This window comes from Lucilia sericata, unplaced genomic scaffold (assembly GCF_015586225.1).
Source record: "Lucilia sericata isolate MDLA Ls3-8-SP2 unplaced genomic scaffold, ASM1558622v1 Contig000024F_arrow, whole genome shotgun sequence".
Classification (NCBI taxonomy): Eukaryota; Metazoa; Arthropoda; class Insecta; order Diptera; family Calliphoridae; genus Lucilia; species Lucilia sericata.
In genome coordinates this window covers 517,741-589,829 of record NW_023994062.1, presented here as the reverse complement: position 1 = coordinate 589,829, position 72,089 = coordinate 517,741, and the positions used below count along the sequence as shown (strand labels likewise).

At 32.2% G+C, this 72,089-nt stretch overlaps 2 protein-coding genes and 1 long non-coding RNA gene across 4 annotated transcripts; 1 reads left to right on the top strand and 2 right to left on the bottom strand.

Annotated features, from left to right (window-relative positions):
* Positions 1-14,518: 14,518 nt before the first annotated feature.
* Positions 14,519-14,968, bottom strand: LOC119609643. Its single transcript, XM_037964488.1, has one exon. The coding sequence runs from the start codon at positions 14,966-14,968 to the stop codon at positions 14,519-14,521; it is 450 nt and encodes a 149-aa protein (XP_037820416.1).
* Positions 14,969-23,084: 8,116 nt separating this feature from the next.
* Positions 23,085-23,861, bottom strand: LOC119609668. Its single transcript, XR_005231945.1, has 4 exons — positions 23,740-23,861; positions 23,545-23,645; positions 23,400-23,474; positions 23,085-23,307 (listed from the first exon to the last, which is right to left on the bottom strand). It is a non-coding gene; the product is annotated as an uncharacterized LOC119609668 (long non-coding RNA).
* Positions 23,862-29,713: 5,852 nt separating this feature from the next.
* Positions 29,714-65,551, top strand: LOC119609676. 2 transcript variants are annotated; one of them, XM_037964558.1, is made up of 3 exons: positions 29,714-31,345; positions 31,409-34,157; positions 64,806-65,551. In XM_037964558.1, the coding sequence occupies exons 1-3, from the start codon at positions 30,058-30,060 to the stop codon at positions 64,867-64,869; spliced, it is 4,101 nt and encodes a 1,366-aa protein (XP_037820486.1). In that variant the 5' UTR covers positions 29,714-30,057; the 3' UTR covers positions 64,870-65,551. The 2 variants fall into 2 exon arrangements, with proteins under 2 accessions (XP_037820486.1, XP_037820479.1); XM_037964551.1 differs by having other exon boundaries at positions 29,714-34,157.
* Positions 65,552-72,089: the final 6,538 nt, after the last annotated feature.

Below are 72,089 nucleotides of genomic sequence, written 5' to 3'. Positions count from 1 at the left end.
CTGCCACATTTAACTGGGGGTTTCATTTGTAAGGAAATATTTGGTTTATAAAAGCGAAAAGTATGTAATCGGATTTTTAGATGTGATTAAGATGTCGTTTGTAAAGTATGACATCAAATATTTTTTGCTGGGATTTAATATAATATAATTGGGTATACCCACTTCAATCTTCGTTGCGTATGAGTAACAATTTTGTACTTGTTTTTCAACATGAGTAAAAAACGAATAAAATCAATGTTGTTTAATATATGGTCTGAGAAATCGTGAATAACTTGGTTATTTCTGGTTTGATTTTAGTGTTTTATATCTGTCTTATTTTAAAGATAAAATTCCGCAAAATATGAAATTTTTTTACGTTTTTAAAAACTATTTCTTATATATAAAAATTTTGGTTAAAACGGAAAAAGTTGTAAATTTTAACCAATTCAGTGATAATTAAACACTGAATCTTCCACGAATTTTGGGTTATAAATTATCACCAGTTTATTTTAGATCCAATGGAATAAAATTAGACTCATCAAAGACAATTTTTCTTTTCTGGGGCAGGACTAATAAGCGAAAATAGCTCGTAAATCATAAAAAAAATATTAAAAATATCAAAAGGAGTAAAAGTTTGGGAAATTTTATAAACCAAATTTTTATAAACCAAATATTTCTTACGAATAAAAACCCAGTTAAGAATGAGGAAGGAGATGTAAAAAATTACTACAAATAACATATTCGAAATCAAAATTTGGTGAAAAACCAATGAAATTTACATAAGCTTCCCAGCAAAAAATAATTGATGTCATACTTTACAAACGACGTTTTAATCACATTCAAAAATGCTATTACATATTTTTCGCTTTTATAAACCAAATATTTCCATACTAATGAAAACCCAATTAAAAGTGAGGAAAGAGATGAAGAAAAGTCACTACAAATAATATATTCGAAGTGCATCGAACTTTGGTGAAAAACCAATGAAATTTATGTAAGCATGTCATTGAAAGAATGTGGTTTATTTTTGGGCATTGGCCCGAGGCAAATCTCACTTGGGTCCAGATATGTCCCGTTGTGTTACCATGATATTAACACTCTACCAATTGTCCACATTGAAGAATTATTTCAGCTTTTTGGTCTTGCAGATGAAGTTATTAATCCTTGCCGGATGTTCATCTGACAGATAGTCTACGATTGTACGTCGATTTAACATTTCCTGCCTAAAATCGGCAAAAGCGGGGCAGTGACATAGAAAATGCTCTGTATTGTCATTTTCCTCCTCGTCATTGCAGCTGGTACAAAAATCATTGTATGAAGGAAGTTTTAGCCTCTGCGCATGAACGCCCAGTGGCCAATGTGCTGTTATAACCGCAGTTAGGTTCCTGAGATTGGATCTTGACAGTTTTATGACGTGGTTTGTCCGTGTCGTATCCATTCTAGGCCAGATTTTCCTGGTTTCCAGGCTTCATTCTCCCATCTCCTATTAGCGATCGTATGCAGTTTGTCTGTAACCAGCTATTTACCTTTCACGTAGGATATGCCAATGATGCAGCCAAACTCAGTCAATTGTTGAGCACTTCCGTCTTTCGCTAGGGCGTCAGCACGGTTATTGCCTTCTTTATCTCCATGTCTAGGAACCCACACAAGGGTAACCGATGAATGTCTCGCTATCTCCTCGAGAGACGACCGGCATTCTTGCACAACTATACACATTCTCTAGGGATTTAATGGCTGCTTTGCTATCAGTAAATATGTGGATTTCCCTGTTAGATATCCCATAATACTGAATGTATTCTGCAGAAATTTTTATGGCCAAAATTTCAGCCTGTAGTACACTGCAGTAGCCAGGGAGTCCTTCCGACAGTCTTAAATTTAGCTGTTCTGAGTAAATTCCGCATCCTACTCCTACGTGTGTTTTTGATCGATCAGTGAAAATTTGAATGGAATCTTCCATTATGTATTGGCCATTTGTGTAGCTCATTCTATCCGGAATGCTTACTGCAAAGCCCAGATCGAATACCGGCTCAGGTAAGACATAGTCAAGTAGTAATTTCATGCTTATTTATTTTGGCATGACCATATGTATTACACTTACATGCCTTGGTAGCCCCAAGTGTCATTGCGGTGTTCGCAGCGACTTGTTTTGCATAAATGTCGGGTGATACCCAGTTTAGGATAGTAAATAGCGCTTTTTTTTATTTATTTATTTATTCAAGTAATACAAAGCCTTCAAGGCTAAATTACATATTACTTAGCAATAAAAACCTAAGCTTAAAGAAACTTAAATTTTCTTAACAAATACATAACTAACTTTAAACATAGTTTATCCTAACTATAACGGTTCCCCAACCGCAATGTAAAACAGAAGAACATTAAAAGAGCAAAAAATAAATATAGAAAATTTCAATGTTCTCAAGTAAAAGATATAACAACTAAGGTAGTTTGCAAATAAAAAGGAGAACAAAGCTGAATTAAGCGGCTGCATTACTTGAAAACAAATCCAAAAGTTTGATGCGAAAGACATTATTTGAATGTGAGAAAATACGTAACTCTATAGGTAAGTAGTTCCAACAACGAGCAATACGAACTAAGAAAGATCTTTCATAGAAGGAATTATTAATTTTGGGTACCAAAATCTGCGGGCTCCTAGTCGATCTACTAAAAGTAAACTTATTAAACAACGGTAATGGACTACCAGATTTCATTATTTTATGAAAAGTAATCATACACCGTAGTTTAATGAAATCAGAAAAGTTACATTTTAAAAAGTTATTTACATATAGAGAAATGTGATCCCTTCGACCAACATTGTATACAAAACGAACAATAGTATTAACAATACGATTGATTTTAGATAAATCGAAATAACCTCGAGTCCATAGAGAATTTGGGACATTAGAAGGGAATATGCTAACTTATACCTAATATGGTGAGGATAATGTATATTAGTAGATATAATTCTACGTAAAGTATGCAAAACCCTATAGACAGTTTGACCAATATGCGCAGCAAAATTAAGTTTTCTATCCAAAATTATTCCCAAGAATTTAATTTGATCAACTATTTCTATACGCACACCTCCAATAAAAATGTCCAAATTAACATTAAATCTATCAAAAGGGCTTAAAATTATAGCTTTTCGGCTGTATTTATAAAAACTTATTTTAAGTTTATTAAACAATTTTAGGCAAAATTCAGGAAAATCGTATTTATAAACGTGAAATAGCTTAAAACACCTTCAATAAAACATTGACAATTAGAAGAATTTTATTGTAGGCTCGACCCTTCTTTAAGCCAACAATAACTTGATTTTTAATAATTTTTTTCTCAGATAAAGATTTTTCCGGTAATTTTAGGTTGATTGCGAAAACTAATTATGGTTTCTTTTAAAATAAAATCTAAAAATTCTAATTTTAACGTTTACAAATTTGTAAATAAAATCCCAGAAAATTTTTAAACGATTATATTTTGAGGAAAAAACTCAAATCTAGGCATTATTGGATTAATGCATGAATATTTGACAATATTCCAATTGTCCAGCACTATTTTTAGGCAATTTGGAAATGCCGGTCTGTCAACCAAATGATCAACCAAATGATGGACAAAATCATTTGATTTGGCTTTTTCAAAGTTTGTTGGTTAAATATAATGCCATAAAGTAATTAACCATGTAAATTATATTGTTTAGTGTTATACTAATGCAAAATATATTCGCCGGCATTAAAATTAGTCAAATATCAAAGAAATTTATCAATATTTGCAAAAATTTATCAAAAATTACAAGGAAAATAAGTAAAAATAAGAAAATGTGTCATAGTGATGTATATTTTGTCGCAAAATATCCGTTATTCGGATACTTTTAATAATAATTAGAAATTATATGTTATATTTATACATCTGTACCGCAATTCTGTAATTTTTTAATTTTAACTACCGATATCGTAAAGTAACGACAAATATCGGTTGCATTAACGAATTTTCAATTCTGTAACTTTTTAACGAACTTAGAATATTTTAACGACAAACGTCGGAAAAATATGAGAATGTCAAAAGTTTTGTATTGAAATATTTTTAAAATATAAAATTATTAACGTGAACTTTTTATTTGTCGTTACATTGCCGATACTTTTCGTTAACTAATGATTTTGTTTAACGAAAAAAATCGGTGAAATAAAATTCAGAATACCACATAACGACAATTATTGTTAACTTACGAATTTATACTATTTAACGAAAAAATTTGGTAGTTAAAAAATTACTGAATTGCGGTACTGAACTAAATAGACATTTATTAAAGCCATATATATATTTATTTTCCGTAAAAGTTTGTTTTTATTGGCAAAAATCTATTATAAACAAAAATATGAAATTAAGAAAACCGAATCAACGAATATTTTATCCTAATTGTACGCAACACTAACACATAAAATGACAGCCATATTGTACAGTGCTGCCAACTTAAACATAAATCAGCACAATAGTTAATATACGTTTATTATTTGTTTATGAATATCACAATTTTATTAATGGTTTTTAAGGCTAAAGTGTGCTTTAACTATTGAGTGCATTAAAAGCAAAATAAGATTTTTTTATAAATACAAGCGTTTGTCTTTAAGGCATTAATAGTTAGGAAATTATGTGCAGCCCAATCAAAGACAAGTTGAAGGGAATAGTCAATGTTGCTATGCAGAACATCAGCAAAATCTCGATCGCAACTAAAAAGTAAGGCCACATCATCTGCATATATAAGCGTTTTACATAAAGAACTATTAATTAGACTCGGTAGATCATTGACGTATAAATTAAACAACACAGGTCCCAACACCGAACCCTCAGGAACACCTGTATGGAGTTGTAATATGCCAGACTCCACTCCGTTAAGGCTAATAAACTGCGATCTACCTTTAAGATAAGCTAACACAAGTTTACAAGCAGACATAGATAAACCAAATCCAATGCGAAGTTTATCAATCATCCTGGAGTAATTAATAGAATTAAAAGCCTTAGATAAGTATAATGAAACTAGAATACTAAATTTATTATCATTAATATCTTCCCTTATAGAATCAGTAAGATCAAGAAGAAGTGACGCACAGTGGTATAGGAAAAAAAAAAGAGGGAAATAATTCGGTAACTTCTAAACGGTTAATCCGATTTTAATGAAATTTGGTATGCACAAAGAGGAGGTGTTGTCGAGTTTAGGTTTTGGACCTTATAGGCCAACCAGGGGCCCGGCGGGGGGTCCTCAAATTAGGACACCTCGGCTATGTTTCGTATATAGAATCTCCTCATCGAGCACTATCTGTTATAGTTTAGGAGATATTCGCATTTGAAAATTAAAATTTTAAAATTTTTACCGTCCTTACTTTAGTTTTTTGATAATAGCGGGTCCAAATATTCCCAATTTTCGCCATTTTTTTTTTATTCGCTTAACAACAAGTTTATATATCAAGCAGTGAAAGAATTATGTAAAAATCATGACTGAGTCCAAAGTTATAGGCATTTTAATTTAAAAAATTAAAAAAAGGCGATTTTCTGCCATTTTTTTGGGAAAAAAGTAACTTTTTCTTTTTAAGTTATCTAAAAAGTTTCTAAGAAGATGTATATAGAATTTATACTTTTTGGAAAGCTGACTTTACATAAAGTACGATAAATGAAACAAAACCTAAAAATTTTTGATACCGAGGGGACCAGGTCCATCCAAAAAAATCCTATTTTTTATGGAAAATTCGATTTTGAGCAAAAATTCTCAAATCGCATAGTCGATATCAAATTATAGTGACCTGTTTTATATGACCCAATATGTTCTTAATCATTTTGTAACGGGTTTCGATAACCCCGCCCCTGGTATGGATATAATAGGCAAAAAACCAAAAAATCACATTTTTGGGATTTTTTAAAACTTTTTTGGGAATTCCGGGATTTCTAATAAGAAAATTCGAAATTTTTATTTAATTTTGGATTTTGAGTAAAAAACCTAACTGTACCTAACTGTAAAATTTCATCAAAAAATATTCATAAATAAAATTTTTATTGCAATTTGAAAAATTTGTATCTTCGCAAAAACTGAATAAAAAACATTTTTTAATTTTTTAAAAAAAAAAGTATTCCGCGAATTTTTTAATTTTCAAAAATTATATACAGTTTTGAAAAATAGACAAAATTACCTTTCCATTGATATATAACATGCCTACCTAATGTTTTTTAAGTGACAAATTAATTAGGGAAAACTCAACATCTTTTAGAAATTTTACCTAGCACTATTATTTTCATCCATAAGGTTAACTCTTAAATTTGTTACATATATTAAAAAATTTTCAGGTATTATTTTTTAAACTGTAATGATTTTTACCCCTATAGGTCACTTTAATAGGTAGCTTATTAAAGTGACCTATTGAGGAAAAATTCATTACATAAGGATACGTTAGACATATTAGTGTTCTAGGCAGTCTCAAAATGAAGATATTTTTAATAATCTGATTCTATCTTCTGATCCTGTTTTATCTACTATAAGGAAACGTTGGATTTGCTACAAAACGTTGGCATTTGAAAATATTCATGAATTTAAAGATTTACTTTATCTTTTAGATATGGACTACTGTGATACCGATTATTTTACAAAATTATATTAATTTATAAAAAAAATAAATAAAGACTATTTTTGTATAAAATAAATACTTGTTAATTTTTTTTAGGGATAAAGAATAAAAGATTAATCGTAAAAAGTGGCTGTAAAAATTCATAAAAATTTAGGTAGTAAAACATGCCTAACAAATGTAAAATGTAAAAATTTTAAAAAAAAATATATAAATAAAAAGAAAAAGAATATTGTTTATTCAGCCGTATTCAGCAAAGCAGCGCATTCGGTAATGTTGTAAATTACTTCTTCACCATCAGAAAGCGACAATTTAGCCTTAACCTTATCCGTGTTTAGTATTTTGAATTTAGTTATTATTTTAAGACGAAGCAGACGACGACACATTTGGTTAAGTTTCGAAGCAGCAGGCGAAAAATGGTCGTTAAGGTAGACACGATGATCAATATCACCACCCACAACGTCACACACCTTCAGCATACGAGTTTTATAATACTCTTTCATTAAACAATCTCTTAAATGCACACTGTTAAATTTGACCAGTATAGCTTTACGGTTGTGCATGTAACAAACATGATTTATGTCACTACGGGAAACACTAACTTCATAATTGGCACAAATTTTAATGGCAGTACTAATTAGATCATCCAACCCACTAGGCAAGCCTATTACAACAACATCCGCACGATTCAAACGCTTATGAAGTACATTGTTCTCATTCTCAAGCGCATCAATTTTAGAACATGTGGAAGCATCAACTTGTCTTATAAGCTTACTGCAATTAATAATGTCAGTTTCTAACTCTTTACGGTAGGACGCCATTTCTGATTTAAATTCATGGATAGCATCAGTAAAAGCCCTTTTTAGATTATCAATTTTACGATCAATTCCAACAATTTCATTACGCAGTCGCATCTCCATTTCTTGCAAAGTAGCTGTCGGATTAGAATTGCATTTGTCACAGAGGAATACAACAGACTTTGTTTCCTTCAACATTTTAAGTGTATCATCATTAATATTAGTGCACTTAGTATGGAACCATAAATTGCAGGACTTGCATAAAACACTTGCTTGTGTTTTCAGAATTCCTTGTACACAATGACCACATTTGAAAGTTTTGCTGGCAGGCATCTTGTTGCAAATAAAAAACTATTTATGTATGTACAATATAAAATGGCAGCTAAATTATGTTGTGTATCAATGTTATGTACAAAAGATCAGCAAAACAACAAAAACAATCAAATGCAATTCAACAACAGCAACAGCAGCAACTTACAATGATGTTTAAACGAAGAAATCAATTGTTAATTGTTTAGATTTTAATTTTTAAATGTAGTAAACCATTCATTTAGTCGAAAGAAGTGCAATTATTAAATTATAAATGCAAAAAACAAAATTAATTATTGTTTAAAGAAAATAAAAAAGACCAGCTGTCAAAATAACACGTCCACTCAGGCAGGGTTGAAAACACCGCTTTTGACGGTGTTGTTTTCAGTGCATCATTCTCATGATGCGTTTGAATTTTCTACTTTGATTATTTCTCTCTAGAGCTAGCTAGGGCTTAAGCCAAAGTTTAGGCCTATTGCCTTTTTACAACTGTAGATTGATATGGCCGCTTTGAAGGTCCTGTTAAGAGTGTTCAGGTTCCAGTTGAGTTTGCTGTCCAAAATTAGACCCAAGTATTTGACACTATCAGACAGTGTTAGTGCAGTTCCATTTATCTTACGAGTTGCAAATCGTGGGATCTTGTAACGCCTTGTGAATAGTACCAATTCTGTTTTAGCTAGATTAACTCCTAGACCACAGTTATGGCACCATTTTAGAGTGGATTCTAATATTTCAGCCAGAATCTTTGGATCCTTACCAGCAACTGCTTTTGCAGTTTGCGTAGGCAGTTGTTTTGCAACTCGTGTTTTCCAGAACCCTTAGGATTGAGTTGATGTTGAGGCTCCATAGAAGTGTACCCCACCTTGCGGTGTACCTCGATTGGCTACTTTGGAGATTGTTGAGGATCCCCATGTAGATTTGATATGTCTGTATTTTAGAAGCTTATTAGCGAATGAAATAATAGCAATGTTAATTCCGACTTGTCTCATAGAGTCAATTACGGCTTCCGGATTAACATTATTGAATGCTCCTTCTATATCAAGAAATGCCACAAGGCATTGAATATTTCAATAAGCCATGTCATCAGTAGATCCATGTTTTTCTGTAGATCCGCTGGGATAATTCCATCTGGACCTGGGGATTTGAATGGGTAGAAGGTTTTCACCGCCCATTCACCTGCGATGTTCTGTTATCGGGATGTCCGTTATGTTAAACACATTTAGTTCGTGGTTTCCATGCTATGGACCGTCAGATTCTTGGCAACCTGAAAAGTGGGCACTCATTAATATTTCTAGAGTATCATGACTATTCGTGGTCCACGTACCATCGGTTTTCTGAATATAGGATGGAATCGTAGGGTTTGACGATAGTATTTTTCGCAGTCGACTAGTCTCCGAAGAATATTCTACCTCACTGCAGAATTTTCTCCAGGATTGTCTTTTTGCTACCCTTATAAGTTTCCTGAAAACATCTAGGGTGGATTTATATTTGGTGAAATTACCGCTCCTTTTCTTCATTAAATAGTTTCCTGCATAATTTGCGTTTTTCCGCTATTTCTGCACTCCACCAGGTGGGCTTAGCCTTGCCTTTCCTGATCGTTTTCCTACAGGATTTTTCAGTGGCTTCCGCTAAGGCGTCAGTTAGTAACTCCACTAAAGAGGATATATCACAGATGGGGTTTGGGTTAGCACATATTGTACGCTTCAAAACCTTAGAATAGATAGTCCAGTTTGTTTTCTTTCTGTTTAGAAAGTGTGTTTCAGTGTCCGCATCAACGCAGAAGTTGAAGTCAATATACATATGATCAGAGACAAGAGCAGTCTTTAGACACGCTGCAGTCACTGATTGAATCAGAGTATTTATCGCTAACAAGTGTGACGTCAAGGACCTCTCTTCTGTTAGTAATAATAAAGGTGTGTTCATTTCCCCTATTAGCTACTGTTAGTTTATTTTCTACAATAAAGCTGAGCAGTGACTCACCCCTTTGGTTTGTATCTGAGCTTCCCCAGATAATGTGGTGAGCATTAGCATCTGCTGAAATTATTAGAGGGATGTTGCTTTTATTGGCACGAGACATCGCCTTTCGTGTGGTGGAGTTTGGTGGTTCCTCTCTTTGATCGTGTGCCATGTAGGAGCTCATGAACTATACTGTTTGCCGTTTATTTTCTACAGCGATGGTACACGTGTCCTTATCGCTAAAATCAGATAGAATAAAAGCATTAAGGTTGCTCTTGACATGGCGAAACTAATAAGGTGAAGTAATTTCAACAGCTGATTATTTCTTTGACCATCGAAATTTAGCCCGAAGCTGTCAAACTCCACATAAGAAAAATTTTCTCTCAAACCCGACGCTGTCAAACTACATATATAAAAAATATCATAAATTCGCCGCAAAATGAAATGACTTCACCTTATAGTCTATTCGCTGAATATTTCTTTGACCATCGAAATTTAGCCCGAAGCTGTCAAACTCCACATAAGAAAAATTTTCTCTCAAACCCGACGCTGTCAAACTACATATATAAAAAATATCATAAATTCGCCGCAAAATGAAATGACTTCACCTTATAGTCTATTAGCCTTGTTTAGTCTGTTGTGGATGACAGTGGCCTTCCTGGAACCGTCAACAGGGTCAGTAACATTTGCTATTTTCTAGTCCTTTGTGGGTAGCTGAGGGTTGCTGACCTGTATAATTTCCAGAATCACCGCTGGGTCGGATGATATGGCGGGGATCTTATCATCAGATCTAGGCCTCTGTGGAACTTCGGCCAGAGGTATTGCCGAACTTCCCCGAGGGACGCTATGGCTACTTTGTACAGCTGCGGTGAACGCTCGTCTGTACAAGCAATGAGTTTGATGTGGCCTTGGTACCAACCAACATCTTCACACTAGGGCGATGGTCTTGGATTGTCCCGGACGAATTCCATGAACGCCCCACTTAGCTCCATGACAACCAGCTTCCAGTTTCCTGAGGAGATGGTGCCATCGCTGTTATTACGGTCGATGATCGCCCAAATGAGATGGTCTTTCGTCACCTCTTTGTATGATCTCGCTTGGGGCCGTACTTCGGATGGTACCCGTTTAGGGTACCATCCGTAGAAGGAGAGGCACTTTTGTGTTCCTCAATGAGGATTTTCGCCCATTTGAGAGAGTTTCTCTCTTGCTCCGTGAGCTCATCGACTGGCCTGGCACCAAGTCGATTTACGATTTTATAGGCGTCTGGTAGTGAAGGCCCTTTTGGACGGGTTTTTGTGCCTTGGGGTATAGAGCATGAGGCCGTTGAGGCCGAGGGAGATGCTTCGTGGGGCACCGTATCTTTCTTCGAGTGCTCCTCTGAACCACCTTGCCGGCACCTGAAGCAAGGGATTCTACAGGAGTTGATCCTGTAAGGACCTGGGGAGCCTTTGAGGTACCTGGTTTCAAAGAACCACGTTGTACCAAGATCAGTTTTCGATCGCCTACCGGCTTGATCGGTTAAGTTTTTAGCGCACTAGTAGCTGGCCGACTAGCGGAGACTGGCGCTTCCACTCTACTAGTCGAGGTTTCAGTAACTTTCAACGTACTGCAGCCTGATACCGACGCGCAGCAGTTGGGTCCCCGGAGATTGTTAAGCCCATTACCGGATGCGCAGGGCATGTTTTCTTATCGGACATTTTGATAAAAGTTCGTTGCATTTTAAGCAATATGAGTACAGACGCTGATGGATTTGTGATTACGGACCGACGGCCACCTTGGGCAGGTGAACGGGCCACTTACGACCAACGGACTGTAAGTTAATTTGCCGCTCCAACTAGGAGAAACAGAAGCTAACTATGGTGAAGACAATTAGCTTTTTGATATTTAATATTTTTTAAATTAAATTATATTTTTATATTTGTTATACAAATAAAATATTTTTAATGTGTACTGGTTAAAATTTCAAATGTGAATGAAAATTATTGAAAACTCAAAATGATTATAAAAATGAATAATTAAATGAAAACTTAATATTTTAAAATACAATGTTATAAAGTAGATATTTTACAGATAAAGTATACATCTACAACTACTCTCCCTCCAAAAAATTATTTCCAATAAATTAAAAGAAACTCGTTTAGTTGTTCGTTTAGAATTACTTGTGTTAATGTTTATGTTAGTGCTTTCTATTAATGCTGGCTTTAATCGATCTATTGGTAAAATTGCAGTTTTATTGCTTATATCTACTTCAAAATATTTGTTATTCTTCTCAATTACTCTGTAAGGTCCCTCATATGGTTGTTTTAAAGTGGTTTTATTAATTACACGCATAAATACATATTTGCAGTCTCTAAGGTCTTTAGGTATATATACTTGAATTTTTACTACTGTGGGGATTAATAATCTCCAGTTGATGTCAAAATTTCTCCAGGTAAACGTAAATTTTGACCATAAACCATTTCCGAAGGTGTAGCTTGTAGATCCTCTTAAATACTGAATTTGGCCAAAAATAGCGTTCAGTCACAAACATCCGTGTAACTCTGACACCGCGGTGTGAAATATTATGTAATTTTTTGAATATAGTTTTCCGCAAACTTAATGGAACATAAGGTCTAGGTGTATCTAAAGTGCATTCACACCAAATTTCTAAATTCAGAACTGGAATTTTTAAGAAGTTAAGATTCAAGTGTTTGCTTTTATCGGAAAGAAGCTGCGAAAGATCTTTACCTTTCTGTTGTTCATCAAATAACACCCTTAGATTAAGATCAGAATATTTGTATGCTTCTACTTCAAACGTTCTAGACAAAGTATCAGCTACAACATTAACGTGTCTGCCTTGAACTTCTTTCGGTCTTTGAATCTAAGGCAAATACTAAAAGGTTTGTGGTCGGTATATACGATAAAAGATCTACCTTCTAGTAAATATCTAAAATGCTTAATATTTATATTAATATTTATATATTGCTAATAGTTCTCTATCAAAAGTACTATATTTAGCTTCACTAGGAGTTAATTTCTTAGAAAAGAATGCTAATGGCCCTGAAATTCCTTTATAAACTTGTTGCAGAACACCACCTATGGCAACATTTGATGCGGCTACTGTTAAGGTCTTTATTGAAGTGGTTAAATAAAACTCGAGATGCAAAAGATTCCTTTATTTGATCAAATACTTTGCGGACTTATTTGGTCCCTTCTAAGTTTTTATTTTTTATTTTCAACGCGTTTGTAATCATTGTATGGATAGGGTTGGTTAATTCGGCTAACTTCGGGATGTATTTGTGGTAATAATTAACCATTCCTACAAATTTTTGAATTTATTTAACAATTTTCTGTTGTTCAAAATTTCGAATTGCTAATACTTTTTCCTCAGATGGTTTAATTCCAACCTTCGATATATTGTGACCTAAGAAATCTATACTTGAAACACCAAATGTACATTTTCCTGTTTTGATGTTCAAACCATATTCATCTAATCTTTCAAAAACTTTCCTTAAATGATGTAAATGTTGTTCTTCATATAAAGTCTAAACCCATGAAAACTTCGTTGATAAATCTTTGAAACGTTTGTGCTGAATTTCGCAAACCGAATGGCATTCTTTGAAACTCAAACATTCCGAATGGTGTTTTTATAGCTGTCTTTCTCTGTCATTGGGATTTGGTGATAAGCCCGTACTAAATCTATCTTAGAAAATATATTTGTATTTCTTATATTCATATTTAAATCATGAATATGTGGTAACGGATATCTATCTGGGACGGTCACTACATTTAGACGCCTAAAATAACCACATGGACGCCATTCGTTTGGATCTTTTAGAATTTTATAGTCTACATATACCCGATTTTACAAGAAAATCAAATTCTGTTTTGGCTGCTTTGTATTTCACCGGGTCTAAACGTCTTGGTTTTGTAAAAGGTAAAGGGCTCTTTGTTTCTAATCTGTGAACGGTCGAATGTTTTATTGGTTTCGCATAATCTGGTTCCAATATTAATGAAGGAAATTTCTTTAAAAGTTCCGTATATTGATTATCTACAGAAAATACTTTTGGTATGATACATTGCAGCAACATGAAAATGTATTAACAGAAAAATTAGTAAGTGGATCAATTAGACATTTATGTTTAATGTCTATTAGTAGACCGTATTTACAGAGAAAATCCGCACCAATAATGGGTTTAGAAATATCAGCAATTAGAAATATGAAAGGAAATTCGCGCTGAAGTCCTAAATCTACATTAAGTAGTTTCTTCCCAAATGTTGCTATGTTTGATACATGTGCTGCACTTAAAATAATATCTGATTTCTTGTTATTACTTTTGAATTTTGACGATGGTAACACTGAAATTTCTGCACCACTATCAATTAAAAACTTAATTTTATTATATTTATCGAAAATGAAAAGGCGACTTGAATAGTAATCAATCTTTCCACTGTACGTCGCGGCAACAGTAGAAGATTTTAGTTTGTTGAATTTTCAATAGAAAATAAGCAAAGTTGTTCACATTTCTTGGCCTGATTGCCAAATCTGTAATGAAAGCGACATAACCACTTCCTATTTGGTGAACGACCTCGAGAGCGTGAAGTACTTCTATTATATCTTCTATAAAAAGGGCGTGAAATCCGAGTTTATAACTCTTGTTTCAGAGAACTTACTTCGAGTATTAATTTATTAATATTCTCACATAATGAAGATGTTAGTTTGTGTACAATTTGTTCCATATTATAAGTTGTCTGAACTTGTCTGACACTACAAATTTCTCCGTTGTAAATAACTTCCCACAATCTATCAGCTAGTTGAAGTAACTCATTATGGATTTATATTTGAACCTGTTAAAGCGACATTTAGAGTCTTTGGAAGTTTACGTAACCAAAGTTTAGTTAGCATATCCGAGGTAAAATTTGAGCCAGCAAAATAATAGCCATATCGCTATTAGATAGTATTTTATCTAATTTAGACGTTTCACTTAATGGGTGACGTTCAATCAAACCTTTTTTGAGATTGAGGTATCGATCAGTTGTAGTTGGATTCTGAATAATGTCCAACACTTTTATTATAACATCTTGTGGAAGAGCAGTTATAATATATTCGTATTTGGTTTGATCTATGGTAGTGCCTTTAGTTGCAAATTGCATTTCGGCGTGTACAAACCATGCTTCTGGACAATTTGTCCAAAATTGAGGAAGTTTAACAGAGGATGCGCATATGACTAAATCTACTTGAGGTATTCTATCAATCGATTGATTGCCAAACGAGTTTGTATTATTATTTGTTGTAATTGAATTAGTTTGTGAATGCGTATTAGTGCGAGTTGGGGATCGTGTAGTCATTTTTGGAGGACAGAAAAAAATATATCAAAATTGACGTTAAAATTGTTATTAATTAAAGTTAATTATTCAATATTTTAGAAATTATGTATACAACTAAGGTATATTTAAAATCTAAAAACGTAAAATACTTAATAAATGGTGACTAATATTAGGGTTCATTTAGGTATAAAACTTAAAATAGGTACTTAATTATACTGACTTATTTTCTTGTATATTTGGATTTAATTTATTTTGATTTTGAACTAAACTGAGATAGCCCTTTAGATCTTTGTTTTTAAGATGAAGAATAAAAGGTATTTTCCAACAGGATGCAAAATGATAGAGTTGATGATATTTGATAGGATTTATTTTTTATTTTGCTTTTGTACAAGATTTGTGAATGTTGCTTTTTCTTCCTCTTGATAGAGGATTAATCCAACTTGGACCGAAATTCTCAAATTAAAAATAATCGATTTTTAAAATTTAATCAATTATAAGTTCAGCGAAAAATGTTCGTTTTGTTTGCACGATCGCCAATTTATAATGAAGACAATTAGCTTTTAGATATTTAATATTTTTTAAATTAAATTATATTTTTATATTTGTTATACAAATGTGAATGAAAATTATTGAAAACTCAAAATGATTATAAAAATGAATAATTAAATGAAAACTTAATATTTTAAAATACAATGTTACAAAGTAGATAATTTACATATATGTGTATACTCTAGCTAACAAGGGGGGGGGGGGTTTGTTTGTAGAAGTTCTTAGTTCGTGCTCAATTTAGGTATAGACAAAGTTTATACCGTCAGCTCAGTTCTAAACCTCTACGCACTTAAGCCCTCGCATCGCGACAAGATGACTTCATAGGTTTTTCACCAAAAATGGAAGTACTTCAAGTATGTTATTTGTGGTGAAAATTCTATTTCTTTTTCCTCATTTTTTTGCTGGGTTGTCATTGAAAGAATGTGGTTTATTTTTGACATCCACATATCGGATTTTTACTGCTTCTAAAAATAATATTAAGTGTAGTTCAAAGTTGTCAAAAATGAACAACTTCCAACTCCGTTTTATGGTGGTTCGGGTGGCCCCTCCGATGACATCCCAGTGGGAACAGCTTTGACAGCATGATGTTAACCTGTCTGTTCTGTAAACCGAATCCGAGTAAATTTTTCATTTAAAAACGAATTCTCACAAATCTAGTCGAAAATAAATCGATTTTAATTTTATTAAAATAAATTAAATAATTGTTTTTGGCGTTTTTTAATATAATTGTAACTTAATATAAATGTTATGTTCAAATAAAAATTCGATTTGCAGAACACCAAATTCGGTTTTAAAAGTTTCTCGGTTTTGAAACCGAATCGTTTCGTCATGCAGGTGTTCTTCAGACGTCATTTGAATGCAGCCTGTTACCGTTCTAAGGGCTGCGTTTTGACAGCTTTGGAGCTTCTTCCATTGTGTGTCGCTAATTCTAGGTGTCCACACTGGCGCTGCGTAGTTTATCACTGACCGGCCAATCGTTTGGTAGGTAGTTAACAAGGTTCCATTATCCATTCTCCAAGTGCTGCCGGCTAAAGACTTAAGTACCTTGTTTCTACTTCGCATCTTGTTGCAGATTGCAGTGGTGTGCGCGGAGGACATAAGGAGGCTATCGAATGTGATACCAAGTATTTTGGGTTGATTTACCTTCGGGATTTTTTCGCCATCGACTATCACATCCAGTTCTAGCCCTACCTTAGTCCAAGGTAAAGAGAGTTGCTGAGGATTTTGTTGGCGATATTTTTAAATTCCTCGAATGGAAGAAGCTGGAAAGATCACATAGGTAACTGTTAATCAAACCGCAAAGGTCATCAATTCTATTGCCCATGGTTCTCACATATGGTGCGCCCACACGATGCCGTGCCTAGCTGTTTCCGCTGCCTGGGCTTCGATCACAGGGTGAGAGAATGAAGGATGACGAAGGGTGTGTGCCGCCTCTGCGGACAGGTTGGCCATATGGCATCACGATGTGTTAATGAGATTCATTGTAGGAACTGTGCATTCAAGGGGCTTCCGGCTGATCATCTTGTGATGTCGGCCGCCTGGCGGTATATAGCGCTATGGTTGCTAGAGCGAACGCTAGACATAGGCGCCATGGATCCCAACTCCATTAATCTTTTGCAGATCAGCTGCCAGCGGTCATATGCAGTGATGTGCGAATTGGGGCAAGCTATGCGTGTCCGAGGTGCGACTTTTGCACTTGTGCAGGTTCCGTATACCTCGGGTGGCCGCATAAGAGGATTGCCGGGAGTTGTACAGTCGTTTATTGACGAAGGGGGGAATGCCAATAGTGCAGCTATGACAGCATTTGACTTAAGGTGGAGGGTGTGTAACGACTGGAGTATAAGTGACCATAGGCTCATTGAGTTTACGGTCTCTTGCAGAGAACGAACTATTAGGACAGACCCTACTCGATCCTGGTGGAATAGGGATATTGACTGGGACTCGTACGCGGGGCATTTTCGGTCGGTGGCCTCAGAGGTGCCGATTGATACTTTAGGATACTGACGATAGATGACCAGGTCGGTAAGATAGATCAGTGGATGTGTCACACTAATGACACTTTGTTGGGCCGACGTCGTAAGACAAGGTTAGCAAAGTGAAGTGGTAGACTCGTGAGCTGGATCTAATGCGAAGGTCCGTCAGGCGTCTCCGGAAGCGTTACCAGAGAGCCAGATTCACTAACGCAGAGGATTTAGTTCAGCGCAAAGCTGACTATCTTCCGGCCTTACGTACGTATAAGGACATGATTGTTAGAGCGAAAGAGGACGAGTGGAGAGACTTCGAACGGGACAATAGAGACGACCCTTGGGGTGCGGTTTACCGTATCTGCAGGGGAAGAAGTAGACATGAGGACTTGGGATCCCTTCATGTTGGCGATACTGTATTGTCAACATGGGGGGATTGCATGAGCCTTCTGTTGGATGTTTTCTTTCCTCGTGAGGAGAATGCTGTTCTACTTCCCCCTGGGGAAGTGAATGGCCCTCCGATCTTGGAAAAATTTGAAATATCTGACAGTGTCTGCCGCGTCAAAAGCAGAAAATCGCCTGGTATTGATGGCATGACTGGAGAGATGTGTAAAAGCATCTGGAAGGCCGTGCCAGAATATCTGGAGTCAGTCTTTGGGAAGTGTTTCAGCGAGGGCAGTCTCGTGCTGTTATAGAAACTATTGGTGGGGGGGTTATGCGTCGCGTTAATGCGTGGGGTAGTAGCGTTGGTGTGGAGGTGGCTATGGACAAGGCGGTGATGATGCTGCTGAAGGGCAGCTTATCATCGGCTCGTCCGCCGTGCATGCGTTCTGGCAATGTGGCCCTCAAGTATGTGACTGAGGTCAAGTACTTGGGGATTACTGTGAGCGAGAAGATGAACTTTTGGTTCATCTTGTTCGGGTCAGAGACAAGCTTTCCGTCGTTGTGGGACGGATCAGACGCATCCTTAGGAGTGACTGGGGCCTCAGCAGGCGTGCCATTCGTGTTATATAGATTGAGGATGATAAGGAGAAGTTGTGATTTTAAAACATCCTAACATCTCCGTTAATTCAGTAAACATTTTAGAAGTAAATTGTCCACCCTGATCTGTTGTTATATTTAACGGAACACCAAAACGTGAAATATAATTTCGAATAAACGTATCTACTATGTTAGATGTTGTAATGACTTTTAGTGGATATGCTTCTGACCAACGAGTATATCTGTGTGTGATGGTTAATATATATCTGTGTTCACGAGATATAGGTGAAGGTCCAACAATATCTAATCTTCCCTTGTGAATTTTAATTTTCACTAGCGGTGTTTTGGTGTGTCTAGTTACTTTTGATTTTTGACAGTTCAAACATTCCTTCGACCAGAGATTTAGTGCTTTGCTCATTTTTGGCCAAAAATAGCGTTCAGTCACTAACCTCCGTGTAGCTCTGACACCGGGGTGTGAAATATTATGTAATTTTTTGAGTATAGTTTTCCGCAAACTTAATGGAACATAAGGTCTAGGTGTATCTAAAGTGCATTCACACCAAATTTCTAAATTCAGAACTGGAATTTTTAAGAAGTTAAGATTCAAGTGTTTGCTTTTATCGGAAAGAAGCTGCGAAAGATCGTTACCTTTCTGTCAAATAACACCCTTAGATTAAGATCAGAATATTTGTATGCTTCTACTTCAAACGTTCTAGACAAAGTATCAGCTACAACATTAACGTGTCTGCCTTAAACTTCTTTCGGTCTTTGAATCTAAGGCAAATACTAAAGGTTTGTGGTCGGTATATACGATAAAAGATCTACCTTCTAGTAAATATCTAAAATGGTTAATATTTATATTAATATTTATATATTGCTAATAGTTCTCTATCAAAAGTACTATATTTAGCTTCACTAGGAGTTAATTTTTTAGAAAAGAATGCTAATGGCCCTGAAATGGGCGGGTCTGTGGAGGTCTGTCCGAAGCTGCGGACTGTAGGTGTGGGACAGGCATAGAAGACGTGGGGCACGTTCTTACTGCATGTCCCTTGTACAGTGATATTAGGGATTTAGCGAGTATGAATTTTACTCGGACCGGAGAAAATTGGGAGTACAGTAGGGCTTTAGAGGACGATAGGACAGTTGCTAGGTTGGGCGAATATACTAGGCAGGTATTCAACAGGAGGAGGACTGACGTTAGTGGAAGCAACCCCTAATGTGGTTAGCCATTGGTGGTGTTCCTTGCCAGGTGTCGTGCATTCTCGGCACGTTGGCTTGGTCTAAGTTTGCACATAGGTATATGACCATTGGATAGTTGCTTTCGTCTGATGTTGTGAGCTGCTTTCCTTCACTAATTTCGTTGTTTATTTGCTGCGTTTTTAGTTGCTCTCCTTGTCCGACTTTTTGTTGTTTGTTTTTAGGACTTCAGCCACATTGTCTCGCTGTCTCATCGTGGTCGTCGTTGTTGTTTCTTCGTTTTTCGTCGTTGCCTTCGTTGTTCTTTCGGCTATCCTGGGTATCCGTGAGGGTGCTCTGTTTAGTGTCTTGTGTGTACCGTCCTGCTGGTGTTAATAATATGACACAAAGTTGTTGTATGTTTTGTGTTGCTGCTAAGTTAGCGTTGCCACTCACAATTTATTTTTCTTACCAAAGTTCCGACAAAAAACTACCAAAACGTTCCAAAAACTACCAAATTTTTCCTTAGGGACAATTGCTTCTGTTTAGAGTTTCATTATTTTTAAAACTAAAGTAATATCATACAATGATTTGTTCCAAAGAGACAATGGTTTACTTTTACGTAATTAGACAAAATTTGAAAATACATTCATACTATATAGTTATAAAATACATAATTGCTGTTTTCGACAAAATTTGTACCAAAATCATTCCCGAGAAAATAGTAGTGTCCGACCGAATGTTCGGGTACGGGTTCGGAGTTCGGTAAAAAGTGAGGTTCGGTCAATGTTCGGTGTTCGGCGAAATTTTGACCGAACACCGAACGCCGAACTTTTTATAAAATGTTTTTTTTTCATTATATTTTTATATCATCAAAAAGTTTTAAAAATGCTGAAAATCTATTTAGAGGAGTTATCATACATCCTGGCTGTACAATAAATTTCGTATATACATAGGTACAAAACGCCTTTTTAACCGTTCGTTTTTTCGGCTGATTTGAAAAACTGTTAACCAGAAACTGATTAAAAAGCTAAGAAAACTGAAACATTTAATTTGAATTATCTAGTTTCGATTATAAATCTTTGATTTCATTTGTAACATCGAAATTTTCTAGGTTCTTATTCTCAAACGATCTAGACATGTCTGTCAGTCAGTCAGTCTCTTGAAAGAACGGTAGGACCTAAACTATTGTTGCAGTTTGATTGGTATTCAAAATGGACAAAATCGGTTTACATTTGGACATGGCCTCCATATAATGTTCGCTTTAGAAAATTACTAACGTTCATAACAGGCTTAAAAATATATTTGAAATTATACTTAAATTTTTTTATGAACCAAAATTTCATATAAATTGGCAAATTGAAATTTGCGAATTGTGTTAAGTATTGTATATATATTTTTATACCCTCCACCACCATCAGTGGTGATAGAGGGTATATATAACTTTGTCATTCCGTGTGTAACACCAAGAAATATTCATCTGAGACCCAACAAAGTATATATATTCTGGGTCCTTATGAAATTCTGAGTCGATTTAGCTATGTCCGTCCGTCCGTCTGTCTGTGTAAAACACGCTCACGTTAAAACGAAGCAATATAATTTAACCAAATTTACCCAAAATATTCACTATTATCCGGTACAGTTTGGTATTGAAAATGAGCAAAATCGGTTCACATCGGGAAAAGTTATGAATCAAAATTTAAAACAACTCCGAAAAAAATAAGCATTTTTTACACATTCTGATGTAATTTTCTCGAAAACTATGCAAGGTAATTTCATAAAAGTCATCATACATTCGTTTCTACACAAGATATTGATTCCTGCTGAAAATTGCCAGAATCGGTCCATAATTTCATATACCTCCCATACAAAAGTACATATTCCCGGAAAATAAGTTTTTTGTTAATAACTTCCGTTAGAATGTTGATATCTTCACAAAATTTTACAAATTAAAATTTTATGTCAATAGAATTCATTGGGAGAAAACATTTTCTGGATTGGTCCATAATTGGACATAGCTCCCATAAAAGGTCCCCTCCCGAAAATCACTTAAACGCGCATAACTCATTACTAAATTAAGATATCCATATAAAATTTGGAATAAGTATTGCTCATATGCACAAAAATATTACTGTGAAAGTTTTTTCCGATCGGTCCATAATTGGCTATAGCTCCCTTACAAGGTCCCCTTCCGAAAATCACTTAAACGCACATAACTCATTACTAAATTAAGATATTCATATAAAATTTGATACAAGTATTGCTCACATATACAGAAATATTAGTATGGAAGTTTTTTCCGATCGGTCCATAATTGGTCACAGCTCCCATACAAGGTTACCTCCCGAAAATCACTTAAATGCAGAATATTCATTGCCAAATAATGATATAGATACAAAATTTTGAAATTTTGTCTTTATATACATAAACGCACATTACTCATTACCAAATAAAGCTATTGATATAAAATTTGGGACAAATATTAGTTTGGTATACAAAAATTCTATTTCAAGATCTTTTCATGATCTTTCTATAACATGGGTGCGGTCGGTCCCATGCAAGTGTCCCTTCAGAAAATCACTTGAACATACATTACTTATTACTAAATTACGATATACATACAAAATTTGACTGAAATATAGTTTTTATGTACAGAAATTTTGCTTAAAGAATATTTTACGATCGGTCTATAATTGGTCATATCTCCCATACTAGGTCCTGCCCCTAAAAACAATTTGTGTAGAACAAAATTATACATATATGTATTTTGAAAATCCTTAAATCTTTCACACACATGCATACATGCACATTATTAAATATCGTTAAAGCATATCTAAGGGCGCTATAAAAATATAAAAGAAAATGGGGTTTGTAATGTTCAACAAATCTTGGAATTGTAACAGATTTAAGCTGTTTAAATCTTGGTGTTTTTCTATTTAAGACATGAGAAAACTTATTTCTACAAATATTTGATCAATTAAAAAACTATTAATATAAAAGTAGCTGGTGGAGGGTATTTAAGATTCGGCTTAGCCGAATATAGCACTCTAACTTGTTTCTAAATAATTATTTTTAATTTATATGAAATATATCTTTTTTTAAATTTTACGGATTTTAAACTTAATTTTTTTATTTATTCCAAATTTTCTTAATATGATTTCTTATTTATTTTGAAAATTTGAAAATTTCCTTTAAACATTCACTTTTTAATGTATTTTAACTTTCATATTTATTTAATTTTTTTTTTTTTTTTTGAGTATAGTGATCTTCTTAAATTTATTTCTTTCTTGAGTTTTCTGATGTGTTTTTTTTCTTTGTTTGTTTAACCGTGTAACATAAATATTATTGTTTCTTGAGTGTTTCGTTTGTAAATTTTTTTCAAACTTCGATTTTCTCTTTCTTCAAATCATTTTAAATCTTTAATATTTTTAATTTTTTTAAAATAATTATATATTTCTTTACCCATTTTCATTAATATTTTTTTCAATTATTTAAATTTTTCTTGTTGTTTTTTCTATTTTTATTTTTTTATTATTTTGTTTGCTGTTTTCATTTAAAATTTTAACCACTATCACTCCACAACACAACCAAAAGCCGAAACTGACTGAGACTATACTCTCTGCTCAATATAATTATGCAGCTTCTTTGTGGACAGAAATTTGTCTTTTCGATCTTTAATTAGGTGCCAATCTAAAGAACAAAAAAAGAACCAAAAAAAGATATACGTTTTTTTCTTGCTAAATTTAACTGGAGAGAGATTATTCTCTTTATATAAAAATTACCATTAAAGTTGGCACCAATCTTAGAAACAAATCCAACAAGAAAGAAATGAAAGCCAACAGCAATAAGATTCTGATCTATAATTCAAGAAAAATAAATTTTTGCTCAGATCAATATAAAAATCTTATTTTATAGAGAAAACCTTACCCTTGAATTTCGATTTTAATAAAAATTAAAAATAATACCAATCTGGAGCAATTCTGGCCTTGCAAATATAAAAAAATTAGTTCCCTCTCACAGAAAGCAAACTAGCAAATAGAAGAAAAAAAAAAAAGAAAAGAAGTTTAAGCTTAATATTCGGTAAAACCAACAGAAGCTCAAAAAAAACGGACATCTACTTACAGTTTTCTTCTGTACTTTTCCTTTAAAAAAAATATATATTTTTCTTTATAAATTAACTTTCTTTTTTTTTTAATATTGTTAACAAAAAATGTTTAAGAAAACTTGCTGTTGCTAGGCGATCCTCCAAAAAAATGGTAGAATTTTTACTCCAAATCATTAACGAAACCTTGGTTGGCATAAAAAATCTAGCGGTTTGGAAAAGTAACATTTCTATTCCCTAAATTCAATTAGATTTTCGTAAACAAATATTAATGCAAACGTCAATTGAACGATAGGAGTGATATTCATACTTCCACTTTACTCCAATAGATGGCATCGTAAACAATGTAAATGACAATGTTAAGTTTTTCAACGTAAATAAAACAAATTCAAAATTTGAAAACATGCAAACAATATATTTATTCATTATTATAAATTTATTTAGTTATAAGCTTATTTACTTATTTATTTATTTATTTATTTCTCTTTTTATTTATTTATTTAGGTAAAAAAAATATATAAATATCTTTCGCAATTTTTTCCCAAAAATCATTTTATCATTGCAAACGACATTACAATACAATACATCCATACTAGTCCAGGAATGCCGGGAATCCTTAAATAGGATGGCGAGACATTCAAAAATCGTACTCAAATGGGTACGGCGATTTGATTGGTAACTGTGTGGCCGATGAATTGGCAAAAACAGGATCCTTAATGTCCGTTATTATGCCGAATTTCTGCGGCATACCGCTAAAGGCCTGTAAGGAATTAATAGATAAATAGTTCTATGAACTCTCTCAGACGAGATGGCGAAATGAGCCAACTTGTATCATCACCAGGAAGATATTTCCAAATCTGGCCAAAAAACGCACGTCATACCTCCTGCAACTGTGTCGTCCACATCTCAGCAATTTTGTTGCTGTTAGCACAGGTCACGGCTCATTTGGATACCATGCAAGAAGACTTGGTATAACACACAACGACTTCTGTAGAAGCTGTCAGGACGATGACCTGTCACAACTATCCAATCTAAGATTGGAAAATATAAACGTCTTCATCAGGCACAGCAATTGGTTCTAAAACCCATATGACCACACTAAATCGTGGTATTTTATTAGTCCACAAGGACGAACATTTTCTTTAACTTTCTCCTTTATCTATACTCATTCTTATAATTACTCTAAGACTCTAAACTTCACTCCTTGCCTCTCTTATTATTTAACCCTAAAACTATTCCCCTTTTTTTCTCTCTCTCTGCTCTTTCATTTCTTTACAGGTGTCACAAAGGGACCAACAGGACCCAGGTGTGCGTCTTTTGCAGTCTGAATACCATACCATATCATGATAAAAAATTATTAGGTATTATTTATTAACCCCTTGTCTATATTATACGAATATTTATCACGGCACTTGACAAAACGTCGGCAGAAAAATTGTCAGTTTTTTGTTTATGTTAATGCATAGGGGTAACAAAATGCTGATTTTATCACTACAACTCACAGATAATTTTATTGAAATAATGCTAAGTTTTATAAAAACAATTAAAATTAAATGCAAATTTTGTAAATAAACACTAATTTCACTAAAACTTATGTTAAAAATCAATTTTAATTGCACAAAAACAAAATTCTAAACAAATTTTACAAAGTTTGTTATCAAACAACATTTGTTATCTAAGCAATTGTTTAGACAACACTGTCATAACGACGTTATAACGCTAATAAATGCTGTCTGTACCAGCTAATTTTTTATCATAATAACAATTGACGTTTAGCGTAATATATATTTGTCTATTATAGACACGGGGTAACGTGAAGACATTTATTAACGTTATAACAAAATTTTGTTTTTGTGCAATTAAAATTGGTTTTTAACACAAGTATTAGTAAAATTTTGTCAATATTTGCATATAATTTTAATTGTTATTATTAATTATATGAATAGTATAAAAGTATGATTTAAAATTTTGCGTTTGTATGACACAACACTGTTTCATTTTTTTTTGTATGTGTTTACATAAAAATACTTCATTAATCTAATGAATCTTTCTTGTTATCATTTAAAAAATGAAGAGAGCCATACGACTGTCAAATTTTTCATTCGTAATATCTCCCTTTTACATTATACCAGCAATTATTGAGGCAGAAGCATAAACAACAAACACATACACAAATTTTATAAATGAAATTGCTTCTGATTTTTCATATCAAACACAATTTGGATAAATATTCCTAAATGAAATCTTCCTAAATGTCAAAATTAATTAACGGTCTAGGTTTGAATAAAGATTTTAACTGAAATCTACTAGATTTCGAGGCAGTGTAAATGGGATATATGAGTTGTTTATATGTTTAAAATAATAAATAGTGATATTTAATTCTTCAGTCAGAAAATATTTCAAAGCAAAAAACGTGATAATTTAATGTCTAAGCGGTTAATTAAATAGAGTTACTAATTTCTTGAAATAAATTATTTTTTCGAAATTTTTGATATCTAATAACAAAGTTTATATACGAGGCACAGTCAATTATGGACCATCCTTATAAAATTTAATAGATCAATTTCGGATTTTATAAATACATTTGATTCTTTTGATTTTTGTGTTTCTGACGAATTCTATAGTTATACTGGTATTTTTAAGACAGTTATTAGTGTTCAATTATCCCATGTCTATATTAGACAAATATTTATCACGGCACTTGACAAAACGTCGGCAGAAAATTGTCAGTTTTTTGTTTATGTTATTACGTAGGGGTAACAAAATGTTGATTTTATCACGAGAACTGACAATTTTATTGAAATAATGCTATATTTAATAAAACAATTAAAATTTAATTTTAATTTAAAAATTAAACGTTAATTTTATTTAATAACTCTACTGGTATTTGTGCTATTTCTTATATTATTTATCGATTATGAGATTTTGGTTCCTATTAAACTAGTTTGTGTTGAATTTTATCACTATACTTGTTTTTTCAGCCAGTTATGAGTCATAACGTCATATTCTGTAAGGGATCTTATGTGGTCAAGACAGTTCGGCAACAACAAAATTTTCCATGTATTTTGCTTTTGTATTGATATGCACTGATGCCACATTGTCACACAACAAATTGCTATTTTTATGTGTCGCCAAGGCGCTTAATATGATATGTCAAAATTTTGTGCAGAAGAGAACGGATGGGATCGTCTAAACGGAATATGTAATGAAATCATCACACATTGAGAGAAAATACGAATGGAATATATGACGGTTGTATGGCTATCTTCATTTTTTTAAATGATTAAAAAAACAAGCAAGTCGCATTAGATCAGAGATGTATTTTTGTGTAAACACATACAAAAAAAGTTAAACAGCTGTTTCCACCTTAAATTATTAATTAAATCATACGTCTTTTATTGTCTTTTTTGTCATACGGATGGAATTTCATTCTACTTTTTCAAGAATGGCGAATTTAAATTATGTGTAATTTTCTATTAATATGATGCATACATTTGTGTTCTTAGTGGTGACTAGCTTTTCAAATATAGACTGTGTGCCAAACGGCAGCAAAGTTCTATGGTAAAATAAAATTTTCTTATGGTGGAAAATATTATCACTTTTGCTGTGCCAAACGAAATCTTTTTTTTATTACATTAAATTTTGACAATTGTCACTAATTTCACAAGAAAATCTGCATTTATTTTAATAAAAGAAACTCTTTTATTGATTTTTTTATATTTAAAATAAATTTCTACAACCACAAATGTATTACAAATTAAAATTATAAAATATTTTATTTTTTATATTTTCAAATTTTTCTTTTCAATTGTCAAAAATTTATGTAGCCCGATGAGCTAGTAAAATTTTATTCACCTCATATCTGTCAAAAATTTACATTTTCAAGTAAATTGTTACCGATTGGCACACACTCATAAAATAATTTTTGTTTTTTAAAATGAAAATTAACATTTAACATAAGTTTCAATGAAATTATTTACAAAATTTACATTATCTTTTTATTGTTTCTATAAAATATAACATTATTTCAGTAAAATTTTCTATGAATTGTCGTGATAAAAGCAGTATTTCGTTTCCCCTATGAATTGACATAAACAAAAAATTTACAGTTTTTCTGTTTTGTCAAATATTTGTCAAATATAGACATGGATAAGACATACAATATCAAAGTATATTAATAAAGTAGCATCACTTGAACAGCTGACTATTTTTTTTAAACTAGATAAATGAAGCAAGTTGTCAAAGTTTGTTTTGAAAATTGTTAACATTGTTTACGTCGCCATTTTTAAATTGTGTTTTGCTATTTGTTAAAATTTGTGAAAAATTGAAAAAATGAATTAAAAGTGGTTTTAATGTAGTTTAAAAGTGTAATAAATTGTATAATATATAATAATATAATTAAATTGTTAATATTTTTAACTTAAAAGTAATATTTTTTATTTATGTTTTGTTCACATTGTTGTTCAAGGAAATTTTATTTTGACACAATCTTAAATTATTCCAAAAACAAAATATATGTGGTTGTTGTAGATGTTGTTGTACAACAAGAGATATCGCTACTTTATTAATATACTTTGTACAATATCACTATTTTAGTGCTTTTTACAGAAAAATTGATTTTTTCGTTTATACGTTTTTTTTTTAACTTTTATATTTAAGGAAGTTTACAACACTAGTGATCAAGGCTGCCAGATGAATTTTTGAAAAAATCGTCAATTTCCCGATAAATTTTTAAATAATCGTCATTTTGGTTTTAAGAAATCGTCAAAAAAATCGGAGAATATGAAAAGCTTAAAATTTTTATAAAAAATTAAAAATATTGTAATATTTTAAGATGAAATATTATAAAAAATTTATAATATTAATACATATTTATGTAAAATTCGAAAAATACGGAATATTATTGATCAAAATTCAATAAACTTTGAGTTTTGAAGAATATTCGACAGTAATGTTAATTCTTTTCTAATGTTCTCATAATGTTTTCAATGTTCTGGCATTTTTAAAAATATCAAACATAAATACTGCTAAAATTTACATAGTGTACACATATAGTTTTTAGGTATAGAAACTTTTTCATCTTTTTCCTTAAATTTCTCAAAGTTTGTTGCATCACAATATTGCTTATTTTGGTGCACAAGGAAAAACTGTTTGTAAAATTTTTTTCTGTAAGCAAGTACTTACCCAGCAAAAAATATTCTTGATTTGGAAGCAATAAATATAACTACTGCATCTTTAACTCCTTCCTCTATTGAATCTTAAAATTATTGCCTTACAAAAAAGATTTTGGAAGGCATATATTCAGCAATTATTGTTTGTGGTGTAGAAATTTGCTCTCAACAGCTCTAAAGTCACTTAATTTTTGCATCTTTCTAAATTTAAATCAATGTTCAGTGTTGAAAAATAATATTAATTCACTGAAATAAGCGCAATTTCAACAGTATGAAATATGCACATTATGGATTCCTTAGGCAGAGCCTCTACGAGAGGAATCCCAAGCAGTAACAACTGCTCTCTGCCTTGCTGGGTAGATATAAAAAGATTAAACTTGGTGAGATTTCTTCGTATAATTTAGTTCTTTTACAAAACTTTTTTGTACTGGATTTAACTTATACAGTGTGAAAATTTGGTTCAGATCTGTCGATCTCTTCAAAAGTTATAAGAAATAATGTGCATAGCATACACATTTAGATGTAAAATATGTTTAACTTTGAGAGCTTAAAACTCAAAACGCACTTTATCGACTTAGAATGTTTCATAATAGCTCTACTAGAATTTAATTTCTAGTTTTCATTATAATAAAAATTCTATTTTTACTGAATTCCAAGTTTAATATTAATTTCCTTTTTTCACTGTAAAATAAAAAATTATAAAATCTTTAATTTTTTTAATTTTTCAAAAATCGTCAGTTTCAAGGAAAAAATCGTCAAATCGTCACTTTGCTATTTTGGAAACGAAGAATCGTCAAAATGACGATAAATCGTCAAATCTGGCAGCTTGCTAGTGATTGAAAAACAACGATTCGTCTGAGTGAAATTCCTATACGCCCGTTTTGAATATTACGAGTTACTATGATATATACAAAATTGAATCGATTTTGCAATTGGATTATGTTTCTTAAAACTGAAATCTAACTAAAAATATAATAAGGATAATAATAAAGTTTCCAAGTTTTTGATTTTTCTTGTGTGCGGTTGCAATTTGAAATAAGAACTAATTCTATCTAATTGGAATTTATTTTCACATTGAGCAAACGAAAACACGAAATTATAGACATCCTAAATTGAAGATGACAATAGCTTTAAAATTAGTGTAAGCAATAAAGTTGCTTTTGCAATATGCCGAGAAGTACTGCCAAATCAAAAGCGAAAAATGGTAATGTCAACGTGAAATCTTGTAATGTTTCCAAAAAAAATACAACAACAAAAACACCAAAAGATGATATCAAAAAAGAGAAGTGCCTCAAAAAAGAGGTGTTGGTGGCGGATACAGCAAAAGAGGCTGTTACGGAAGAAGTGGTTCATAGGAAGTCTGAACGACGGAGAGTTGCGCGCGATATATTTTTAGTGTTTGAAGAAACCAATTCCAGACGTAGAACGAGAGGAGCAAATAAAAAACAAACAAAACCAAAGTTTGGACACCTAAAAGTAGAAGATCCTATTAAAACGAAAGGTCTTCTGCGGGATATAAAAAATGAACCAAGATGCTATTTAAACGGCACCGACTTAAGTGTCAGTGTCACAGTGCCTCCTGTAGTTCCCGTTTTAAAGCGCAATGCCAATAAATTGAATGTTAACAATGAGGACAAAAAGTTAAAATCAGAAAAAATTAAAACAGCAGCGTGTATAACTGAAAATAAGTCTTATTCAAAGAAATCGATTAATGTCAAACCTATAAAAATTTCGACAGCAGAATCGCAACCATGCATACTAGACAATGAAAAACGAATAGTTGCTAGAGTAAATCCTATATTTTTATGGGTGAAACAAGATGACACACGTATTGTTGAAGTTCGCTGTGAGGACTACGACAAAAGAAATCGCATACGCATAACTAAGACATCAAACGGATGGCGGGCCATTCCACGATCTGATCCGACATCATCAAAAGTATTAAAGTTTTATCCAACACCATTGATGAAAGTAAAAAGAGAAAATCACAATCACGAAACAAACAACAATATCATCATCAGTAGTCAAACTGAATGCAATGAAACTTTGGTGGTTGAGAATTATGCGGGACAAAAAACATTGCCTGAAAATGCAGCCAATCAGATTGACGCTAAAATAAATGTATTGCATACGGTTTACAATCCGTTGGCAACTAAAGATGTCGAAAAAAAGATCAAAAATAAAAAATCTAAAAAACTTAAGAAAAAAACACATTCTGAGAAGAGCTCTAAAAAGTCAAAAGCTAACGTCACTGCCATACAAAATATTTTTGTAAATTCCGAGTCTAAACCAACTCCACTGAATACATCATTGAAAACAAATTCTTCAGATGAACGCAATGGACTAATATGCAGTAATACAAATGCCATCAGATCTGAACCTGAAATTTACAATGAGTCTGAAAAAAGTTTGTCTACACCAGATTTTATTGAAAATATCAATGATAAAGATTTTGGTAAGAATATTGAAACATTCGAAACTAAAGCAACATTATTAACAAACATTATTTTTGCGACAGAGGTGACATCGGAGCTAGAATCTACATATCAAAAAGAATCGGAGGAAGAATTTTCCTTTCACTTATGTCCAAAAACTGGCTTGTTTTTGCCAAATAATGAAGTTTCCATTTCAGAATACCATGTTAAATCAATTGAAAATAAAATCATTCAAGACACTTCAAAAACTCAACATAACACAAACAATGATGATTTGCCAATTGATATAGCCAAAGTGAACGCTGATTCAATGAAATCACAAATAGTTGAAGAGAACCCTGAAAGTTTGGAGGACAAAACCAAGAATCTTAAAGATCTTCTTGACGATGCCGACCTTCTTCAACACTGCGATGACAATGCAAATAGCGACGCCGAACTAATAGATACGCTAGTAAAGACTAGCTGCGAAAATAATTTAATACAAGCAAATGAAATAATAACAAAAGCTTCTATGGACCAAATGCACCAGAAAACTTTGGAAGGTACAAATGAAATGGTTGTTCAGCTTATAGCGGATGTTAGTGATCCACCAAAATGTCTTTCGTTTAATGAAGCTGGAGAGATTGAAGGCTTGAATGGAGAACTCTTCCAGTCTAATACATATATGGAAGCATTTGACAAACAGTCACATACCGTAATGACAGAACCACATATAACATTGCATTCAACGACTTCGGTAGTAGAAACGTCTGAGTCACCTCAAAGACCATTAACATGTGAAAATATTGAACCCATTTTGGAAATTATGGACGTAAACAATAGTAAGGTGCGGTCAGTAAATGTTATAGAAGATTCGCCTAAAGATCTTAGCTACAAAAAACGAGAAGAAGTTTGCCCTCCTTCCGAATCACGTAGCCAGTGTGCAGTTACATCCAGTTCCGATGTTATAAAATCGCCACAACGAGAAGGTACGCCTTCTTTGTCAGCCTCATCAGAAACACTTAAAAATCTCATATTGGAACAGTTTATGAAATTAAATGCACTCTCTACCCAACATCAAAGGGATCCAATAGACCTTGGAAAGCAGAGACATCATGATATATCAAATATGAAATCCATATACACCTCTAAACAAGCGGGACAGACGAACGACTTCATTGAGACAGTTGTTATCGAAGATGATGACGATGGTGAACAAGAACCATTGAAAAAACGTTTAAGACTAAATAAAAACAAAGTAGTACCAATAAATACAGGGAAAATGACTATGATAGACAAAGATCCCGATCCATTAACACAGTTACGTTTGCTAATACGAAACACCCAGTGGAAAGTTCCCGATCCAATATTGGTTCCGAAAGACAGACTCAGCGCTGTTTTAGCATCGCCTGCTAGAGAAATTCCACTTTTAATTACCACAAGACCTGAACTGAGATTGCCTGAAGCTTTTGCCTATCCAGAAATTATACAAAATCCTAATATTCTCGTTATTTCGATGGCTCAGTTAGAGGCAATTTTAAAAAATGAAGTTGAAGCGGAAAAAACGACAAGTTCTAAAATCATGGAGACGGATGTAAATCAACAATTGTCCGAAGAGCAAATAGCTGTGCAGTTAAATAATCATGTAAACGAGCTACAATCACAATTATCAAGGCAACATATTGAACTTCCGTTAAAACAATCGATAGATAGTATAACAACGGACACCACTGGAATATCATCAGAATCTATATCTGAAACTAGAAAAGAAAATGCTAAATGTTCGCAACAGAGTACGTCTTTGTCTTCAGAGTTGAATTCTGCCACAATGGCGGTGCTAAATCAGATGCTTTGGTTACCGTACTTCGGACAAATTTCCCAGGATATTGTAAAATCTCTTAAAAATCCAATTGTATTGCAAGAGAAATGTGCGAACCTAGTACCATTTTTTAATTCTCATTTAAATGGTTTAACTAATATAGAGGATGTTTATAAAAATGCTGCTATGAATAGTAATAAAATATCTACTCAATCTGCTTCAAATTCAGGTTTGCAAAGCTTTCAAGAGCAGATCGCAACTAATGATGAGTTATCATTATTCCAAAAAATTGTTCAGCATCAGATGCAAAGTGTACTTCAGTTAAATCAGCTTAAAGCAGACTCATCACAACTTACGGCTCCTTTAGCTGCGATTAACTCAGTATCATCTTTAGACAAAACCAACTCTAACATTGAGTCTTTATCTAATCTTATTGAACAAAAGAAGCAAAAAGTAATTCTACCAAATAACAAACAGACAAACCCATCACCTACTGTATGTAAAAATCTAACAAATAATTGTAGTAGCAACAGCATTTCAGTCGCAGAAAAGTCATATAATTTAAGGAGTTCAGTCGCAGGTCGTCACTCCACCGAATCAAAGCAATATTCGAATAACCACAGGCAAAATACAGTCAATAAGCCAAGACTTACATGTAAATCATTGTCTAATCTCTTGGATCCAGAACATAGTATGGCTCCATTGCCAAACTCATCAACAGTATACGTGCAGAATTTATCGTCGGATTTTCAAAAAAATGCCAATGAAATGAAAAGAAACTCTGCAGAGTGTAAAGTCAGTGACAGAAATATGGAGGGTAAAGGAAACGCTTTGAATGATTTGAGTACTGTGCCTCCATCTGCAAGACCTTGCAGTGTAACAAATCTCAATATTGAAGCAAGCAGTGAATTCGGAAAACAAAAGGCTAAACCCTTTGTCGATAGTATAGCACCCGAAAATAATAACGTGAATAATGATGCTTCTGGACTAACAACCGACACAAATATACCGCTATGGCATCCACTTTTTGGAAGGTAATAATAATTTTTTTATAATATTGGTAATTTGAAAGATTTTAATTCCCTCCACCAACATCAGTTCGTCAGTATATTATTGGTTTGACCCACCGACCATTTAAAAAAATTATGTTAGGACTGGATTATATGTACCTATAATTTGAACATACTTCCAATTTTTGTGAAAAACCTTTGAATTTTAGATTAGTGTGTAATTGGAGGGATGTTGTTCAATTCGACAATTCAATTTCTAATCTTATTTTTGGAAGCAGTAGAAATTTGATATTTGGAAATATATTTCATTGAGTTTTTTAGTGATAATTAAATAAGTTTAGCGATATTAGTATTTTAGTTCCTATTCGACCAAGTTGAATATTCCGGAAAGTTAATAACTGAATTGAATAAATTAGGATTAACTGGACCTGTCAGAATCCAGCCAAAAATCGTATTTTGTGCTAATAACGATACTAATATGTTTTGTTCTATTTCCGGTAAAATAATCCTAGGATATAAATCAGCGTCAATAAGTATATCAATAGGCCGGCTATCAAAGGGATTAAAATCCGACAAATGAAGATTTGGCAATAATTTTTTAATGTCGGCGTTAACGGAAGATAAATTTGTCGATATTTCTGGTAAAACAAACGCATTCATATTTAATTCCACGGAAGTATCGAAGTTAGATCCGATTTTCAAAGAACAGACATTTCTTGAAACTATTGATTCACTATTATTAACACCAGACATTTCAACATTCGAACAATTGGATCTTCGCTCCGGAACGACCCTAGTCATACTCGTCCAAAGATTGTCAACCCAGCTACAGCTGTATCAACCGAAAGTTTTTTCCCCAAGAAAGAACTATCGGCCACAGTCGAACTGTTACAACAACAATAACAAAGCACGTACCTGATACTTTTTGTTATTATGAAATATATTAACAGACGCTGTCCCTAAGAGTATGGACTGATTATGATGGGTATGAAATACTTGACGGTTTGACAAGTGTTAGTGGGTCGTAGAACCGCAGCAGAAGCAGTAGGTATTTCTGTATGTTGAATATGAAGCATAGAATTATGCCTATTATTGCAAATAAAACAATTACTATTAACTTTACAATTGCTGACATTATGTGTCCTCGAAAGGCAATTAGAACAGCAATTATATTTGTAGAAATTGAAAGATTTTTAAACTTTAAACAATTTCGCAGAAAATGAGACTGTTTAGGACACAAGATACACGACATTTTAGTGAAAGTATCGTCGTAAGAATGTTTTGATTCCTAACATCCTCCCACAATCGTCTTATTTCCTCGTCCTGTATCTCTAAGGTAAAAACGTTATGAATTTCCTCATATAAATCATTAAACAAGAGCTCTAATAAATTCATTGAGTGACGTAACCGACATGTTTAGTATTCAAAAAATTAATAAAATGTAGGGAAATTAAAAATCACAACTAATTCACGGCAAAAAATATTATAATTAGTTTTAAATGTCAATTGACAATAGTGATAATAGCTAAACAGACAGACCCACAGTGGAAAATTTATTGATCTCCGTATCGAAAATGGTTTTTACAAAGTTGGCATTTTTGATAAAAATGTCTATTTCCGTAAAACTGAGATTTGTATTTTGAAGTCTCCATTATTTATATTAATAAATAAATCAAACATTTTAAAGTTTATTTTTATAAACATTTTATTAAATTTTTTGCATCAGCTGTTTACACTTTTACATTTGTTGCTCGAGTTTAAACCACCTCCATTGGGCGCTTAAACTAGCAAACAAAATTAACTAATTGAGTACTCTAAAACATCCTTCGAGGATTAATTTTAATTTAATCGCTAATCTTTCACCTAAAGATTGGCCCCAATATAGACAAAGTAATTTTTTTTATACTTTTAATTAATGTCTAAGTATCTTTTATATATTTTTCAAAAAATATATGCAAAATTAATTGACATTTTCTAAATTTTAATTATGTATATCTTTTCCGTTGCATATTTTAAGCACTTAAAAATGCGGAATTTTTCTACATTAAATTTCAACTTTGAAAAGTTTTTTTAACTAAGTGCCCAGGAGTGCCCAGGGAAATCCTTTGAATGTTATATAGCATCATATATTATAAACAATATATGTGAAATTCAGCTGCGATTATCTGCGATTAACGAAAAAAAAACTAAAAAAATCTAAATTAACCTAAAATATTTTTTTTACAAAAAACACTTTTTTTGCGAAAAATGCAAATGTAATTGAATTTTATGAAGATTTTATGCATTACATGTAAAAATGTGTGTATTTATAATGTAACGTCGAATTTTACTTTAATTCCTACATATTTTTATGTATTTTACTGACGATTGAGTAATTTTCATATATATTGCCTCTTGTTGACCGAAATATAGGTGTATCGTTGACCGATTATTGATTTTCACATATAGTCGCATCCTCATGAAATTTGGCAAATAAATTTATATTTATACATATGTATATAGTTTTACATTTTCAAAGCGATACTGGTATTTTATGTGAATTTTAAATATTTAATAATTTTTTAGAAACGTACTTTGTATGGGGACCATGGCCAATGTTATACCGATCATTTCGAGAATTACCAATATTATTTAAACTTAAATAAAACTCAGTTATGCCAATTTTTGTATGGATAAAAATATATTTACATAATTATGAGCTCTAAAGGCACATTCGCAAGGGCCGCTTATATGGGGTATAGGTAGGATTGCCAGATTCCGATTCGCAAAAAGCTGGACATTGGGTTTTAAAAAGCTGGACAAAACAAAAAAAGCTGGACATAAAAAATACTGAGAAAATGTTAATTTTGGTTCTGTGTAAATAATTTCACACTGATACACCAAAAAAAATGCAGGGGTTTTCATATACCAATTCCGCTTTGTAATAGTCCATAGCGTACGAATATATTTTTAGTTTTCCCCGATCACTTCGTTAACTTAGTTTTTAAGAGCAAAAGATGTGAAAAAGCGCCATTTTTGAAGTTTTAAATTTTAAAAATCATAAGTACGTAAGCTGTACGTAAAGAAATTGACTATCGCTCGCAATAATATTTATTACGACATCAGCTGTTCAAGTGTTGAGATATGTTGTCAGTGATGATAGAAGAGGGAAATCATAACTTACATAGTTTTATAACAAATGTACAAACAGTGTTGGCTAACATGATTTGACAAAGATAACATACTAAAAAAATTCTATTTAGCTGGACAAATTAAATTTTAGCTTGAAACTGGACAAGCATCAAAAAAGCTGGACAATCCAGCCAAGTCCAGTCAGGCTGGCAACCCTAGGTATAGGTGAAATAACAGACCAATTTCAACAAATTTTAACAATTTTAAAAGTTGCATATCCATTGAACAAAACTACACAAATTTGACTTTAACTCACTGTAAAAAGGATACCCACTGCACGAATTTGATGAAACTCATTAATAAGACGGAAAAAAGTCAACATTTTCCCAAGTTAAGCTTATTTCTTATTGACAAATTATTATTTGTTTTACTTACGAGATATGAAACTTACGCACTTCAGAATTTGTTTTTTCTGTAACCCAAAAGGGCGTAAGTTACATTAAAAATAGTAAGTTTTAACATTTTCATCTAAATTCAAATCGGTTTTTGTTGGTCAAATAGACAGAAATAGTTTTCATAAACCGGTTAACCGAAAACCCGGTTTTATTGCATATTTCGGTTTTTTGCAAACCGGTCTTTTTAAAACATTGGTTTTCGGTTAACCGGGTTATCCGGTTTTTAAGTCTCGGTTAACCGGTTTCAAAAAAATTAAATTTTTAGTACAAAATTATACGTTTTCTTTGATTTTTTATTGTGATTTTTAAAAATTTAGAATAGATAATTCTAATCATTACTTTCCGTTTATGCATATGAAAACTGACCTAAGATTGTTAAACAACCCAGCAAAAAATAATTGATGTCATACTTTACAAACTACATCTTAATCACATCTTAAAATGCGATTACATATTTTTCACTTTTATAAACCAAATATTTCCTTACAAATGAAACCCCAGTTAAAAGTGAGGAAAGAGATGTGGAAAAGTCATTACAATAATATATTTGAAGTACATCAAGATTTGGTGAAAGAGTAGTGAAATTTACATAAGCGTGTCATTAAGAGAATGTGTTTTATTTTTGACATCCAAATATTGGATTTTTACTGTTTCTAAAAATAAGATTAGATGTAGTTCAAAGTTGCCAAAAATGAACAACATCCCTCCAATGACACGCTAATGTAAAATTCATAGGTTTTACACCCGAATTTGAAGCACTTCGGGTTACTAGTTGTGATGAAAATTCTACATCTTTTTCCACACTTTTTTTGCGGTGAAATGTTAAGAAATGTTAAACACATATTATGTATATAAAATCCCAGCAAAAAAAGTGTGGAAAAGATGTAGAATTTTCATCACAACTAGTAACCCGAAGTGCTTCAAATTCAGGTGAAAAACCTATGAATTTTACATTAGCGTGTCATTGGAGGGATGTTGTTCATTTTTGACAACTTTGAACTCCATCTAATCTTATCTTTAGAAGCTGTAAAAATCCGATATTTGTATGTCAAAAATAAACCACATTCTATCAATGAAACGATTATGTAAATTTCATAGGTTTTTTGACGATAAAATGCAGGATGCATTTAATTGTTTTCTGCGTGAGTATAATAAAAATCGAGAAGTTTCTCAAACGTTCTCAAAACGGACTTTATATATCGGAACATAAGGGCTGTTGTCGCTGTCCGAGAATTTATGCTTCTGAGGTTTTTCACAAACTGTAATGGCGCTTAAGTTGATTGACAGGAAATTAGAATAACAATTCAAGCAGGGGCTCAATGTCTATGTCGAGACAGTCGTCGTCTGCTTCCGTTCCCGATGAATCGTCGCGAGCCTGAACACTTTTTATACTTGATAGTCATGGGCATACAATTTTTTATCGATGTAGATGCATTATATATTCAAAGGTCAATTTATCCCTCCTATGGCAATATACCTAACGAATCAATAATATCTTCAGATCTGTATAAGTTTGTTTTCTTATGATATGTTAATGTACATATCTATACCAAAAAGTACAAATATCTTATTAAGTAATTCATAATATTTCGGAAAATGAAAATATCATAATACATATACACAGAAAAAAGTTTCAGCATAAATATTATGAACTGCTTTCATTGACTAAAGTTAATAATATTTAAGAATAAGTTCCTAAATTGTATGAATTTTTTTCATTTTTATATTTTTAAACATAATCTAGAAGCCTTGACTTAAAATATTAAAAATTTTCTTTATATTTTTCTATTTGTTAAAAAATGTTTGAAATTTTCTTTGGAAAATTTTTTATTTCTTTATGATTTTTAGATTGAAAACAATGAAATATGCGCGTAACATGCAGCATTTTCTGAAGAATGGATGTTTAGCTATATGCTGATGTTCTTTTATTTCATATTTTGTTTTCCAACATTTTTATTTATTTATCATAAAAATACGCTAATATGTGATTATTTTCTAAAAAATGGAAGATATTAATAGGTAACGGTTATTTATTTATTGCATTTTTGATGAAAATCAAAGAAAATGAACAAAAAAACAAAAAAATCTTTCATGTACAAATTCATACATTTTATGAACTTTTAATATTCTGAATGAAAATGGTTTGGGAAAAAAAAGTCATGTTCGATTCATTCAATTTATTTCAAAATTCATTCCAAATATGAATTATTTTTTTCTGTGTATATAATACATAATACATATTTAAAAGATTTCCAAACATTTCGGTTAACCGGTTTAACCCGTTTTTTATACTCGGTTAACCGACAAACCGGTTTTCTAGAAATAGTCAATTTTCGGTTAACCGAAAACCCGGTTTTTCCAAAAATCGGTTTATTATAAACACTACATGGAAGGCATAAGGCTTCTTCATAAAGATTTTCGGAAATTATAATTTTTCTTTGAAAAAATTCTAAAACTGTTAAAATAATCTCTAAATTACAAGGATTCGCTAAAAGTGCCATTTTTGTTTTATTTGATGCCAACTTATAACATTTCACAGTTTTGAAGTTAAAAATTCAAAAGATTTTTAAAATTTTCATGAATTTTAAGGTAATTTTAGAACATAACGTTTTAGATTTTCTTTGATAGGGACGTTGATTTTAATTGTAGGACTGTAAAATTTAGCAGGAACATGTATTTTTTTACGGTGCATCATAATCAATCAAAAAGTCGATTTTGATAGAGAAACAAGGAAGTTGATTTTTGATATGAAAATGTCATATATTTTCCACTGTGCGAACGTAGGGTGAATTAGACGTATATGTATTTTGTTTTTATATTTTACAGATGTAAATCGAGAACAAATGAAGCAAAAAAGAAAATATAAAAACAGTAACTTAATGCAATAAAAAATAACTTTAATTTAAAAAAAGAAATTAAAATTTCCAAAAAATAAACTAAAGGACAAATTAAACTGAACAAAATATCAAAAAGTAAAAATGCCGATAAAATACAAAAAGAAATTTGCGTATGTGTGCGCGTTAAAACAACCGAGTTTTTTATGACTTCATTTTTGCTCACGAAATATATTTACGTATCTTACATATATATATATATATATATATATATATATATATATATATATATATATATATATATATATATATATATATATATATATATATATATATATATATATTTGATAATCTATAATCAGCTGTTTTACCTAGTTTACAATAAACTTTTGTTGTTTGCTCACGCTCTCTATTAAAAAGAACGATTAAGAGAGATTATATAAAAATTTATCTTTCAGAGTTGTTTTCGATTATTTAATTTTGTTTTAAAAGCCCGTGGAGGTAAATAAACGTCATGATTTTATATAATACCACAGGACAACGGAGGAAACATATAAGTACATATTGATAAATAAACGAAAATCAATATAAAGTGTCTGGCGGCACACTTATATTAAAACGTGTTTATTGATGTTAGAATATAATAGATGAAAGAAAATGTAATTTTTATAACAACGATAATTTTGATTTTATTTAGTTTTTTTGTCTCTCCTGTAAAACTTTGAAAGGTTTTGTTACGTCTTTTTACATTTCAGGTGACGATATGCATGATTAGAGGATAAAAAGGCCCACTGAAGTTTTAAAACTATGTATGCAAATAATCAGGGTTCAGAAATATTCATGTACGAACACTTAAATTGATACATTCAATATAAATACACAAGAATGAAATTTGCAGTTTTCTCATCAAACACATTAATATTTGTATACATGTGAGAGTTATTATTGATGAATTTTCTGAAGGAGGGATTGTATGGGGACTAGGGTCACATAAGGTCCGATCAATACAAATATCGGCATAAATGAGTTCGCTATAATCATAATGATACTGCCGATTATTTAAATATTACGGATTTATTTGACCCTATGCAATGACTTCAATTCCATAATTCTCCATTTACTATTAATATCATGATGAAATTCATCATAAATAACTTATAGAATGATAAATCTTTCCACCAAATGAAGATCGGCCCCCATATAAAGCATCTTTCAGAAAATCAGTTTTTGAACAATTTTGTTTTAAGATAAAGATCAATAACGTTATCAATTGCTAATAGATTTTAAAAAGTAAAAGTTGCGTTTTACTCATAAACATAGTTTTCTAATGCATTAATATATGGTACGGTTCCTATATAAAAAAGTTTATAAAAACGTCTCAAAACTTGCAAAGCGGTGCAAATCAAAAATATATTTGTTAATGAAATGCACACATATTTCTCCAAATTACTTAAACATCTTATACATACATATAAAGGCCTTAGCTTCTAAATCCGTTAAAATCAATTGAGAATCAACTAAGTTACTGACTTATAAGTGCTTAAAGGTACGAAAACCGGAAAACCCACTACGCCATCTTTCGATTTGTAGCCATCGGTGAAGATCTTATACGATCCATCATGGAAAATATTTTTAAAAAGCTTCTTTCATGGCTTGAGAATGCAATAATCATTGATTAAGATAAAGTGGCTTGACTGAGTCTCATCATGACAAAAAGAGGCTTTGATGGAGTGGTACGAAGGGCCCCTGTTATCAATAGAGCTGATGCGCGAATTATTCAAATATTTTCCGGTGGAGGTCTATTCTTAAGATTTCCACCAGACAAGTGCACCATACAACGCCCCTATTGCTCTTCTGCATGAATGCTTATGGAAAAAAACTTAAAACTTAAAATAGAAATTTGTAACCCTAATTGGCCTATAGACGAAATATGCACCAAGATTAGTACTATTGGATATTAGGCCAGACACAAATTTTCTGCGCGATCGGTCCAGAACTGCCAGACTTAGAGGGGGTCAAAGTTGGACATTTTAGTCATACAGGGTTTTATTGAAATTAGTGCAATTTTTCACTTATTGGTCATAGGAAAAAATGTCCAAAGGAGCTCAGATAGGTATTTTTTCATTGTTTTCAATTTTTTTTTGTTTTAATTTTTTTTAATAATGTTTTTGATAGATATCCCACTCGCTTCCCATTATGGGACTATAAAGTCGTCAAAGGAAATTGTTTAAGCTTTGTTTTGAGCAAAGAAAGGCCCATTTAAAAAAAAAAATAAAATAAAAAATATAGATTTAAATTTTTTTTTTTTTTTTGGAAACAATGAAAAAATACCTATCTGAGCTCCTTTGGACAATTTTTGCTAGGACCTATAGGTGAAAAGTTAGTCTGGCCTACTATCCAAGACATCGATTTTAAAAGTTGCGTCACTTGACATGAAAATTAATTTTAAAAGACGAAACAAATGATTATTAATAGAAAGAAATGAATAGAAAGAAATTCGGCTCTGCCGAATCTTATACCATTCACATTAGTGTGTGCTTTTATTAATACTTAAAAAATTTAAAAAAATCCATTCCTGATTTTGGCAATAACAAAACAATAGCGGTTTTCACTCTTGGCAGTAAAGTACACTTGAAAGTTTGGTTTATATGTTTATTTGGTTTATTTATGAAAGTTCGTGGAAAGTCCTTTCAAATGATGTACAATATTATATGAATTATTAACCCATTGAGAGTCAAAAGATATAGAAGGTTTTATGGTCTATATCAATTTTTTATTTTGGTTTTCCCTTTTTAAGGTCTATATCCATTAAATGTGTCCAAAAATATCGATTTTGCTCAGATGGGATTTATTTTGTTCATTAGTGCCTAACTGGTGCAAAATATGACCCAAATTGGATAACAGGAACCTGTGCCGGAAATCGATTGAAAAGTGTAAAATTGGGTAAATAATAGAATTTTGTTTGTAAATTCTTCAAAAAATGAACCATTAAAATTATTGTTTCTTAAAATTTCGACCAAATCTTATCTTCTAAAGAAAATGATCTTTCCAAAAAGGTATAAAATAATAATATCGAGTGACAAATAAGATATTGATGTTGTCTACGACATCAATTGCAATACGTGCAATTTATCTTTAAAATAAAAAACCTTTTAACCTTCTACGAGGTAATATTTTTGGTTTTAATAAAAAAGAGATCTACGTCTCATAAAACTTTAAAAGCTTTATTTTTTTTAACGCAAAATCTTGGACAAAATGGATATATATATATATATATATAGTGTACTTTACTGCCAAGAGTGAAAACCGCTATTGTTTTGTTATTGCCAAAATCAGGAATGGAATTTTTTAAATTTTTTAAGTATTAATAAAAGCACACACTAATGTGAATGGTATAAGATTCGGCAGAGCCGAATTTCTTTCTATTTATTTCTTTCTATTAATAATCATTTGTTTCGTCTTTTAAAATTAATTTTCATGTCAAGTGACGCAACTTTTAAAATCGATGTCTTGGATAGTAGGCCAGACTAACTTTTCACCTATAGGTCCTAGCAAAAATTGTCCAAAGGAGCTCAGATAGGTATTTTTTCATTGTTTCCAAAAAAAAAAAATTTAAATCTATATTTTTTATTTTATTTTTTTTTTTAATGGGCCTTTCTTTGCTCAAAACAAAGCTTAAACAATTTCCTTTGACGACTTTATAGTCCCATAATGGGAAGCGAGTGGGATATCTATCAAAAACATTATTTAAAAAAATTAAAACAAAAAAAAAAAAAATTGAAAACAATGAAAAAAATACCTATCTGAGCTCCTTTGGACATTTTTTCCTATGACCAATAAGTGAAAAATTGCACTAATTTCAATAAAACCCTGTATGACTAAAATGTCCAACTTTGACCCCCTCTAAGTCTGGCAGTTCTGGACCGATCGCGCAGAAAATTTGTGTCTGGCCTAATATCCAATAGTACTAATCTTGGTGCATATTTCGTCTATAGGCCAATTAGGGTTACAAATTTCTATTTTAAGTTTTAAGTTTTTTTCCATAAGCATTCATGCAGAAGAGCAATATGGGCGTTGTATGGTGCACTTGTCTGGTGGAAATCTTAAGAATAGACCTCCACCGGAAAATATTTGAATAATTCGCGCATCAGCTCTATTGATAACAGGGGCCCTTCGTACCACTCCATCAAAGCCTCTTTTTGTCATGATGAGACTCAGTCAGGCCACTTTATCTTAACCAATGATTATTGCATTCTCAAGCCATGAAAGAAGCTTTTTAAAAATATTTTCCATGATGGATCGTATAAGATCTTCACCGATGGCTACAAATCGAAAGATGGCGTAGTGGGTTTTCGGGTTTTCGTACCTTTAAGCACTTATAAGTCAGTAACTTAGTTAATTCTCAATTGATTTTAACGGATTTAGAAGCTAAGGCCTTTATATGTATGTATAAGATGTTTAAGTAATTTGGAGAAATATGTGTGCATTTCATTAACAAATATATTTTTGATTTGCACCGCTTTGCAAGTTTTGAGACGTTTTTATAAACTTTTTTATATAGGAACCGTACCATATATTAATGCATTAGAAAACTATGTTTATGAGTAAAACGCAACTTTTACTTTTTAAAATCTATTAGCAATTGATAACGTTATTGATCTTTATCTTAAAACAAAATTGTTCAAAAACTGATTTTCTGAAAGATGCTTTATATGGGGGCCGATCTTCATTTGGTGGAAGTATAAAAGTTATTTATGATGAATTTCATCATGATATTAATAGTAAATGGAGAATTATGGAATTGAAGTCATTGCATAGGGTCAAATAAATCCGTAATATTTAAATAATCGGCAGTATCATTAAGATTATAGCGAACTCATTTATGCCGATATTTGTATTGATCGGACCTTATGTGACCCATACAATCCCTCCTTCAGAAAATTCATCAATAATAACTCTCACATGTATACAAATATTAATGTGTTTGATGAGAAAACTGCAAATTTCATGCTTGTGTATTTATATTGAATGTATCAATTTAAGTGTTCATACATGAATATTTCTGAACCCTGATTATTTGCATACATAGTTTTAAAACTTCAGTGGGCCTTTTTATCCTCTAATCATGCATATCGTCACCTGAAATGTAAAAAGACGTAACAAAACCTTTCAAAGTTTTACAGGAGAGACAAAAAAACTAAATAAAATCAAAATTATCGTTGTTATAAAAATTACATTTTCTTTCATCTATTATATTCTAACATCAATAAACACGTTTTAATATAAGTGTGCCGCCAGACACTTTATATTGATTTTCGTTTATTTATCAATATGTACTTATATGTTTCCTCCGTTGTCCTGTGGTATTATATAAAATCATGACGTTTATTTACCTCCACGGGCTTTTAAAACAAAATTAAATAATCGAAAACAACTCTGAAAGATAAATTTTTATATAATCTCTCTTAATCGTTCTTTTTAATAGAGAGCGTGAGCAAACAACAAAAGTTTATTGTAAACTAGGTAAAACAGCTGATTATAGATTATCACAAAATCCATGAAGGAGTTTCGAAATATCTTAACAATATTATTGTTATTATTATTATTATTATTGCATAAAAAAAAATTAATTACACCATCCCACGGCTATTGCATCCCCGCTGCGGGACGACCCAAAATATACACGGCCAAAAATTGTGTACATCAGTATCAACAAAAAATATTTCCCTAAAATCAACAAAAAACTCGTTTTTTAGTGAAACTGCTTCTTATTTTGGTTATTTCGTGTTTCTGAGATATTCCAAGTACATTTTCTTGTTTTCACTTTTTTACATTTTTGTAAATTTATATTTTTAAATTTTCATCTAGTACAGCGTTATATATACATTTATTTAAAATATTGTTGTTGCGTTGTTGTAAATAGTATCTATATATGGAGAATTTCTTGTCAAGTGACCCAACTCAAAAAATAGATTTTGACGAAATTTGCACTAAGATTAGTACTATTGGGTAGTAGGTCAGACAAAATTTTTCTCTACCGATTAAGAACTTAGATGAAGGACTTAGAGGGGGTCAAAGTTGGACATGTTGGTCGTACAGGGTTTTTATTTTATTTATTTATTTTTTATTTATTTATTAATATCAATACAAAGAAAGCCTTCATGGCCAATAAAATATGTATTGTAAGATTAATAACTATGTATCAGATTAATTAATTTTATATAAATACAAAATAAGATACAGTAATCATTAGATATATATATATATATAGGTATATATATACTGTCATATTCATAAGAATTTATCAGAGCTTGTAGAACAAATATTGTAGTAAAAATTTATTGTACAAGCCCGTGACAAATAACCATGAACGAGACAGATAACTATACTAGAAAAGTCGATTTGGCTCCCCAGCCATATATGTATGTATTGTCAAAAATTAAATATCAAGAAATAATAATAATAATAATCCTATAACCAAAGGTAGATGTAGGTTAAAAACAATGTCTAATCATGCTACTGATTTTCATTAAAAAAATCTAAGAGTTTCTTCTTATAAGTATGAGAAGAATAAGAAAATTGTTTGAGATGGTTGGGTAGTAAGCTCCAAGTATGATGGATTCTTTTCACAAAAGATCGATCAAACACAGAAAGATGTCCCAGAGGAATAAAAATTTGAATATTTCGTGTTGACTTTATGAATGAAAATTGATTTACAAGTGATATTGGTTTACCGGATTTTATTACCTTGTAGAAATAAAGTAAAATATTTAAATGAGTGTTATTTAAATGAGTGTAAGTTTTCACCAATTGGTCCTACCAAAAATTGTCGAAAGGAGTTCAGAAAGCTATTTCTTCATTCTTTCAAAAAAAAATTTAGTTATTTTTAAAATTTTTTTTTTTTTCAAAATGGGCCTTTTTTTGCTTAAAAGAATGCTTATACAATATCCTTGAAGGGCTTTATAGTCCCATAATGGGATGCGAGTGGAACATCTATCAAAAAAATTATTTTTTAACTCAAGAATAAATTTTTTTTTTCAATATTTGGCACTAGAAACTATTATCTTATATTGGAAACTATTACCCAGCAAAAAATAATTGATGTCATACTTTACAAACGACAACTTAATCACATCTAAAAATGCGATTGCATACTTTTCGCTTTTAAAAACCAAACATATACTTACAAATTAAAACACAGTTAAAAATGAGAAAAGAGATGTAGAAAAGTCACTACAAACAAAATATTCGAAGTACTTCAAATTTTGATGAAATTTACATAAGCGTTTCATTGAAAGAATGTGGTTTATTTTTGACGTACAAATATCGGATTTTTACAGCTTCTAAAGATAAGATTAGATGTAGTTCAAAGTTGTCAAAAATGAACAACATCCCTCCAATGACACGCTAATGTAAAATTCATAGGTTTTTCACCTGAATTTGAAGCACTTCGGGTTACTAGTTGTGATGAAAATTCTACATCTTTTTCCACACTTTTTTTGCTGGGTACAGTTAAAATCTTGAAATTTTGCACGAAGAACTTTAACATCCATGTTAACATTCTGGGTAATAAATTGGCGGACTACCAATGAGGGGAGCGGCACATCCCATATGAATTAAATCAAACTAATAGAACTAAATTCTTCAAATTTTGCACGAAGAACTTAAATATTCATCTGAACATTTTGTAGAAAACAGGGCGGACTATCATCTGGTGGGGTTTGGAGCCCCCATATGAATTAAATAGAAATATATCTGAGAAACTATTAGACATAGAATCTTCAAATTTTACATGAAGAACTTTGACATTAATGTGAACATTTAGAGAATAACGGGCGGACTTTCAATGGGGACTTGGTACTAATAGAACTATATTCTTCAAATTTTGCACAAAGAACTTTATTATTCATCTGAACATTTTGGAGAAAAAAGGGGGCGGACTTTGATCTGGGAGGGGCTTGGAGCCCCTATAAGAATTAAATAGAAAAATTCGTGTATCTGAAAACTATTAGAGCTAGAATCTTCAAATTTTACTTGAAGAACTTTGACTGAAAAATTTCAAAAACATAAAATTAATTAACTTAATTTCTTTATATAGGAAAGAATTTCACATGAAAAGAAATAATTTCGAATATTTGAGAAAGAACTTAATTAAAAAATATACATAGATTTGAACTCAAAGAAGTGGAGAATTATACCTTTGTTTGTTATAGGAAGAAAAATAATGTAAAATAGCAACAGAATTAATAAAAAACATCCAGTTTTTTTTTGTTATATTAACCGAATAATTTTGAATTATACGATTGTTAACCGGCTAACATAAAACCTCAAATAATTATTTGTCAAATAAACCGAATAAGTGAAAAACCGGAATAATTGAATACCCTAGAACTTACCAATATTTGACTTTACATGAAATCTATCGTTTCTTTGATTTTATTTCAAAAATAATAAGTAATTTTGAATTGGATACATGATATACTAGAAAATCAATGGATCTGGACCTAGAAAAAATGTTTAGTGGGGTATAAAACTATATATTATAACCAAGGCAAGGATTTTTATGCACTAAAAAATGAAAAATATGCGCTTATAACATGCACTATAAAATAAGAAAATATGCACTAAAAATGTGGAAAATATGCACCAAAAAAATATTTCCTTGTGAAATACATATATTTATTAACACAAATTTTTTTTATCGTATTTAAGTAAATTTTTATAGATATTTAGAACTTAAGTTTTTGACAACAAATATATAGGTTCTTGATGACAGAGGTACCCAGCAAAAAAAGTGTTGAAAAAGATGTAGAATTTTCATCACAACCCAGCAAAAAAAGTGTGGAAAAAGATGTAGAATTTTCAAAAACCTATGAATTTTACATTAGCGTGTCATTGGAGGGATGTTGTTCATTTTTGACAACTTTGAACTACATCTAATCTTGTCTTTAGAAGCTGTAAAAATCCGATATTTGTATGTCAAAAAGAAACCACATTCTTTCAATGAAACGCTTATGTAAATTTCATTGGTTTTTCATCAAAATTTGAAGTACTTCGAATATGTTGTTTGTAGTGACTTTTCTACAACTCTTTTCTCATTTTTAACTGTTTTTTAATTTGTAAGTATATGTTTGGTTTATAAAAGCGAAAAGTATGCAATCGCATTTTTAGATGTGATTAAGATGTCGTTTGTAAAGTATGACATCAATTATTTTTTGCTGGGAACTAGTAACCCGAAGTGCTTCAAATTCGGGTGTAAAACCTATGAATTTTACATTTGCTTGTCATTGGAGGGATGTTGTTCATTTTTGGCAACTTTGAACTACATCTATTCTTATTTTTAGAAACAGTAAAAATCCGATATTTGGATGTCAAAAATAAAACACATTCTCTTAATGACACGCTTATGTAAATTTCACTACTCTTTCACCAAATCTTGATGTACTTCAAATATGTTATTTGTAATGACTTTTCCACATCTCTTTCCTCACTTTTAACTGGGGTTTCATTTGTAAGGAAATATTTGGTTTATAAAAGTGAAAAATATGTAATCGCATTTTAAGATGTGATTAAGATGTAGTTTGTAAAGTATGACATCAATTATTTTTTGCTGGGTACCGCTTAATGTATTCTAATACCAATTTAAGAGAATTACGATCTCGTGTCAAGTGACCCAACTCAAAAAATCGATTTGAATGAAATTTGCACCAGTACTATAGGATAGTAGGCCAGACACATAGGTCAAGAACTTTAGCGGTCAATTACTGTCGCAGTTAGAGGGGATCAAAGTTGAACATTTTGGTCATACAGGGTTTTTTTCAAATGAGTGAAACTTTTCACCTATTGGTCCCGAAAAAATTTTCCAAAGGAGTTTAGATAGATATTTCTTTACTGTTTACAATTTTTTTTTAATTTAATTTTTTTTTTTAAATTTTATAATTTTAAAAATATGTAATACAAAAAAAAACACAATTTGTTTACGACAAATTAAAAAATATTCTAAATATTCTATAAAAATATTAAAAATATCCAAAATATATGAATTTTAAAGCAAAATATGCAATTTATGCATTTGTAACAAAATATGCAACAACAAACAAATTAAAAGTTATTTTGAGTTACTCACTGCAAACATGCACTTGCCTACAAATCCTTGCCCTGATTATAACAAAATAATCTGGGTTTTTGGTAATTTTTTTCAAATGAGTGTAACTTTTCACTTATTGGTAATTTAAAATATGTCCAAAGGAGTTTAGATAGATATTTCTTTACTGTTTACAATTTTTTTTTAATTTAATTTTTTTTTATAATTTTATAATTTTAAAAATATGTAATACAAAAAAACACAATTTGTTTTCGAAAAATTAAAAAATATGCTAAATATTCTATAAAAATATTCAAAATATATGCATTTTAAAGCAAAATATGCAATTTATGCATTTATAACAAAATATGCAACAACAAACAACTTAAAAGTTATTTTGAGTTACTCACTACAAACATGCATTTGGCTACAAATCCTTGCCCTGATTATAACAAAATAATCTGGGTTTTTGGTCATTTTGTATTGATAAACACTACACATTACGGAAATACCATCTTTGAGGAGTACTGTGTGAATTTTATTTAGAATTGTTTAATATTGATTCTTATTCAATAAAGCTAACATTAAGTACCATCATAGCCACTCTAAGTATGGGGACATCACCGTATACCACTATAGAACTATTACATGCTAAAATCTTTTTTCTACCTCATATTTTGAATATTTTATTTTATGAATAAAATACAGTAGGCGTATTCTGATCTGAATAGTTATTCTTCATTTGGGTTCTAAATATATATCGTCACCTAAATTACAAAAGGGCGTTTCAAAATTTTACAGGAGAGACAAAAAACTAAATAAAATTGAAACTTTTGTTGTTATAAAAATGTCTCTTTCTTCCATGTATTATAACCTAACATCAATAAACATGTTTGAATATAAATGTGATTCCAGACATTGTCTATTGTGTTGCTTTTTAGAACATTCTGACTTGTGGAAATACCATTTTTAACCAAAAAGTCAATTTTCAAATTTTTGGTTGTTACGCCTTTTTGCATTTCAGGTGACGATATAAGTGTATGTATTTGCTTTTGTTGACCCTAGGTGTTGATAACCACCTCTATTTGTAAATATCTAAACACTACAATTCACTTTATATTGGTTCCAAGCAACCTAAGGTCTGTTTAAACATAGAATTTTTCCTACTTCGTATATGTACTTTGGAGAAGGTAAGTTAGGAGCTTAATGGTTTTCCTTGGATACAAGCCGCTCCCCTTTGGTAGTTAAAGATTTTGAAAGACCACTCAGTGCGTTTTTTCTAATAATTCTATGGGTCATTTCATCAATTACTTTATTTAATTTTTTTTAATGATATTGATTAAACATCTCATAATTGTATTTCATTGATTTACACTTGTTCTAAAAATCTAAACTAAATTTTTATATTGGAATATATTTATTTATTTAAAGCATAGATGGGAATTTTTCATTAAGCATTAAAATTTCATCACCATTTATATAATGAAAATGAAATGAAAAATATTTTAAGTACCATTTAATGAAAATTATATTTTTTATTATAACTTTTTTGATGATGGTAATGAATTTGATAATGAATTTTCAAAAACAAATTTAATTAGTATTTATAATTGTCGAAAAATTTATTTGATTAGAATTCAGGAAATTTTTTCGAAGTTTCGAACACAGGTTTGAAAGCTTTTAAAACCAGTTCCCGTAGCCCAAATCGGCTGAAATTTAGCAGTCATAAGTACATCTGATGACAATACAACAATATGTTCAAATATTCGAAATTAAGTTGGAAAATTCGAAATTATTTTCGAAATTTTTTTTATGTTTTTAAATTAATATCTGTGTCACAAAAATTTAAAAAAAAATCGAAAATTCGAAAAATTTTTTCAATTTATTGCTAATGAAATCGTCAATTAATTAGTCGATATAATTAACTACTCCCATGTATGATTTAAAGTTTATAGAATTACAAAATGATTATATTATAATATAGAATTGCTTAATTATTTTTCTTTAAACACTTTTAACGCAAATAACTTCACAATTTCACACAATGAGGATATGTTTTTTTTGCAAATTGCAATTGAAAAATACATGTTCTTTTAACAATAAAACAATAAATTCCAAAAAGTAATTAAAAAATAATTTCAAAAACCCAACGAAATTAACTGGAATTCTAAAAATGCAAAATACTATACTTTATGGACCTGCAAATTCTGATGAAAAATAATAAAATGCAACAACAAATGCACCAAAATTTGTATTTTGGTGCATTTGTTTCCCATTTTATGGTTTTCCCATTCATGGTTTTCCCATTTTACACAATCTCTATTTTTAATTGGAAAACATAAATTTATTTTTACCAAGGACCTAAAATAACTGTTTTAGAAATCAAAAAAATTGCCCTTTTTTATGAAATATACAGTATTGTTCGAAACCTAAGCAACTTTTTTTTGGCATTGTATACAAATATTTTAATTGATTTATTCAAAATTATATAATTGATAATAATAATATTATGTGTCTACATTATAATAACAACAACAAAAGTTTAATTCCATTTCGCTGTGAGTTACAAGAAAATAATAACTGAATTAACTCCATAGATAGCTGTTCGAAATTTAAGCAACTTTTTGATCTTCTTATGAAAATCTTTGGTCCCTTTGAGTTCCAAACACCTTTATGGAATAGATTAGTTACTAGTGTAGTTCGTAATGAATCCCAATCGGATTTTAAGCCATTCGCCAGCTGTAATGTTTTCTAAAACTCTATCTCTACTCTATCCAACTCTATCTACTCTTTTGCGGATGACAGCAGTATCTGCCATTCTTATTCATTCAATCATAGGCCAAGCCCTCTAGAGATTGGGGCAAAGAGGCGCAATATGAATGAATCGCTCAATCACGACTTGATAAAATTCTCTGAATGGGGTCGTGTTAACAGAGTCGATTTTAACGCCCGTAAGACTCAATGTTGTTTTTTAACACATAAACGCTTGGCAGATATTGTTGATCCATCTATATATATGGATGGTGTAAATATTAAGGATCAGAAACTCTTGATGTTCTGGGCATGAAAATTCAGTGCGATGTCCGCTGGACTAAACACATTTTTCGAGTGTCGAAAGAAGCATTCAAGTGTCTCGGTTTTTTGAAACGGTGTAAGACATACTCCATCTGATCTTCTTACTATTTACACCACTTTTATCCGACCGAAAATGGAATACAACTCTCATGTATGGGCCGAAGCTTCGAAGTCTATTTTGGAGCTACTCGACCGCGTTCAGGAGAGGGAGAAGGTACTTATCGGTGACAGTAGGGTATCCAACTCTATTGATTCGCTAGAGCACCGTCGCAACGTGGGGTGTATTTCACTGTTCTATCGATACTACAATGTAATGTGTTCCTTTGAAATTAGGGAACTTGTTTCGATACCCGTATATTCTTGCGTAACACACGTCTTTCTTCAAGAACACACCCATTTGTGGTAGATTGGCCAGTGGACCGCACAACACATTACAGGGAAAATTCATTCTTCAGCCGCACTGTTCGTATGTGGAATAAACTTCCTGCAGAGGTATTCCCTGCCACTTTGGATATAAGAAGACCCAAAAAGTATACACATTCTTTGTCTATAGTAGACACAAATTTGGACCAAAATTAACACAAGAAATCCTAAAAGCACCTCCTCTGAAAACCAATTTGATGCCAATACTAATATTAATACATTACAATCAGCTATTTGATGAGATTCATTTTTAAAATAGAATCGATTTGAATCTAAAAAAATAATACAAAAATTGTGTAATATTCAATTTCTGCGGCTTTTCATACAAATTATCATATTTTTTAAATTGATTCTCTTAAATGGAAAGTATTTTATTGTCTGCGTGGTATTTTGCAATAATAAACCATTCCTCGATTGAAATTAATCATACCTTTTCAAATCTATTGATTTCAAATCGTTCGAATTCCATCACATACCGGAATATAAAATAAATTATTAAATGATATCTAGAAGGTTTTGCATTACAACGCAGCAAAAAAAGAACTTCCAAAGAAGCGAAAAAGAAGTAGAATTTACTCCATGGAAGTACTGAAAAACAGCTGAAGTAGTGATGATTTTAACACAGGCTTGTCATAGGAGGGATGTCCCTTTTATTTGATTCCAAATTCACTACTTCTGAAGTCATTCTCAAGAAGTAATTTTTATGAACTTTTTTTTGATAGTTATTCGGAAGTGAAATTGTATTATTATAGAATACAACTAATTTGCCTTAAATAATTAATGATAGTAATAGATACATTTAATAAAACTGAAGCCCAAAAGTAAATTTTTTATCTCCCAAGAATGTAAGAACAAAAAAATAACTTCAGCTTTGAAAAAATATAATTATTTTCCAATCTTCGGAAGTCTTTAAACATCACTTCCTCAGAAGGTTAAAAAATTCAATTAGTGCTACTTTTAAAGTGGTGATAAATGGTATTCTTTGGAAGTACTTCGTTTTATTTTTGCTGGGATGCTTTCTACAAATCTGAGTGATAACAGTAAAGGTAAATTAAATTGTTCTGTATGTAGATAACATATTCCAAAGAAAACGTTCGTTTATGATCTAAACTGATATTCGAAGGATTCAACGTTATATTTATTATAACCTACACCACTACAGTGGGGAGGGTATTATACGTTTGTGCTGATGTTTGTAACGCATAAAAATATTTGTATATTAAAGTATACCGATCGAATCAGAATCGCTTTCTGAGTCGTCGTTTGACCCTAGCCCCCATTAAAAAATATCTTAAACGTCCAAAAATTTACTTATAACCATTAGTATCGCGATGACATTCAGCATAACTAACCTTTATATAAAATTACATGCCTCTTCCCAATTGTTTGAGGATCAGCCCATATTTGACCCTAGCTCCCATTAAGTACATTGAACAGCACAACTTACTTTATTGCGATTTTCAGCATGATAATGAACCAAAAGTTGATCTAAGAGTAGTTATCGTATAATGGGACCCAAATTCTTTGATTGCCCATCAAAATCTCCTGACTCAAGCCCCTTAGAGATGCTGTTCGGCATTCTGAAGCGCTGGGTCGAAACTCGCAGTTTTAGAAAACATTACAGCTGTCGAATGGCTTAAAATCCGATTGGGATTCATTACGAACTACACTAGTAACTAATCTATTCCATAAAGGTGTTTGGAACTCAAAGGGACCAAAGATTTTCATAAGAAGATCAAAAAGTTGCTTAAGTTTCGAACAGCTATTTATGGAGTTAATTCAGTTATTATTTTCTTGTAACTCACATCGAAATGGAATTAAAATTTTGTTGTTGTTATTATAATGTAGACACATAATATTATTATTATCAATTATATAATTTTGAATAAATCAATTAAAATAGAAAAAATGGAACTCAAAGGGACCAAAGATTTTCATAAGAAGATCAAAAAGTTGCTTATGTTTCGAACAGCTATTTATGGAGTTAATTCAGTTATTATTTTCTTGTAACTCACATCGAAATGGAATTAAAATTTTGTTGTTGTTATTATAATGTAAACACATAATATTATTATTATCAATTATATAATTTTGAATAAATCAATTAAAATAGAAAATATAGCACTTTGTATACAATGCCAAAAAAAAAATTGCTTTGGTTTCGAACAATACTGTAATTAAAAGTTACACAATAACGGTTTTAGACAACATAAAAAAATAAATGTTGCTCGTGACTGTTATTATTCAATTTAAATTTTTTCTATTGTTTTTTTTTCCTTGTCAATAAAAATTTTCTAACAGCAAATGTTATTTTTTTATTATTTAAAACTATTTTAATTGATATAGAAAGAATGGCCAATAAAGGACTTAATCTTATAAGAATGAGTAGATAAATGTTGGTTCCTTTAAAGCATTGGGGCTAGGATCAAATAATGATCTAGTTCCAAATTTAGTAAAAAGATTTTGGTTCCAACTTATAAAACTTCATTATGTCGAATTTTATCGCTATACTGGTATTTTTTGTTGGAGAATGAGAATGAACTTCCTATATAATATACTTGTTTTGTTTACTTTGAATTTAATCAATTTAGTTTGTAAATTTTAATTAGAAAATTTATTGATAGAAAAATAAATTTTTCATTCCTTGTTTTTTCGTAAACCAAATATCACCTATTAACAGGTTATGGGCCCTTCCGCTATATAAGGGTAGTTAATTTCGCGTGTGTAATAATAAATAAAAATAATTTAAGAATGTCCAATAACAATCAAATTGAAAAGCTTCGCGGAAGTGAAAATTATGAAGATTGGAAATTTACAGTTGAGGCTTATTTCCAAATGAAAGGTCTTTGGAAAGCAGTTCTTGGAACTGAAACAAATCAAGATAAGCAAACACAAGCGAAGGCGGAATTAATTCTGTTGGTGGATAAAACTATTTATCCACACATTCGTAATTGTAATAGTGCGAATGAAATATGGGGTACACTCTCAACAATTCTTGAAGACAGCGGACTAGTAAGAAGAGTTGGATTAATACAAAAGTTTTGTTCAACAAAATTACAAAATTGTGCAAATGTTAAAGAATATGTTAATGAAATTCTAACAACAGCACACAAACTAAGAGGAGCTGGTCTCAGTGTCGATGAAGAATGGGTAGGTTCAATGCTACTAGCGGGGTTACCAGAAGAATATAATCCAATGATAATGGGTATTCAAAGTTCCGGAATAAAAATAACTGGAGACGCCATCAAACTAAAATTGTTGCAAGATGTTAAGAAGGAATCAACAGAAGTTGCGTTAGCTGGTCAGAAGAAATTCGTCAAAAATAAAGGACCAAAATGTTACAATTGCAACCAGTATGGACACATTGCAACAAAATGTCCTAAGAAATCGAAGCCAAAATACAACAAAAATTCAAATGCCATGATTGGATGCTTTTCTGTGCAAGAGTTAAACAAAAGTGAATGGTTTTTTGATTCTGGTGCGACAGCACATATGTGTTCTAATTTAAAATTCTTTAACAACCAATTTCAAGAAAAGAATGCTGAAGTTACAATTGCTAATAAAGAATCAATGCAAGTAAAGGGTTGCGGTCAAGTTGATATGATTGCTAAGGTTGGAAAATTTAAAGAAGAAAATGTGATGTTTCGTGATGTGCTTTATATTCCCAACTTATATGTCAATTTGTTATCAGTTTCGAAAATTGTGGAATCTGGTTATGAAGTCGCATTCAATAAAAAAGGGTGCAAGGTATTGAACAACTTCGGTAAGGTTATTGCAACAGGTGACCTGGTGAATGGTATGTTTAAATTAAACATTGCAAGTAACAGTGTGCTTATTTCTGAAGTGAAAAATGAAGAATACAACTTGTGGCATAAACGTATTGGCCATGCAAATGATGAAATCTTAAAAAGTATGAAGTCTGGTGCAGTCAATGGTGTCAATTGTGAAATTAACAAGCAAAACTGCATTACTTGTATAAAAGGTAAGCTATCAAGATCTCCATTTAAGGATCCTGGAACGAGAGCAACAGAGTTATTAAGCCTAATACACTCAGACCTTTGTGGACCTATGGAAGTACCGTCAATTAATGGTTCAAGATATATGCTAATATTCGTTGATGATTTTAGCAGGAAAGTAACGGCCTATTTTATAAAAACCAAAGATGAAGTAACAGATAAATTTATGGAGTTTAAAAACTTGGTTGAAAATCAAACTGGAAGAAGAATAAAAGCATTAAGAACTGATAATGGAACTGAATACTGCAATGGGAGAATGAAGAAAATTTTTATTCAATACGGAATTGAGCATCAAAAGACAGTGCCTTATACGCCACAACAAAACGGCATGTCAGAGAGAATGAACCGTACTATTATTGAAAAAACAAGATGCCTTTTAATTGAATCCCGTCTACCAAAGAAGTTCTGGGCTGAAGCTGCAAATACGGCTGTATATTTAATAAACCGCACTCCATGTAAAACTTTAAATAGTGTTTCTCCTGAAGAAATATGGTCTGGTAAGAAACCAAACTTGAAATATCTTAAAGTTTTTGGATGCAAAGCTGTGATACATATAGCAAAAGAAAAGAGAAGAAAACTTGATGCTAAAGCAAAAGAATCAATTTTCGTTGGCTATTGTACACACTCCAAAACCTATCGGTTCTATGACGTTAAATCAAAGAAGGTCGAGTTAAGTAGAGATGCCAAGTTTTTAGAAAACGAATTCTATAATGAAATGCCTAGTGATGATTCTAAGTTCTATATTATACCGGGATGTGATTCAGTGGGGGATGTGGATGATCCAGAAGATATATGTTCTGATGATAGAAATCCAACAGATAATGTTGATGAATGCTCCGATGAAATAAATCCTACAGATACTATTGATATACGTTCAGATGCGACAATTACATATTCAGAAATGCCAAGTATTGGAGAAGAAAGTAATTCTGATGAAGATCAATATTTTTCTGATACTGATGAGACATCGCCTAGAAACAATGATAATCAAAGTAACGACTGGGTACCTGGACCATCTGTGAGAGGAATCACATCACCTGAAACTGTAAGAAAGTCATCTAGAACGCCAAAACCAGTTCAAAGGTATGGGTATGAATGCAATGTTGTTCAAGTGGATGAAGAACCCAAAACAGTGAAGCAAGCATTAGAAAGTTCTAACAAAAATGAATGGCAACGGGCTATGGATGAAGAACTAAACGCTTTAATTGAAAATGGAACATGGGAACTTGTAAAACTACCAAAAGGAAAGAAACCTATTGATAGCAAATGGTGTTTCAAAATAAAGAGGAACTCTAAAGGTGATATAGAGCGATATAAAGCGAGGTTGGTCATAAAAGGCTATTCCCAATGCTACGGAATTGACTATGAAGAAACATTCTCTCCTGTAGTTCGATATTCCTCAATTCGACTACTCCTAAGTTTGGCCGTTCAGCACGACTTGGATATAGACCAAATGGATGTGGTGACAGCTTTCCTCCAAAGTGAACTAAATGAGGAAATATATATGAAGATCCCTGAAGGTTTCACTGAAAAGAAAGACATGGTATGTAAACTTAAAAAATCTTTGTATGGTCTTAAACAAGCTAGTAGATTGTGGAATCAAAAGCTGGATCAAACATTGAAGAAAATTGGATTAACTCAATCAAAAACGGAACCTTGTGTATATTACAAGTTAGCCAAGGATGAAATAACTTATGTAGCAATTTACGTTGACGACATTTTGATATTTACAAATAATTCAAAAAATAAATTGAATATAAAGAAACGTCTTACAGAAAATTTTAAAATGAAAGACATTGGTGAAGCGAACTACATCTTGGGGATGAAAATTACAAGAGATAGAAAGAATGGAAAACTATGGCTTGATCAGGAACAATATATTAACAATATTTTGAAGAAATTTAAGATGGATGACTGCAAGCCAATTTCAACTCCATTGGATATTAACCAGAAAATTTCAAAAGATATGTGCCCACAAACAAAGGAAGAGAGTGATGACATGAAAACCATACCGTACCAAGAAGCAATAGGAAGTATTATGTATGCAGCTCAAGTAAGCCGTCCTGATGTATCGTTTGCAGTGGGGGCTTTAGCTAGATATAACAATAATCCTGGAAAGGCACACTGGCAAGCAGTAAAGCGCATAATGAGATACCTCAAAGGGACAATAAATTACAAGTTGCAGTTCTCAAAAGATAAAAATGCACACATTGAAGGATTCTCAGATGCGGATTGGGCTGGCGACTTAGATGATAGAAAATCAACTTCTGGTTACGTTTTCAAATTTCAAGGAGGTTGCATTTCGTGGAACTCCAAGAAGCAACAAACAACAGCTTTATCAACAACAGAAGCTGAATATATGGCTTTGGCAGCAGCTGGGCAAGAGGCGTTGTGGCTACGATCTCTGTTCAATGAACTTGGACGATCATCGTCTATTGTGATAAAGTGCGATAATAAAAGCGCTATAAATTTGTCGCATAACAGTACTTATCATGCTCGCTCTAAGCACATTGACATACGACATCATTTTATAAGAAATCTCGTAAATGACAAAAAGGTTGTTATTGAATATCTGAATACCGAGGATATGGCAGCTGATGTCTTAACGAAATCCCTAACAAGTTTAAAGCATTTACATTGTTGTGATATTATGAATCTTGGCGTTCATCCTAGTGGGGGTGTTGGAGAATGAGAATGAACTTCCTATATAATATACTTGTTTTGTTTACTTTGAATTTAATCAATTTAGTTTGTAAATTTTAATTAGAAAATTTATTGATAGAAAAATAAATTTTTCATTCCTTGTTTTTTCGTAAACCAAATATCACCTATTAACATTTTTAAGCGATGTGCAATAAAAAAGTTTCTAAGAACGTAAAGTAAAACATACAAGTACTGTTATGACCTAACTGACTTACTTATTTCATATCAATAAGTAATATAAAAAGGCGAATAAAATATTTATTGAAATATAATAGGTATGTATAAGAAATATTTTTTTCGTTGTCTATAACTGTTATGAAACAATGAAAAAATATAAATTGAAATCAAATTGTTGTGGAGAAAAAAAAAAAGAAAGTTGAACTGTAATTAATTCTTTAGTTTTTTTTCTATATTTATGAAAAAAAAAATATGAAAATAACCTTAGAGTACTAGGTAGATGATTCCAAATACTTGCCGTATTCAAATTTTAAATGAGCGTTCAAAAACGGAAAGATATATTCTTGGTATCTCGATCTGTATACTACGGGTGGAGTGATAAAAATTAAACTCTTCAAGAAGAAAAATAGGCTGTCCTAATTTAATATAAAAATATAGTTATTCTAGCTACCCAGTGTGCTTTGCTACACTAAAAATCATATTCCAATTTTTTCTAGTTGTTATATATTCCCAGATATAGGATTTTTAATATTTAATTTATATGGAAGGTGCCACGTCCAGTATTTCTAGTCGACTTATTCTTAAACCAAATGTTCATATTGATGCTAAAGCTACTTGTATAACAGTTCAGGTCTTCTACCTGTTGTAGTTCACATAGGTGTCAAGTTGTTCTTGCAAAATTTGATGATTCTATCTCTAATAGTTTCCCAGATATACGAAATTTTTTATTTTATTCCTATGGGGGGTGTCACGCCCCCTAATGCTTATCCGCCAATTTATTACACGAATGTTCACACGGATGTCTAAGTTGATCTTGCTAGATTTGAGGATTCTATCTCTAATAGATTCTCAGATATACGAATTTTTGTACTTAATTCACATGGGGGTATATTGCCCCCTTACTAATAGTCCACCCATTTTTGTCTAAAATATTCATATTATAACTAAAGTGGCTCTCATAAAATTTGAGGACTCTAACTTATACATATGTATATTATCTCAGAAATACGAATTCAATAATTTCGCCCATTTTGCCCACAATTGTTCATATCTATGTCAAAATTGTCCATACACAATTTGAGGACTATAGCTGTAGCAGTTTCTGAAATAGACTACTTTAATTATTTACTTTGTTTGTGAGCCTATAGTTCCTTCCAGGCATACACAAAGATACTGTGAAAAACAAACAAACAAACCCACAAATAAACAAACATTCATTTTTATATATATGTACATATAGATTTTCAGACAATGGATCATTATCTTGTGTACATGATCATGATCCGTTACATTAAATATGTAAAGAACAATTTTTTAAATATTCTCTCAAAGTAGTCCAAATTAACAGATAAAGTCTCTGAATAAACTTCCAAACAATAATTTACATTATACCCCATTTACACATACACGAAATCTAGTAGATTTCATTTAAAATCTTTTTGCAAATCTAGACCGCATTCGTAATTCAGCTCTGGGTGGAGGAAGACCGTCGTTCGTCGTTGCCATTATCGCTTAAGGGTAATCAGGCCGTCCTTTTTGCTCTGCCTTCGAGAGTTTTACGTTTCAATCCGCATTGGCCAATGTGTGACGTCAGATAACTGTACCGAGTTAAAGTTTTTTCTTGAGGTGCATATTGATCATGTGCAATCGTGTTAACTTAACCTAAGTTTATAATTTTGATATCATGATATTGGAACATATGAGCTAGTTTTTTCTAGCTAAAATTGGTGATGGCGTTGTATAATTTTTAATTACAGGCCAAATAAATCTTAGTTTTAGAAACTAAGGGCCAATCTTTAGGTGAAAAATTAGCGATTAAAATAAAATTAATCCTCGAAAGATGTTTTTGAGTACTCAATTAGTTAATTTTGTTTACAAGTTTAAGCGCCCAATGGAGGTGGTTTAATCTTAAGCACGAAATACAAAAGTGTAAACAGCTGATGCAAAAAAATTAATAAAATTTTTATAAATATAAACATTAAAATGTTCTATTTATTGATTAGTATAAATTATGGACACTTCAAAATACATTTTTTTGTTTTTAATTTAAGTTTTCATTAATTTTTATATTAAATTTACAATTGTCTTCTTCTTTTTTATAAAATATGCATTGTTTTTGTTGTTTTGTATGGCAACACTGCGAAGTTTAATCTTGTACTCAAAAACATCAAAGGGGATTAACATAAGATTAAATTTATTTTTAGATTAACTAATCTGATTATTAATTGGAATTTGATTACCATCTCAAAAACCCGCTCTAAGTAACTTAAAAAACAAACAAACAAAATCTAGACCGTTTACACTTACTCTTCTTGACATTTAGGAAGAAGAGGGAAAAAATATATATTTAAATATAACATTACCTTTTATTTTAGATTACCTTTTCATTCATGTTTTTCAATTTATAAAAATTTTGTCGACATTAAAATTTTTTTGTTTGTTTCCTTTTTCTCTATTATATAGGGAAAAACAGAGTTGCATCACTAAAAACTATTAGTTTTGAGTAGATTTTAATGAAATCTAGTTACGAAGTAGATATTTTTTTTGTATGGGAAATCTAGTTAAAACCAACTAGATTTGGCTCGAAATCTCATAAGTACTAGATTTCGTGTATGTGTAAATGGGGTATTAGACAATAGCAAAGTATAAGTCAAACGAACTCTTATATATCTAGGTGTATAAGCTTAAGACATACAATTTTCATACAATCTTATTTAGACCAAACTTTTAAAAACCGTGTATGCCAATAAATTCTACGATCCATAATTAAGTTACGTATATCAGCGTTTTTCTGTGTCGTTTTCACATACTTATACATAATGTAATATGCTTTATTATTCTTCGATAAATTTAAAAAATAAATCTAAATATTAGCTAAGTAGGATGAGCTGGACAGTTGAGTATCTGGTGGGTTCACATGCTGGGCATATATTGGGGACCGCACGGTCTATGCGGAACCTGTATGCGATGAGCCTGTTGCTTCATCCAGTGCCAGTGCAACTATTGTTTTCCACGGCAGATTATTTTCTATTTTTGGTTAAGAGGGTGGCCGACCTCCAAGAATGACATGCGTGCGGTAACCTGAAACCGCGGTATTAATGGTGTCTCTATGAATGTCGTTTAAAGCTCATGTATACAAATAACGATCCAAGGAAGCCCGCACATATCTTCTTATGCTCTCCTCATATACACGAAGGACCTTCCTGACATGCCTCGGGGAAGCATTCAACTACGTGATGTTAAAGTTGTTATGACTTGACATCCCATGATGCATGACATTATGTTTCTTGAATGGGTGGACCTTTGTTTCCTCGTAAAGGTCTTGCTCCGAGCGAAGGAGAAGCATAATTGACCACTGACCGGCCAATTGTTTTATAGGCCAACAAGGTTTCTTTGTACATTGCCCAAGAGCTGTCAGATAGCGCTTTGAAGTTCTTGTTTCTACTTCGCAATATGTGCGTAATTGCAGTGGCATGAGGTGAGGAGGTAAACAGCCAAGGTAACGCCCAAAATCTTTGGGTGGTTCACAGTCGGTATTTGGGTTCCATCGACTACGACGCCTAAATTCATGTTTCCTCCTTTGTCCAGGTGGTGAAGAGTGTTGCTGAAGACTTCGCTGGTGATAGTTTCAGGTTACGTCCTAGTTAATTATTGTGACTTAGATTGGGTTTTTCTGATGAATATAATCTACATATTTTTTTTTTTAAATCTAGCTTAAGATGTTTTAGATATTCTCAATTACTTAAACACTAAATTTAATAAAAACTATATTTTTTTTGAACTTTAAATTATAGCAATACTAAGACGGCATATAGTAGTCCATGGCAGTGGACCACTGTCACAGCAACAGGAGAATGACACACAAGGGCTCCAAAAGAGCCCGATATAAATTCAAAGGATTCTATGGAATTTCGGTACAATAACGTCAATCCTGCAGCTAAATCGAATAAAGCGATAAATACCCCTTGTTACGCCAATAACACAACAAATGCTGTAAGTAATAGCAACAACTGCGCAAACCCAGTATCCAAATATAATAGTGGGCGACAAGATCATCGAACGTTTCAGCAAAGTTCTACCCCATATAATCTCCCAGAAAGTGTTGTTCAACCTAAAATATCAACACCGATGAGGCGAGATTCACAATCATCCTATGGTTATAAAGATTATGTCGATACCAGATCTAATCTTGATTATGCTAGTGTTTGGCAACAAAAACAACAGCACCAGCAGCATCAACAGCAGTATAATCAACAGCTCCCTTGGACGTCAATTGGCGGTAATCGCAGCTACCCAGATAATGTCTCTCAAGTAACATGTTCTAATCGAACACAAACTTTTCCAAATTCTCGTCCATTTTATATGCAATTTAATCCATACATTACCCAAAGAGCCCTTATTGCGTCTCACAATCAACAGCAGCATTCTGTAGAAATGAACGACCCTCAAACAAACCTACGATTTGGCGATTATGACTATACTTTGCGTTAAACAAAATGTATAATATGCTATTTACAGAATATACGCTTTAATAACGTAATGTATGACATACATATTTTGTACAAAAAAGGAAATAACAAAAACAGTGAAGTTAGTATTTGTACTGATCCGTTAAAAATCTACTTATTTTGATTGTACAGTGTGTACATGAATAATTTTTGTTATTTGAGATGTATACATTCTCATTAACAGAAATTTAAAAATGATAAAACCTATATGAATTTAATTAGTTAATTTGTTATGAGTATGTAGTTTGTTACGCACTAAAATTGTTAATCTGTCTATATTTCTCTCTTTTTTTAATGTTATGTTTTTATTTTTTAAGATATGATTTATACTAAAACTAATGAAAACATATATATACATACATACATAGATACATATGTACATTTAATAACTTATTATTTTTTAATGTCTTTTTTTTTAATAAAAGCAAAACAATGGTGATTTTTAACAACATTTCATTCCACAAAATGCAATATGAATTTTTAAAAACCCATCTCATTACTGACTTATTAAATTGTCAAATTATTGTTTAACTAAACTCAAATAAAAGTAATAGGTATATATAGTTAAATAAAAATATCTGTTTTCAAGTAACTAATTTAATGTGTATGCCTATACACGCTGGTTTGAAGATTGCTACTGGCACACACAAAATCAAATATCCGTTTATTTACTTATGAATGTATATATTTTTGCTTTTATAACCTATTATAGGAGAAAGTTTAAACATTAGTTAATACACGGATTTTTGCTTTTGAAATCAGACTAAAGCTTTAAGCACACACTACAGGTAGGTAACTTTGACTTTCATAATTTAAAAGGTCCTTTACAGGATAACACTTTTCGTATGGAAAATTAAATGAAATTCCATCCGTATTTCGAAAAAGAGAACAAAAGTCGTATGATTTACTATATATTGTTAAGAGATTGTATATTCATTTAAACTAAACGATTTTTAACGGCCAGTTTCAAGATTCATTATGATTATAAACATCTGTTTTCGGAAGTTTTTAAATGAGCGTTAGGTTTAAGTTTATTTGAGACTTGATATAATTAAATATTTGTAGTGATACATATTAACATGAAAATTCAATTCAACGACTTAAAATTAAATTGCTTTCCCAGCGGTATATGAAACAAAGTACTTAGGTAATATTCAATGACATCAATATGACGTTCTAAGCGAGCAACCTAAGTTCTTAGAGTGCAATGTATGCGTAATTCAAAATATCATGCACTCTAATTATAACACAGATTACGATTTAAGCAGAGAGTTAGCTGGCATTTTAATGTTGTTATGTCCTTAAATAAAAATATACGCAATATTTTATTGAATGAGATTATGCAAACGTTTTATTTCAAGGTTTGTTCTACAATAATACTTTTCTAGAATAATTAAAATGGCGGTATATAAGAAACAAGTTACCAGAGAGTTTAATAATTTGACCAAGCAAAGGGTGATGCCAGATTAATATCTAACATTTCCTCCCACGCATGTCGACGATTATGGCGACATGCGTGGGAGGATTCCGTTTTGGAATCCTGGATGACCTACGGGGCTGCGGTATCTCCCCTGAATCAGCACTTACGGGTTCTTTTGAATTTCCAAAAGAATCTAAGTCACGTTCGTCTGCATTCTCATCATTATCTCCCTGTGGACCAAACCCAAGGAAATACGATTGTGGCGCCGAATAGTCATCCATAGTTGTGTTCGGAGTATTTGTGAGATCTCCTTGGGGTGTTGAGAAGCTTGTTGAGTCAGTGAACGAGTTATCGGCAGATTCATGTGGCAACGAATGCCCCTTATCCCCGTTGAATTGAGATCTTCTTCTACGCTGCACGGTTTCAGCACTAAGTTTAGTTTCGTTCGCCATATTCATATCCACTTTGCCTCTAATTTGGTCGATGTGTCGCTTCATACGTTTTCCCTTATATAGAATTTCATAGTGCAAATCCCCCAAACGATTTAAAACCAAACCTGGTAGCCACTTTGGGTCGTGCGTACCATAGGACCGGAAATATACATTTTGCATTGGGGCAACGGTTCGAAATGAGGGCTCCAACTTCATGTATTGCTTGTCACCTATTTCTGAAGACAGTTCACCCGGTAATAGTAAATTCAAATGAGTACGTAATACACGTCCCATGAATAGAAGAGATGGGGGTTTACCAGTTGTCGCATGGGGGGCGATTCTATAATAGCGGAGGAATATATTGAGGTGTTTTTGTAGATCATTCTTACTCGCCCCGGCTGATTTTAAAGCATTCTTCACTGTTTGTACTGATCTTTCAGCCTGACCATTAGTAGACGGGTGGTATGGTGCAGTAAATTTGTGGTATTTAACTCCGACTCTAGTGAGAAACTCTTTGAACTCTGCTGATGCAAAACATGTGCCGTTGTCGGTCACTATTATAGTTGGCACCCCATAGTTAGTAAAAAGTTCGTCAAGGATGTTAATTGTATCAATGGATTTGCTGCTAGATGTTACCTTTACTTCAATCCACTTACTGTACGCATCAGCTACAATCAGTAACATAGACCCTAAGAATGGTCCCGCATAATCCACATGAATTCGCTCCCATGGTCCCTTTGGGTAGTGCCAATGATGGTCTCGGGCTTTCGGTGGTTCATTTGCACGTTCCGAACAATGCACACAGCTTCTTGCGACACTCTCAATATCCTTGTCGATGCCAGGCCAATATACAAACGACCTCGCTATCCCCTTCATTTTGACGATGCCCAAATGTGCAGAGTGCAGATCCTGTAGAATTTTCATGCGAAGCTTTTCCGGTATAACGACTCTATGCTCAAATGTCAAACAATTGCCGGCCATTCTATAGTTGATTTGAGGTGACTTATAACCATACGATTGGAGCGATTTTCCGCTTTCCAGGATCCTGATAATTTCTCCAAGTTTTGCATCTTTTCTAGTCTCCGAAGCAATCTGAACAGAGCTCGTCGGTAGTTGATCAATTTGTTTTACCATAAAGATGTCAAAATCGTCTAATTCAGAAACCTGCGTTTCACGGTCAATTTGATCGTCCTTAACGGCTCTTGAACAATAATCGGCATTTGCGTTAGCCTTTGTCGTTTTAAATATTATGTTAAAATTAAAATTTCCCAAGAAATCGGCATAGTTGTCCATACGGCTAATACATAAAACGGGAAGTGATTTTTGGGGATCCAAAATTTGTGTCAGTGGCTTGTGGTCGGTTATAAGGGTGAAATGCCGGGCATACAAATACATTAAAAATTTCTTAACTGCCCATACAATGGCAAGGGCTTCCTTATCGATTTGCGAATACTTTCTTTCCGTGCTACTCAATGTCCGACTGGCGTATGCAATCGGTTTTTCACGACCATCTTGAAGTCGATGGGACAGGACCGCGCCCAACCCTATTTGGCTGGCGTCAGTGGCGAGAAGTAGTGGAAGTTCGGGGTCATAAGCCATTAAAACTCTAGATGATATTAACTCGTTTTTAATATCCGCATATGCTCTTTCCGCTTCTGCGGTCCAAATGAACTCTTTCTTCAGAAGTATATCCCTTAAGGGTCTGTTGCGTGTGGATAAATTAGGTATGAAAGACCCATAGTAAGTGGCCTTACCCAAAAACAACTGTAACTCATCATGAGTTGTGGGTCGGGGAGCGTCCCTTACTGCTTCCACATGCTTATCGGATTTTTGAATTCCGCTGCTGTCAATCTTATGCCCCAAAAACTCGACGGCCGGTGCTGCAAATACACATTTTGATTGGTTCAACTTTAAGCCTTTTTTCTGTAAACGATTTAATGTTGTTTCCAGTACATCCAATAATTCCTCAAAATTTGCAGCATAAATCAATATATCGTCGAAAAAATTGCAGACGTTGGGGATGCCTTGTAGTACAGATTCCATCGTTCGCTGCCATATTGCCGGTATGTTGGCTGCGCCGTAGACTGCTCTAGTGGGTCGAATTAAACCGTGTGTTGGGGTATTCAGTGTTAGGGCGTGTGCCAAATCGTCATCAATTTGTAAATGTGAATAAGCATCGGTTATGTCCAAATGACAAAAAAGCTTCGCTCCATTCATTCTATTGAAAATATTCTCCGGTTTGGGAATGGGATGCTCATCTACAATTATACGGGGGTTCAAAGTAGGTTTATAATTACCTGTTATTCTGATCCTGCCGTCCTCCTTGGCAACAACATGAGTTGTCGATGCCCATTCCGAAAATTCTACCCTAGTGTAAATTCCAGATGCTATCTTTTTCTCTATTTCTTCTGCGTATGTGTCCCTCAAGGCTATTGGGATCTCCCTTGCTCTGGCAAAAACCGGCTTCGCATCTTGTTTCAAATGAAGTTTAATTGGTGGCATGTCCAACTTACCAGCAGAACAACTAAAAATATCCTCAAAATTAACAAGCACATCTTGTAACAACTGAGCTTCCTTTGGCGTTAAATGTGGTGCATCCATTTTCAATGTACCAACTGGTTCCGATGAAGAAAACAACCTTCTAAAATCTATCTCATTAACGAACTGTTGAATCCACTCTCTACCAAACAGCGCATCGTAGTCACCATCAACGACGTATACATTAAGCTTACGTGTTTTGTGTCCCACTGTAACATTCACCACCACCCGACCGATGACATTTATTTTATGCCCGGTGTAGCTTGTAAACTTTCTGCTCGTAGGCTGTATATATAATTTGCCTAATACTGTCTTCAGTGTGGCTTCACTTATTATTCCACACGGGGCGCCTGAGTCCAATTCCATTACAACCTTTTTTCCATTCAATAACACTTCCATCATGTGTTTTCCCGATTTGAAACCACCTACTTTATTCAATCTTTGAATTATCTCAGAGTCACTATCTTCATCCGATTTTTGAGCCGTTCTTGACTTACACACCTTTGCAATATGCCCCTTTTTGTTGCAAGCGTAGCATGTGGCATTGCGGAATTTGCAATTGTCCCTATTATGGCTGCCACCGCAACCGTAACATTTAGTATTGTTCAGAGAATCCGAATTTGACGCTATTTTCCTTGTAGGAGCTCTTTTAGAGTTATCCCCAAATTTGGAAGATTTATAACCCACCTTTAACATCGATTCCGTTAACGGATTGGAACCAACATTTCCTTTCATTTCGACAGCTGATTTATGTGATGCTTCGAGCCTTTGAGCTATCTCGTATGCGTCCTTGAATGACGCGGGCTCCTTTGCGATAATCTCGTCGCAAATACTACTTGATTCCAACCCGTAAAGCATTTGCTCAGTTAGCATACGATCTAAAGAGCTTCCGTAATTACAATATGCTGCCGCTCTTCTTAAACGTAGTGAAAAGTCTGCTACACTCTCACCCTTTTCCTGCATCACTTGACGAAACTTCACACTTTCCGCATATTGGTTTCTTTTTCCGTCGAAATGATCCACCAAAGTTGTTCTTATTTCCTCATATGTGAGGTCTTCAGGGACTCTAGGACTCACCAATATTTTGAGTGCATTGTTCAACTCGGCACCCATGTGAACCAGTATATATTTCATAAACTCCGCTTCAGCTATTCTGCTCAATTGGAATGACCATTCACAGCGTGTGAAATAGTCCTGAACGACGTATAATCAGCTGCCTTATATCCCGAAATGGAAACGGGTGGTGTAGATACTCTCGTCGTCGTGTTCTGTTGTGCATTGCCTATGGTTGCAGCATGTAATGCACTCTAAGTAGACTGTTGTATTGCGTCTGCCAGCATCTGTGACAACGCTCGTAAATCATTGGATTCCAAAGGCATTTTGGTTCCTTGCTACATAAAAAAAACTTCTGACACCAAATGTTATGTCCTTAAATAAAAATATACGCAATATTTTATTGAATGAGTTTATGCAAACGTTTTATTTCAAGGTTTGTTCTACAATAATACTTTTCTAGAATAATTAAAATGGCGGTATATAAGAAACAAGTTACCAGAGAGTTTAATAATTTGACCAAGCAAAGGGTGATGCCAGATTAATATCTAACAAATGTTGTTTTCTGTTTATTTCTTAAAAAAACAGAATTATTTTTACTCAATTAGTTAATTTTGTTTGCAAGTTTAAGCGCCCAATGTAGGTGGTTTAAACATGAGCAAAAAATTAAATAGTGTAAAAAGCTGATGCAAAAAAATTAATACAATTTTTATAAACCTTCTATATCTTTAAATCATGGCATAAATTATGGAGACTTCAAAATACATTTTTATACCCTTCACCTTCGTGAGAAGGGTATATATAAGTTTTCATTCCGTTTGTAATTTCTATAATATAATTTTCCGACCCCGTAAAGTATATATATTCTGGATCCTTATATGTAGCGGAGTTGATTAAGCTATGTCTGTCTGTCTGTCCGTCTGTCTATCTGTCCGTCTGTGTGTTTGTTGAAATCAGTTTTTAGAGGACCCCAGATATCGGCGAGATCCAAATCTTCAATAATTCTGTTAGACATGCTTTCGAGAAGATCGCAATTTAAAATCAGCAAAATCGGTCCATAAATACCGGAGATATGAGCAAAAATCCGAGACAACCTCTGAAAATTTCATAAAAAAACATTTTTTTCAT

Coding starts and splice junctions, on each gene's coding strand:
- LOC119609643 (XM_037964488.1), bottom strand. CDS start 14,968: ATGACTACACGATCCCCAACTCGCACTAATACGCATTCACAAACTAAT.
- LOC119609676 (XM_037964551.1), top strand. CDS start 30,058: ATGCCGAGAAGTACTGCCAAATCAAAAGCGAAAAATGGTAATGTCAAC. Junction 34,158..64,805: donor TGGCATCCACTTTTTGGAAG/GTAATAATAATT, acceptor TTTAAATTATAG/CAATACTAAGACGGCATATA.